Raw genomic sequence first — 72,089 nt, 5'->3', positions numbered from 1 at the left:
AGGTTATACCAGCTGTACATATATAATTATATACAGGAGATGCCCAGGTTATACCAGCTGTACATATATAATTATATACAGGAGATGCCCAGGTTATACCAGCTGTACATATATAATTATATACAGGAGATGCCCAGGTTATACCAGCTGTACATATATAATTATATACAGTAGATGTCCAGGTTATACCTGCTGTACATATATAATTATATACAGGAGATGCCCAGGTTATACCGGCTGTACATATATAATTATATACAGGAGATGCCCAGGTTATACCAGCTGTACATATATAATTATATACAGGAGATGCCCAGGTTATACCAGCTGTACATATATAATTATATACAGGAGATGCCCAGGTTATACCAGCTGTACATATATAATTATATACAGTAGATGTCCAGGTTATACCTGCTGTACATATATAATTATATACAGGAGATGCCCAGGTTATACCGGCTGTACATATATAATTATATACAGGAGATGCCCAGGTTATACCAGCTGTACATATATAATTATATACAGGAGATGCCCAGGTTATACCAGCTGTACATATATAATTATATACAGGAGATGTCCAGGTTATACCGGCTGTACATATATAATTATATACAGGAGATGCCCAGGTTATACCAGCTGTACATATATAATTATATACAGGAGATGCCCAGGTTATACCAGCTGTACATATATAATTATATACAGGAGATGCCCAGGTTATACCAGCTGTACATACACTCACTGGCCACTTTATTAGGTACACCATGCTAGTAACGGGTTGGACCCCCTTTTGCCTTCAGAACTGCCTCAATTCTTCGTGGCAGAGATTCAACAAGGTGCTGGAAGCATTCCTCAGAGATTTTGGACCATATTGACATGATGGCATCACACAGTTGGCGCAGATTTGTCGGCTGCACATCCCTGATGCGAATCTCCCGTTCCACCACATCCCAAAGATGCTCTATTGGATTGAGATCTGGTGACTGAGGAGGCCATTTGAGTACAGTGAACTCATTGTCATGTTCAAGAAACCAATCTGAGATGATTCGAGCTTTATGACATGGCGCATTATCCTGCTGAAAGTAGCCATCAGATGCCTGTTCTTAGCTGAGAGGAGTGGTACCCAGTGTGGTCTTCTGCTGCTGTAGCCCATCTGCCTCAAAGTTCGACGCACTGTGCGTTCAGAGATGCTCTTCTGCCTACCTTGGTTGTAACGGGTGGCAATTTGAGTCACTGTTGCCTTTCTATCAGCTCGAACCAGTCTGCCCATTCTCCTCTGACCTCTGGCATCAACAAGGCATTTCCGGCCACAGAACTGCCGCTCACTGGATTTTTTTTCTTTTTCGGACCATTCTCTGTAAACCCTAGAGATGGTTGTGCGTGAAAATCCCAGTAGATCAGCAGTTTCTGAAATTCTCAGACCAGCCCTTCTGGCACCAACAATCATGCCACGTTCAAAGGCACTCAAATCACCTTTCTTCCCCATACTGATGCTCGGTTTGAACTGCAGGAGATTGTCTTGACCATGTCTACATGCCTAAATGCACTGAGTTGCCGCCATGTGATTGGCTGATTAGAAATTAAGTCTTAACACACAGTTGGACAGGTGTACCTAATAAAGTGGCCAGTGAGTGTATATAATTATATACAGGAGATGCCCAGGTTATACCAGCTGTACATATATAATTATATACAGGAGATGCACAGGTTTTACCAGCTGTGCACATATTATATACAGGAGATGTCCAGGTTATACCAGCTGTACATATATAATTATATACAGGAGATGCCCAGGTTATACCAGCTGTACATATATAATTATATACAGGAGATGCCCAGGTTATACCAGCTGTACATATATAATTATATACAGGAGATGTCCAGGTTATACCAGCTGTACATACATAATTATATACAGGAGATGTCCAGGTTATACCAGCTGTACATATATAATTATATACAGGAGATGTCCAGGTTATACCGGCTGTACATATATACAGTGCCTTACGAAAGTATTCGGCCCCCTGGAACTTTTCAACCTTTTCCGACATATTATGCATCAAACATAAAGATACCAAATGTAAATTTTTGGTGGAGAATCAGCAACAAGTGGGACACAATTGTGAAGTTGAGCAAAATTTATTGGTTATTTTATATTTTAGTGGAAATTCAAAAACTGAAAAGTGGGGCGTGCAATATTATTCAGCCCCTTTACTTTCAGTGCAGCAAACTCACTCCAGAAGTTCCTTATGGATCTCTGAATGATCCAATGTTGTCCTAAATGACTAATGATGATAAATATAATCCACCTGTGTGTAATCAGGTCTCCGGATAAATGCACCTGCTCTGTGATAGTCTCAGGGTTCTGTTTGATGCACAGAGAGGATCATGAAGACCAAGGAACACAACAGGCAGGTCCGTGATACTGTTGTGGAGACGTTTAAAGCCGGATTTGGATACAAAATGATTTCCAAAACTTTAAACATCCCAAAGAGCACTGTGCAAGCGATCATATTGAAATGGACGGAGTATCATACCACTGCAAATCTACCAAGACCCGGCCGTCCCTCTACACTTTCATCTCAAACAAGGAGAAGACTGATCAGAGATGCAGCCAAGAGGCCCATGATCACTCTGGATGAACTGCAGAGATATACAGCTGAGGTGGGGCAGTCTGTCCATAGGACAACAATCAGCTGTACACTGCACAAATCTAGCCTTTATGGAAGAGTGGCAAGAAGAAAGCCATTTCTCACAGATATCCATAAAAAGTGTTGTTTAAAGTTTGCAACAAGCCACCTGGGAGACACCCCAAACATGTGGAAGAAGGTGCTCTGGTCAGATGAATCCAAAATCGAACTTTTTGGCAACAATGTCAAACGATATGTTTGGCGTAAAGGCAACACAGCTCATCACCCTGAATACACCATCCCCACTGTCAAACATGGTGGTGGCAGCATCATGATTTGGGCCTGCTTTTATTCAGCAGGGACAGGGAAGATGGTTAAAATTCATGGGAAAATGGATGGAGCCAAATACAGGACCGTTCTTGAAGAAAACCTGTTGGAGTCTGCAAAAGACCTGAGACTGGGGCGGAGATTTGTCTTCCAACAAGACAATGATCCCAAACATAAAGCAAAACCTACAATGGAATGGTTCACAAATAAACGTATCCAGGTGTTAGAATGGCCAAGTCACAGTCCAGACCTGAATCCAATCGAGAATCGGTGGAAAGAGCTGGAAACGCTGTTCACAAACGATCTCCATCCAACCTCACTGAGCTCGAGCTGTTTGCCGAGGAAGAATGGGCGAGAATTTCAGTCTCTCGAAAACTGATAGAGTCATACCCCAAGCGACCTGCAGCTGTAATCGCAGCAAAAGGTGGCGCAACAAAGTATTAAGTTACAGGGGCCGAATAATATTGCATGTCCCAGATGTGCTCAATCGGATTCAGGTCTGGGGAACGGGCGGGCCAGTCCATAGCTTCAATGCCTTCATCTTGCAGGAACTGCCGACACACTGCAGCCACATGAGGTCTGGCATTGTCCTGCATTAGGAGACACCCAGGGCCAACTGCACCAGCAAATGGTCTTACAAGGGGTCTGAGGATCTCATCTCGGTACCTAATGGCAGTCAGGCTACGTCTGGCTGGCACATGGAGGGCTGTGCGAACCTCCAAAGAAATGCCACCCCACACCATTACTGACCCACTGCCAAACCGGTCATGCTGAAGGATGTTACAGGGAGCAGATCGCTCTCCACGGAGTCTCCAGACTCTGTCACATCTGTCACATGTGCTGAGAGTGAACCTGCTGCCTGCAACATCCTGCACGTTGCACCACAGACTGTCCAGGAGTTGACGGATGCTTTAGTCTAGGTCTGGGAGGAGATCCTTCAGGAGACAATCCGCCACCTCATCAGTACCATGCTCAGGCGTTGTAGGGAGGTCATACAGACAGTGGAGGTCACACACAATACTGAGCATCATTTTGACTTGTTTCCACTTTAATTTTGGGGGTCTCTCCAAATCCAGGCCTCCATTGGTTCAAAAATTTGATTTCCATTGATGGTTTTTGAGTGATTTTGTTGTCAGAATATTCAGCTCTGTACAGAACAAAGTATTCAATGAGAATATGTCATTAATTCAGATCTATTAATTCACACTCGCCACAGCTAAACAAACCTACTTCTCATCTCTCATATCCTCCCTGTCTCACAACCCTAAACAGTTATTCAACACCTTCAATTCTCTCCTCCGCCCCCCAGCACCTCCTCCCTCCCCACTCATCTCAGCTGAAGACTTTGCCTCATTTTTCAAGCAGAAAATTGATAACATCAGGGACAGTTTTGGTCAACAACCCCCAGAGCCCTTCCTCCCGACTTCCCAGCCCTCCACCTTCAAAACCAACTTCTCCACCATTACAGAAGATCGACTCTCCACTCTACTCTCAAGATCACATCTCACCACCTGTGCACTCGACCCGATCCCATCCCACTTCATCCCAAACCTCACCACAGTCTTCATCCCAACCCTAACCCATCTCTTCAACCTATCACTAACAACTGGTGTTTTCCCCTCAAGCTTTAAACATGCCTCCATCACACCTATCCTCAAAAAGCCCTCTCTTGACCCATCCTCTGTATCTAGCTATCGCCCTATATCACTTCTCCCATACGCCTCCAAGCTACTGGAACAACACGTCTACCTTGAACTGTCCTCCCATCTCTCTTCTTGCTCCCTCTTCGACCGCTTACAATCTGGCTTCCGGTCACACCACTCCACTGAAACTGCCCTTACTAAGGTCACCAATGACCTCTTAACTGCCAAGAGCAAGCGACACTACTCTGTCCTCCTCCTCCTGGACCTGTCGGCTGCCTTTGACACAGTGGACCATTCCCTATTATTACAGACCCTCTCATCCCTCGGCATCACAGACTTGGCCCTCTCCTGGATCTCATCATACCTAACAGACCGGACATTCAGCGTCTCCCACTCACACACCACCTCCTCACCTCGCCCCCTATCTGTCGGAGTCCCACAAGGTTCAGTCCTAGGGCCCCTGCTGTTCTCTATTTACACCTTTGGCCTGGGACAGCTCATAGAATCTCATGGCTTTCAGTATCATCTTTATGCTGATGACACACAGATCTACATCTCTGGACCAGATATCACCTCCCTACTAACCAGAATCCCTCAATGTCTGTCCACTATTTCATCCTTCTTCTCCACTAGATATCTGAAACTCAACATGGACAAAACAGAATTCATCATCTTTCCCCCATCTCACGTGACCCCCCCTACGAACCTATCAATTACAGTAAATGACTGCCCACTCTCCCCAGTCCCACAAGCTCGCTGCCTCGGAGTAATCCTTGATGCTGATCTCTCCTTCAAACCACATATCCAAACCCTTTCCACTTCCTGCCGACTTCAACTCAAAAATATTTCACGCATCCGTTCATTCCTCACCCAAGAATCTGCAAAAACCCTAGTCCATGCCCTCATCATCTCTCGCCTTGACTACTGCAACCTCATGCTCTGCGGCCTCCCCTCAAACACTCTCGCACCCCTCCAATCTATTCTAAACTCTGCTGCCCGACTAATCCACCTGTCCCCCCGCTATTCCCCAGCTTCTCCCCTCTGTCAATCCCTTCACTGGCTCCCAATTGCCCAGAGACTCCATTACAAAACCCTAACCATGACATACAAAGCCATCCACAACTTGTCTCCTCCATACATCTGTGACCTCGTCTCCCGGTACTTTCCTGCACGCAACCTCCGATCCTCACAAGATCTCCTTCTCTACTCCCCTCTTATCTCCTCTTCCCACAATCGCATACAAGATTTCTCTCGCGCATCACCCCTACTCTGGAACTCTCTACCACAACATATCAGACTCTCACCTACCATCGAAACCTTCAAAAAGAGCCTGAAGACCCACCTCTTCCGACAAGCCTATAACCTGCAGTAACCACCGATCGACCAAACCGCTGCACGACCAGCTCTACCCTCGCCTACTGTATTATCACCCATCCCTTGAAGATTGTGAGCCCTCGCGGGCAGGGTCCTCTCTCCTCCTGTACCAGTTATGACTTGTATTGTTTAAGATTATTGTACTTGTTTTTATGTATACCCCCCTCACATGTAAAGCGCCATGGAATAAATGGCGCTATAACAATAAATAATAATAATAATAATAATAATAATCTAGGATGTGTTATTGGAGTGTTCCCTTTATTTTTTGGACAAGTGTATATAGACTGACGTGGGTCAGTAAACTTCCTATAGACTGGCACATGGGATCAGTAACTTCCTATAGACTGACACATGGGATCAGTAAACTTCCTGTAGACTGTCACATAGGATCAGTAAAGTTCCTATAGACTGGCACATGAGATCAGTAAAGTTCCTATAGACTGGCACATGAGATCAGTAAACTTCCTATAGACTTTCACATGGGATCAGTAACGTTGCTATAGACTGGCACATGGGATCAGTAACTTCCTATAGACTGGCACATGGGATCAGTAACTTCCTATAGACTGTCACATTGGATCAGTAAAGTTCCTATAGACTGGCACATAAGATCAGTAAACTTCCTATAGACTGACGTGGGTCAGTAAACGTCCTATAGACTGGCACATGGGATCAGTAACTTCCTATAGACTGGCACATAGGATCAGTAAAGTTCCTATACACTGGAACATGAGATCAGTAAAGTTCCTATAGACTGGCACATGAGGTCAGTAAACTTCCTATAGACTTTCACATGGGATCAGTAACGTTGCTATAGACTGGCACATGGGATCAGTAACTTCCTATAGACTGGCACATGGGATCAGTAACTTCCTATAGACTGTCACATTGGATCAGTAAAGTTCCTATAGACTGGCACATAAGATCAGTAAACTTCCTATAGACTGACGTGGGTCAGTAAACGTCCTATAGACTGGCACATGGGATCAGTAACTTCCTATAGACTGGCACATAGGATCAGTAAAGTTCCTATACACTGGAACATGAGATCAGTAAAGTTCCTATAGACTGGCACATGAGATCAGTAAACGTCCTATAGACTGGCACATGGAATCAGTAAAGTTCCTATAGACTGGCACATGGGATCAGTAAACTTCCTGTAGACTGTCACATAGGATCAGTAAAGTTCCTATACACTGGCACATGAGATCAGTAAAGTTCCTATAGACTGGCACATGAGATCAGTAAACTTCCTATAGACTGGCACAAGAGATCAGTAAAGTTCCTATAGACTGGCACATGAGATCAGTAAACTTCATATAGACTGGCACATGGGATCATTAAAGTTCCTATAGACTGGCACATGGGATCAGTAAACTTCCTGTAGACTGTCACATAGGATCAGGAAAGTTCCTATAGACTGGCACATGAGATCAGTAAAGTTCCTATAGACTGGCACATGAGATCAGTAAAGTTCCTATAGACTGGCACATGAGATCAGTAAAGTTCCTATAGACTGGCACATGAGATCAGTAAAGTTCCTATAGACTGGCACAAGAGATCAGTAAAGTTCCTATAGACTGGCACATGAGATCAGTAAAGTTCCTATAGACTGGCACATGGGATCAGTAAAGTTCTTATAGACTGGCACAAGAGATCAGTAAAGTTCCTATAGACTGGCACAAGAGATCAGTAAAGTTCCTATAGACTGGCACATGAGATCAGGAAAGTTCCTATAGACTGGCACATGAGATCAGTAAAGTTCCTATAGACTGGCACATGAGATCAGTAAAGTTCCTATAGACTGGCACAAGAGATCAGTAAAGTTCCTATAGACTGGCACATGAGATCAGTAAAGTTCCTATAGACTGGCACATGGGATCAGTAAAGTTCTTATAGACTGGCACAAGAGATCAGTAAAGTTCCTATAGACTGTCACATAGGATCAGGAAAGTTCCTATAGACTGGCACATGAGATCAGTAAAGTTCCTATAGACTGGCACATGAGATCAGGAAAGTTCCTATAGACTGGCACATGAGATCAGTAAAGTTCCTATAGACTGGCACATGAGATCAGTAAAGTTCCTATAGACTGGCACAAGAGATCAGTAAAGTTCCTATAGACTGGCACATGAGATCAGTAAAGTTCCTATAGACTGGCACATGGGATCAGTAAAGTTCTTATAGACTGGCACAAGAGATCAGTAAAGTTCCTATAGACTGGCACAAGAGATCAGTAAAGTTCCTATAGACTGGTACATAGGATCAGTAAAGTTCCTATAGACTGGCACATGAGATCAGTAAAGTTCCTATAGACTGGCACATGGGATCAGTAAAGTTCTTATAGACTGGCACAAGAGATCAGTAAAGTTCCTATAGACTGGCACAAGAGATCAGTAAAGTTCCTATAGACTGGCACATGAGATCAGTAAAGTTCCTATAGACTGGCACATGAGATCAGTAAAGTTCCTATAGACTGGCACAAGAGATCAGTAAAGTTCCTATAGACAGGCACAAGAGATCAGTAAAGTTCCTATAGACTGGCACAAGAGATCAGTAAAGTTCCTATAGACTGGCACATGGGATCAGTAAAGTTCCTATAGACTGGCACATGAGATCAGTAAAGTTCCTATAGACAGGCACAAGAGATCAGTAAAGTTCCTATAGACTGGCACATGGGATCAGTAAAGTTCTTATAGACTGGCACATGAGATCAGTAAAGTTCCTATAGACAGGCACAAGAGATCAGTAAAGTTCCTATAGACTGGCACATGAGATCAGTAAAGTTCCTATAGACTGGCACATGAGATCAGTAAAGTTCCTATAGACTGGCACAAGAGATCAGTAAAGTTCCTATAGACTGGCACATGAGATCAGTAAAGTTCCTATAGACTGGCACAAGAGATCAGTAAAGTTCCTATAGACTGGCACAAGAGATCAGTAAAGTTCCTATAGACTGGCACATGAGATCAGTAAAGTTCCTATAGACTGGCACAAGAGATCAGTAAAGTTCCTATAGACTGGCACAAGAGATCAGTAAAGTTCCTATAGACTGGCACAAGAGATCAGTAAAGTTCCTATAGACTGGCACATGGGATCAGTAAAGTTCCTATAGACTGGCACATGGGATCAATAAAGTTCCTATAGACTGGTACATGGGATCAGTGAAGTTCCTATAGACTGGCACATGAGATCAGTAAAGTTCCTATAGACTGGCACATGGGATCAATAAAGTTCCTATAGACTGGCACATGAGATCAGTAAACTTCCTATAGACTGGCACATGGGATCAGTAACTTCCTATAGACTGGCACATGGGATCAGTAAAGTTCCTATAGACTGGCACATGAGATCAGTAAAGTTCCTATAGACTGGCACATGGGATCAATAAAGTTCCTATAGACTGGTACATGGGATCAGTGAAGTTCCTATAGACTGGCACATGAGATCAGTAAAGTTCCTATAGACTGGCACATGGGATCAATAAAGTTCCTATAGACTGGCACATGAGATCAGTAAACTTCCTATAGACTGGCACATGGGATCAGTAACTTCCTATAGACTGGCACATGAGATCAGTAAAGTTCCTATAGACTGGCACATGAGATCAGTAAAGTTCCTATAGACTGGTACATGGGATCAGTGAAGTTCCTATAGACTGGCACATGAGATCAGTAAAGTTCTTATAGACTGGCACATGGGATCAATAAAGTTCCTATAGACTGGCACATGAGATCAGTAAAGTTCCTATAGACTGGCACATGGGATCAATAAAGTTCCTATAGACTGGCACATGAGATCAGTAAACTTCCTATAGACGGGCACATGGGATCAGTGAAGTTCCTATAGACTGGCACATGAGATCAGTAAAGTTCCTATAGACTGGCACATGAGATCAGTAAAGTTCCTATAGACTGGCACATGGGATCAATAAAGTTCCTATAGACTGGCACATGAGATCAGTAAACTTCCTATAGACTGACGTGGGTCAGTAAATTTCCTATAGACTGGCACATGGGATCAGTGAAGTTCCTATAGACTGGCACATGAGATCAGTAAAGTTCCTATAGACTGGCACAAGAGATCAGTAAAGTTCCTATAGACTGGCACATGAGATCAGTAAAGTTCCTATAGACTGGCACAAGAGATCAGTAAAGTTCCTATAGACTGGCACATGAGATCAGTAAAGTTCCTATAGACTGGCACAAGAGATCAGTAAAGTTCCTATAGACTGGCACATGAGATCAGTAAAGTTCCTATAGACTGGCACATGAGATCAGTAAAGTTCCTATAGACTGGCACATGAGATCAGTAAAGTTCCTATAGACTGGCACATGGGATCAGTAAAGTTCTTATAGACTGGCACATGAGATCAGTAAAGTTCCAATAGACTGGTACATGGGATCAGTGAAGTTCCTATAGACTGGCACATGGGATCAATAAAGTTCCTATAGACTGGCACATGAGATCAGTAAAGTTCCTATAGACTGGTACATGGGATCAGTGAAGTTCCTATAGACTGGCACATGAGATCAGTAAAGTTCCTATAGACTGGCACAAGAGATCAGTAAAGTTCCTATAGACTGGCACATGAGATCAGTAAAGTTCCTATAGACTGGCACATGAGATCAGTAAAGTTCCTATAGACTGGTACATGGGATCAGTGAAGTTCCTATAGACTGGCACATGAGATCAGTAAAGTTCCTACAGACTGGTACATGGGATCAGTAAAGTTCCTATAGACTGGCACATGAGATCAGTAAAGTTCCTATAGACTGGCACATGAGATCAGTAAAGTTCCTATAGACTGGCACATGAGATCAGTAAAGTTCCTATAGACTGGCACATGAGATCAGTAAAGTTCTTATAGACTGGCACAAGAGATCAGTAAAGTTCCTATAGACTGGTACATAGGATCAGTAAAGTTCCTATAGACTGGCACATGAGATCAGTAAAGTTCCTATAGACTGGCACATGAGATCAGTAAAGTTCCTATAGACTGGCAAATGAGATCAGTAAAGTTCCTATAGACAGGCACAAGAGATCAGTAAAGTTCCTATAGACTGGCACAAGAGATCAGTAAAGTTCCTATAGACTGGCACATGGGATCAATAAAGTTCCTATAGACTGGTACATGGGATCAGTGAAGTTCCTATAGACTGGCACATGAGATCAGTAAAGTTCCTATAGACTGGCACATGGGATCAATAAAGTTCCTATAGACTGGCACATGAGATCAGTAAACTTCCTATAGACTGGCACATGGGATCAGTAACTTCCTATAGACTGGCACATGAGATCAGTAAAGTTCCTATAGACTGGTACATGGGATCAGTGAAGTTCCTATAGACTGGCACATGAGATCAGTAAAGTTCCTATAGACTGGCACAAGAGATCAGTAAAGTTCCTATAGACTGGCACATGAGATCAGTAAACTTCCTATAGACTGGCACATGGGATCAGTAACTTCCTATAGACTGGCACATGGGATCAGTAAAGTTCCTATAGACTGGCACATGAGATCAGTAAAGTTCCTATAGACTGGCACATGGGATCAATAAAGTTCCTATAGACTGACACATGAGATCAGTAAAGTTCCTATAGACTGGCACATGGGATCAGTGAAGTTCCTATAGACTGGCACATGAGATCAGTAAAGTTCCTATAGACTGGCACATGGGATCAGTAAAGTTCCTATAGACTGGCACATGAGATCAGTAAAGTTCTTATAGACTGGCACATGGGATCAATAAAGTTCCTATAGACTGACACATGAGATCAGTAAAGTTCCTATAGACTGGCACATGGGATCAGTGAAGTTCCTATAGACTGGCACATGAGATCAGTAAAGTTCCTATAGACTGGCACATGGGATCAATAAAGTTCCTATAGACTGGCACATGAGATCAGTAAACTTCCTATAGACTGGCACATGGGATCAGTAACTTCCTATAGACTGGCACATGGGATCAGTAAAGTTCCTATAGACTGGTACATGGGATCATTAAAGTTCCTATAGACTGGCACATGGGATCAATAAAATTCCTATAGACTGGCACATGAGATCAGTAAAGTTCCTATAGACTGGTACATGGGATCAGTGAAGTTCCTATAGACTGGCACATGAGATCAGTAAAGTTCTTATAGACTGGCACATGGGATCAATAAAGTTCCTATAGACTGGCACATGAGATCAGTAAAGTTCCTATAGACTGGCACATGGGATCAATAAAGTTCCTATAGACTGGCACATGAGATCAGTAAACTTCCTATAGACTGGCACATGGGATCAGTGAAGTTCCTATAGACTGGCACATGAGATCAGTAAAGTTCCTATAGACTGGCACGTGAGATCAGTAAAGTTCCAATAGACTGGCACATGGGATCAATAAAGTTCCTATAGACTGGTACATGGGATCAGTAAACTTCCTATAGACTGACGTGGGTCAGTAAACTTCCTATAGACTGGCACATGGGATCAGTATACTTCCTATAGACTGGCACATGGGATCAGTGAAGTTCCTATAGACTGGCACATGGGATCAGTAAAGTTCCTATAGACTGGCACATGGGATCAGTAAAGTTCCTATAGACTGACGTGGGTCAGTAAACTTCCTATAGACTGGCACATGGGATCAGTATACTTCCTATAGACTGGCACATGGGATCAGTGAAGTTCCTATAGACTGGCACATGGGATCAGTAAAGTTCCTATAGACTGGCACATGAGATCAGTAAAGTTCCTATAGACTGGTACATGGGATCAGTGAAGTTCCTATAGACTGGCACATGGGATCAATAAAGTTCCTATAGACTGGCACATGAGATCAGTAAAGTTCCTATAGACTGGTACATGGGATCAGTGAAGTTCCTATAGACTGGCACATGAGATCAGTAAAGTTCCTATAGACTGGCACAAGAGATCAGTAAAGTTCCTATAGACTGGCACATGAGATCAGTAAAGTTCCTATAGACTGGCACATGAGATCAGTAAAGTTCCTATAGACTGGCACATGGGATCAGTAAAGTTCTTATAGACTGGCACATGAGATCAGTAAAGTTCCTATAGACTGGTACATGGGATCAGTGAAGTTCCTATAGACTGGCACATGGGATCAATAAAGTTCCTATAGACTGGCACATGAGATCAGTAAAGTTCCTATAGACTGGTACATGGGATCAGTGAAGTTCCTATAGACTGGCACATGAGATCAGTAAAGTTCCTATAGACTGGCACAAGAGATCAGTAAAGTTCCTATAGACTGGCACATGAGATCAGTAAAGTTCCTATAGACTGGCACATGAGATCAGTAAAGTTCCTATAGACTGGTACATGGGATCAGTGAAGTTCCTATAGACTAGCACATGAGATCAGTAAAGTTCCTGTAGACTGGCACAAGAGATCAGTAAAGTTCCTATAGACTGGCACATGAGATCAGTAAAGTTCCTATAGACTGGCACATGAGATCAGTAAAGTTCCTATAGACTGGCACATGGGATCAGTAAAGTTCTTATAGACTGGCACAAGAGATCAGTAAAGTTCCTATAGACTGGCACATGGGATCAGTAAAGTTCTTATAGACTGGCACAAGAGATCAGTAAAGTTCCTATAGACTGGCACAAGAGATCAGTAAAGTTCCTATAGACTGGCACATGGGATCAGTAAAGTTCCTATAGACTGGCACATGAGATCAGTAAAGTTCCTATAGACTGGCACATGGGATCAATAAAGTTCCTATAGACAGGCACATGAGATAAGTAAAGTTCCTATAGACTGGCACATGGGATCAATAAAGTTCCTATAGACTGGCACATGGGATCAATAAAGTTCCTATAGACTGGCACATGAGATCAGTAAAGTTCCTATAGACTGGCACATGAGATCAGTAAAGTTCCTATAGACTGGCACATGAGATCAGTAAAGTTCCTATAGACTGGCACATGAGATCAGTAAAGTTCCTATAGACTGGCACATGAGATCAGTAAACTTCCTATAGACTGGCACATGGGATCAGTGAAGTTCCTATAGACTGGCACATGGGATCAGTAAAGTTCCTATAGACTGGCACATGAGATCAGTAAAGTTCCTATAGACTGGCACATGGGATCAGTAAAGTTCCTATAGACTGGCACATGAGATCAGTAAAGTTCCTATAGACTGGCACAAGAGATCAGTAAAGTTCCTATAGACTGGCACATGAGATCAGTAAAGTTCCTATAGACTGGCACATGAGATCAGTAAAGTTCCTATAGACTGGCACATGGGATCAGTAAAGTTCCTATAGACTGGCACATGGGATCAGTAAAGTTCCTATAGACTGGTACATGAGATCAGTAAAGTTCCTATAGACTGGTACATGAGATCAGTAAAGTTCCTATAGACTGGCACATGGGATCAATAAAGTTCCTATAGACAGGCACATGAGATAAGTAAAGTTCCTATAGACTGGCACATGGGATCAATAAAGTTCCTATAGACTGGCACATGGGATCAATAAAGTTCCTATAGACTGGCACATGAGATCAGTAAAGTTCCTATAGACTGGCACATGAGATCAGTAAAGTTCCTATAGACTGGCACATGAGATCAGTAAAGTTCCTATAGACTGGCACATGAGATCAGTAAAGTTCCTATAGACTGGCACATGAGATCAGTAAACTTCCTATAGACTGGCACATGGGATCAGTGAAGTTCCTATAGACTGGCACATGGGATCAGTAAAGTTCCTATAGACTGGCACATGAGATCAGTAAAGTTCCTATAGACTGGCACAAGAGATCAGTAAAGTTCCTATAGACTGGCACATGAGATCAGTAAAGTTCCTATAGACTGGCACATGAGATCAGTAAAGTTCCTATAGACTGGCACATGAGATCAGTAAAGTTCCTATAGACTGGCACATGGGATCAGTAAAGTTCCTATAGACTGGCACATGGGATCAGTAAAGTTCCTATAGACTGGTACATGAGATCAGTAAAGTTCCTATAGACTGGCACATGAGATCAGTAAAGTTCCTATAGACTGGCACATGAGATCAGTAAAGTTCCTATAGACTGGCACATGAGATCAGTAAAGTTCCTATAGACTGGCACATGGGATCAGTGAAGTTCTTATGGTCATTTGTGGAGCTCTGCCACATACACAGTCAGCTATGATGAGCAGCTGCGCCCCCTCCTGGTCGCTGAGTGAACAGTACGTTCCTCTACTGAAGCAGATGACATAACGGTTTTCCACCTCTAGAGGGCGTTGGTTCTGTTCAGCTGGGAGACGATCGCCAGCATCAGGGAGGAGCCGCTAGATGGCACTGTGGATGAGAGCGAGTGTCCTCATTCTGATCGTTAGTAATTGTCTCTACTGCCCCCTGGTGTCCGTGTGGGAAACTGCTCTGATGTAAATGTGAGAAAGATGAGCATGGAAGAGGTGAGTGCAGTCACACAGCCAAGTGCTCACTCACAGGGGTCAGTGCTCTCTCACGGGGGCCATTGCTCGCTCACGGGGGTCAGTGCTTTCTCACGGGGGCCATTGCTCGCTCACGGGGGGCCATTGCTCGCTCACGGGGGCCAGTGCTCGCTCACGGGGGACATTGCTCGCTCACGGGGGACATTGCTCGCTCATGGGGGTCAGTGCTCGCTCACGGGGGCCATTGCTCGCTCACGGGGGCCATTGCTCGCTCACAGGGGTCAGTGCTCGCTCACAGGGGACATTGCTCGCTCACGGGGGTCAGTGCTCGCTCATGGGGGTCAGTGCTCTCTTACGGGGGCCATTGCTCGCTCACGGGGGTCAGTGCTCTCTTACGGGGGCCAGTGCTCGCTCACGGGGGCCAGTGCTCGCTCACGGGGGTCAGTGCTCGCTCACGGGGGGCCATTGCTCGCTCACGGGGGGCCATTGCTCGCTCACGGGGGGCCATTGCTCGCTCACGGGGGCCAGTGCTCTCTCACGGGGGCCAGTGCTCTCTCACGGGGGCCATTTCTCGCTCACGGGGGTCAGTGCTCGCTCACGGGGGTCAGTGCTCGCTCACGGGGGTCAGTGCTGACTCACGGGGGCCAGTGCTGACTCACAGGGGTCAGTGCTCACTCACGGGGGCCAGTGCTCGCTCACAGGGGTCAGTGCTCACGGGGGCCAGTGCTCACTCGCAGAGGTCAGTGCTGTCTCACGGGGGCCAGTGCTGTCTCACAGGGGTCAGTGCACTGCTGCCTAGTGCTGGAGAGAAGCAGAGACGTTCGGGTATTACGCCTGGTGCAGCCCCTGAACTGTACAGAGCGTGGAAAGTAACGAGTGACCCCACAGCAAGCGGAGTCCCAGCAGCACACAGGATCTATGGAGAAGGGCACTGGTGCCAGTAATGGGGCAACACGAGGTCCTGGTGAGATGGAGGCATCAAACGGCCAGGTGGTGGCCTCATTCTCCAGGGACACAGGGTTCAGGCCGTATACAGGGAGTATACAGAGAATACACTGGAGTGTACAGGGGGTATACAAGTGCTATACAGAGATGCACATTATTTCATGAGGTCCTCACTAATACAACCCCTCGTAGGCCTACTCTTGCCATGGAAACCTCTCAGCCTCGATCTTATCATAGTGGATTCTTCCCCATAGGGCGCATTATTAGGCAAATTATGTACATCAAGGCGACATCATTCTCCGCTCACCTTCATCTTCCTCTTATAGTTCCATATGTCTGGCGGAAGGGCAGCGCCACCCAATCTCATGATCGCCGCCTATAGATGTGGGATCTGCTGTGTCACCACCAGATGGCGGCACTGTCTGATCTCTGCCTATAGATGTGTGATCTGCTGTGTCAACACCAGATGGCGGCACTGTCTGATCTCTGCCTATAGATGTGTGATCTGCTGTGTCACCACCAGATGGCGGCACTGTCTGATCTCTGCCTATAGATGTGTGATCTGCTGTGTCACCACCAGATGGCGGCACTGTCTGAACTCCCCCTATAGATGTGTGATCTGCTGTGTCACCACCAGATGGCGGCACTGTTTGATCCCCGCCTATAGATGTGTGATCTGCTGTGTCACCACCCGATGGCGGCACTGTCTGATCTCCCCTATAGATGTGTGATCTGCTGTGTCACCACCAGATGGCGGCACTGTCTGATCTCCCCCTATAGATGTGTGATCTGCTGTGTCACCACCAGATGGCGGGACTGTCTGATCTCTGCCTATAGATGTGTGATCTGCTGTGTCACCACCAGATGGCGGCACTGTCTGATCTCCCCTATAGATGTGTGATCTGCTGTGTCACCACCAGATGGCGGGACTGTCTGATCTCTGCCTACAGATGTGTGATCTGCTGTGTCACCACCAGATGGCAGCACTGTCTGATCTCCCCCTATAGATGTGTGATCTGCTGTGTCACCACCAGATGGCGGCACTGTCTGATCTCCCCCTATAGATGTGTGATCTGCTGTGTCACCAGCAGATGGCAGCACTGTCTGATCTCTGCGTATAGATGTGTGATCTGCTGTGTCACCACCAGATGGCTGCACTGTCTGATCTCCGCCTATAGATGTGTGATCTGCTGTGTCACCAGCAGATGGCAGCACTGTCTGTTCTCTGCGTATAGATGTGTGATCTGCTGTGTCACCACCAGATGTCGGCACTGTCTGATCTCCCCCTGTAGATGTGTGATCTGCTGTGTCACGACCAGATGGCGGCACTGTCTGAGCTCCGCCTATAGATGTGTGATCTGCTGTGTCACCACCAGATGGCGACACTGTCTGATCTCCGCCTATAGATGTGTGATCTCCTGTGTCACCACCAGATGGCGGCACTGTCTGATCTCCGCCTATAGATGTGTGATCTGCTGTGTCACCACCAGATGGCGGCACTGTCTGATCTCCGCCTATAGATGTGTGACCTGCTGTGTCACCACCAGATGGCGGCACTGTCTGATCGCTGCCTATAGATGTGTGATCTGCTGTGTCACCACCAGATGGCGGCACTGTCTGATCTCCGCCTATAGATGTGTGACCTGCTGTGTCACCACCAGATGGCGGCACTGTCTGATCGCTGCCTATAGATGTGTGATCTGCTGTGTCACCACCAGATGGCGGCACTGTCTGATCTCCCCCTGTAGATGTGTGATCAGCTGTGTCACCACCAGATGGCAGCACAGTCTGATCTCCCCCTATAGAGGTGTGATTTGCTGTGTCACCACCAGATGGCGGCACTGTCTGATCTCCGCCTATAGATGTGTGATCTGCTGTGTTACCACCAGATGGCGGCACTGTCTGATCTCCCCCTGTAGATGTGTGATCTGCTGTGTCACCACCAGATGGCGGCACTGTCTGATCTCCCCCTATAGATGTGTAATCTGCTTTGTCACCACCAGATGGCGGCACTGTCTGATCTCCGCCTATAGATGTGTGATCTGCTGTGTCACCACCAGATGGCGGCACTGTCTGAGCTCCGCCTATAGATGTGTGATCTGCTTTGTCACCACCAGATGGCGGCACTGTCTGATCTCCACCTATAGATGTGTGATCTGCTGTGTCACCACCAGATGGCGGCACTGTCTGATCTCCGCCTATAGATGTGTGATCTGCTGTGTCACCACCAGATGGCGGCACTGTCTGAGCTCCGCCTATAGATGTGTGATCTGCTGTGTCACCACCAGATGGCGACACTGTCTGATCACCGCCTATAGATGTGTCATCTCCTGTGTCAGCACAAGATGGCGGCACTGTCTGATCTCTGCGTATAGATGTGTGATCTGCTGTGTCACCACCAGATGGCGGCACTGTCTGATCCCTGCCTATAGATGTGTGATCTGCTGTGTCACCACCAGATGGCAGCACTGTCTGATCTCTGCGTATAGATGTGTGATCTGCTGTGTCACCACCACATGGCGGCACTGTCTGATCTTCGCCTATAGATGTGTGATCTGCTGTGTCACCACCAGATGGCGGCACTGTCTGATCTCCGCCTATAGATGTGTGATCTGCTGTGTCACCACCAGATGGCAGCACTGTCTGATCTCCGCCTATAGATGTGTGATCTGCTGTGTCACCACCAGATGGCGGCACTGTCTGATCGCTGCCTATAGATGTGTGATCAGCTGTATCACCACCAGATGGCGGCACTGTCTGATCTCCCCCTGTAGATGTGTGATCTGCTGTGTCACCACCAGATGGCGGCACTGTCTGATCTCCGCCTATAGATGTGTGATCTGCTGTGTCACCACCAGATGGCGGCACTGTCTGAGCTCCGCCTATAGATGTGTGATCTGCTTTGTCACCACCAGATGGCGGCACTGTCTGATCGCCACCTATAGATGTGTGATCTGCTGTGTCACCACCAGATGGCGGCACTGTCTGAGCTCCGCCTATAGATGTGTGATCTGCTTTGTCACCACCAGATGGCGGCACTGTCTGATCTCCGCCTATAGATGTGTGATCTGATGTCACGACCAGATGGCGGCACTGTCTGAGCTCCGCCTATAGATGTGTGATCTGCTGTGTCACCACCAGATGGCGACACTGTCTGATCTTTGCCTATAGATGTGTGATCTGCTGTGTCACCACCAGATGGCGACACTGTCTGATCTCCGCCTATAGATGTGTGATCTGCTGTGTCAGCACAAGATGGCAGCACTGTCTAATCTCTGCGTATAGATGTGTGATCTGCTGTGTCACCACCAGATGGCGGCACTGTCTGATCTTCGCCTATAGATGTGTGATCTGCTGTGTCACCACCAGATGGCGGCACTGTCTGATCCCTGCCTATAGATGTGTGATCTGCTATGTCACCACCAGATGGCGGCACTGTCTGATCTCCCCCTGTAGATGTGTGATCTGCTGTGTCACCACCAGATGGCGGCACTGTCTGATCTCCGCCTATAGATGTGTGATCTGCTTTGTCACCACCAGATGGCGGCACTGTCTGATCTCCCCCTGTAGATGTGTGATCTGCTGTGTCTCCACCAGATGGCGGCATTGTCTGATCTCTGCCTATAGATGTGTGATCTGCTGTGTCACCACCAGATGGCGGCATTGTCTGATCTCTGCCTATAGATGTGTGATCTGCTGTGTCACCACCAGATGGCGGCACTGTCTGATCTCCCCCTATAGATGTGTGATTTGCTGTGTCACCGCCAGATGGCGGCACTGTCTGATCTCTGCCTATAGATGTGTGATCTGCTGTGTCACCACCATATGGCAGCACTGTCTGAACTCCCCCTATAGATGTGTGATCTGCTATGTCACCACCAGATGGCGGCACTGTCTGATCTCCCCCTGTAGATGTGTGATCTGCTGTGTCACCACCAGATGGCGGCACTGTCTGATCTCCCGCTATAGATGTGTGATCTGCTTTGTCACCACCAGATGGCGGCACTGTCTGATCTCCCCCTGTAGATGTGTGATCTGCTGTGTCACCACCAGATGGCGGCATTGTCTGATCTCTGCCTATAGATGTGTGATCTGCTGTGTCACCACCAGATGGCGGCACTGTCTGATCTCCCCCTATAGATGTGTGATCTGCTGTGTCACCACCCGATGGCGGCACTGTCTGATCTCCCCCTATAGATGTGTGATCTGCTGTGTCACCACCAGATGGCAGCACTGTCTGAACTCCCCCTATAGATGTGTGATCTGCTGTGTCACCACCCGATGGCGGCACTGTCTGATCTCCCCCTATAGATGTGTGATCTGCTGTGTCACCACCAGATGGCAGCACTGTCTGATCTCCCCCTATAGAGGTGTGATTTGCTGTGTCACCACCAGATGGCGGCACTGTCTGATCTCTGCCTATAGATGTGTGATCTGCTGTGTGACCACCATATGGCAGCACTGTCTGAACTCCCCCTATAGATGTGTGATCTGCTGTGTCACCACCCGATGGCGGCACTGTCTGATCTCCCCCTATAGATGTGTGATCTGCTGTGTCACCACCAGATGGCGGCACTGTCTGATCTCCGGCTATAGATGTGTGAACTGCTGTGTCACCACCAGATGGCAGCACTGTCTGATCTCCCCCTATAGATGTGTGATCTGCTGTGTCACCACCATATGGCAGCACTGTCTGAACTCCCCCTATAGATGTGTGATCTGCTGTGTCACCACCCGATGGCGGCACTGTCTGATCTCCCCCTATAGATGTGTGATCTGCTGTGTCACCACCAGATGGCAGCACTGTCTGATCTCCCCCTATAGAGGTGTGATTTGCTGTGTCACCACCAGATGGCGGCACTGTCTGATCTCTGCCTATAGATGTGTGATCTGCTGTGTCACCACCATATGGCAGCACTGTCTGAACTCACCCTATAGATGTGTGATCTGCTGTGTCACCACCCGATGGCGGCACTGTCTGATCTCCCCCTATAGATGTGTGATCTGCTGTGTCACCACCAGATGGCGGCACTGTCTGATCTCCGCCTATAGATGTGTGAACTGCTGTGTCACCACCAGATGGCAGCACTGTCTGATCTCCCCCTATAGATGTGTGATCTGCTGTGTCACCACCAGATGGCGGCTCTGTCTGATCTCCGACTATAGATGTGTGATCTGCTGTGTTACCACCAGATGGCGGCACTGTCTGATCGCTGCCTATAGATGTGTGATCAGCTGTATCACCACCAGATGGCGGCACTGTCTGATCACCGCCTATAGATGTGTGATCTGCTGTGTCACCACCAGATGGCGGCACTGTCTGAACTCTGTGTATAGATGTGTGACCTGCTGTGTCACCACCAGATGGCGGCACTGTCTGATCTTCGCCTATAGATGTGTGATCTCCTGTATCACCACCAGATGGCGGCACTGTCTGATCTCCCCCTATAGATGTGTGATCTGCTATGTCACCACCAGATGGCGGCAATGTCTGATCTCCGCCTATAGATGTGTGATCTTCTGTGTCACCACCAGATGGCGGCACTGTCTGATCTCCGCCTATAGATGTGTGATCTGCTGTGTCACCACCAGATGGCGGCACTGTCTGATCTCCGCGTATAGATGTGTGATCTGCTGTGTCACCACCAGATGGCGGCACTGTCTGATCTCCCCCTGTAGATGTGTGATCTGCTGTGTCACCACCAGATGGCGGCACTGTCTGATCTCCCCCTGATCTCCCCCTATAAATGTGTGATCTGCTGTGTCACCACCAGATGGCGGCACTGTCTGATCGCTGACTATAGATGTGTGATCAGCTGTATCACCACCAGATGGCGGCACTGTCTGATCACCGCCGATAGATGTGATCTGCTGTGTCACCACCAGATGGCGGCACTGTCTGATCTCTGCGTATAGATGTGTGATCTGCTGTGTCACCACCAGATGGCGGCACTGTCTGATCTCCGCCTATAGATGTGTGATCTGCTGTGTCACCACCAGATGGCGGCACTGTCTGATATCCGCCTATAGATGTGTGATCTGCTGTGTCACCACCAGATGGCGGCACTGTCTGATCTCCGCCTATAGATGTGTGATCTGCTGTGTCACCACCAGATAGCGGCACTGTCTGATCTCCGCCTATAGATGTGTGATCTGCTGTGTTACCACCAGATGGCGGCACTGTCTGATCCCCGCCTATAGATGTGTGATCTGCTGTGTCACCACCAGATGGCAGCACAGTCTGATCTCCCCCTATAGATGTGTGATTTGCTGTGTCACCACCAGATGGCGGCACTGTCTGATCTCCGCCTATAGATGTGTGATCTGCTGTGTCACCACCAGATGGAGGCAATGTCTGATCTCCGCCTATAGATGTGTGATCTGCTGTGTCACCACCAGATGGTGGCACTGTCTGATCTCTGCCTATAGATGTGTGATCTGCTGTGTCACCACCAGATGGCGGCACTGTCTGATCTCTGCCTATAGATGTGTGATAAGCTGTGTCACCACCAGATGGCGGCACTGTCTGATCTCTCACTATAGATGTGTGATCTGCTGTGTCACCACCAGATGGCGGCACTGTCTGAACTCCGCCTATAGATGTGTGATCTGCTGTGTCACCGCCAGATGGCGGCACTGTCTGATCTCTGCCTATAGATGTGTGATCTGCTGTGTCACCGCCAGATGGCAGCACTGTCTGATCTCCGCCTATACATGTGTGATCTGCTGTGTCACCACCAGATGGCGGCACTGTCTGATCTCCGCCTATAGATGTGTGATCCCCTGTGTGACCACCAGGTGGCAGCACTGTCTGATCTCCCCCTATAGATGTGTGATCTGCTGTGTCACCACCAGATGGAGGCAATGTCTGATCTCCGCCTATAGATGTGTGATCTGCTGTGTCACCACCAGATGGCGGCACTGTCTGATCTCCGCCTATAGATGTGTGATCTGCTGTGTCACCACCAGATGGCGGCACTGTCTGATCTCTGCCTATAGATGTGTGATCTGCTGTGTCACCACCAGATGGCGGCACTGTCTGATCTCCCCCTATAGATGTGTGATCTGCTGTGTCACCACCAGATGGCAGCACTGTCTGATCTCCGCCTATAGACGTGTGATCTGCTGTGTCACCACCAGATGGCGGCACTGTCTGATCTCCGCCTATAGATGTGTGATCTTCTGTGTCACCACCAGATGGCGGCACTGTCTGATCTCCGCCTATAGATGTGTGATCTGCTGTGTCACCACCAGATGGCGGCACTGTCTGATCTCCCCCTATAGATGTGTGATCTGATGTCACGACCAGATGGCGGCACTGTCTGAGCTCCGCCTATAGATGTGTGATCTGCTGTGTCACCACCAGATGGCGACACTGTCTGATATTTGCCTATAGATGTGTGATCTGCTGTGTCACCACCAGATGGCGACACTGTCTGATCTCCGCCTATAGATGTGTGATCTGCTGTGTCAGCACAAGATGGCAGCACTGTCTAATCTCTGCGTATAGATGTGTGATCTGCTGTGTCACCACCAGATGGCGGCACTGTCTGATCTTCGCCTATAGATGTGTGATCTGCTGTGTCACCACCAGATGGCGGCACTGTCTGATCCCTGCCTATAGATGTGTGATCTGCTATGTCACCACCAGATGGCGGCACTGTCTGATCTCCCCCTGTAGATGTGTGATCTGCTGTGTCACCACCAGATGGCGGCACTGTCTGATCTCCGCCTATAGATGTGTGATCTGCTTTGTCACCACCAGATGGCGGCACTGTCTGATCTCCCCCTGTAGATGTGTGATCTGCTGTGTCACCACCAGATGGCGGCATTGTCTGATCTCTGCCTATAGATGTGTGATCTGCTGTGTCACCACCAGATGGCGGCATTGTCTGATCTCTGCCTATAGATGTGTGATCTGCTGTGTCACCACCAGATGGCGGCACTGTCTGATCTCCCCCTATAGATGTGTGATTTGCTGTGTCACCGCCAGATGGCGGCACTGTCTGATCTCTGCCTATAGATGTGTGATCTGCTGTGTCACCACCATATGGCAGCACTGTCTGAACTCCCCCTATAGATGTGTGATCTGCTATGTCACCACCAGATGGCGGCACTGTCTGATCTCCCCCTGTAGATGTGTGATCTGCTGTGTCACCACCAGATGGCGGCACTGTCTGATCTCCGCCTATAGATGTGTGATCTGCTTTGTCACCACCAGATGGCGGCACTGTCTGATCTCCCCCTGTAGATGTGTGATCTGCTGTGTCACCACCAGATGGCGGCATTGTCTGATCTCTGCCTATAGATGTGTGATCTGCTGTGTCACCACCAGATGGCGGCACTGTCTGATCTCCCCCTATAGATGTGTGATCTGCTGTGTCACCACCCGATGGCGGCACTGTCTGATCTCCCCCTATAGATGTGTGATCTGCTGTGTCACCACCAGATGGCAGCACTGTCTGAACTCCCCCTATAGATGTGTGATCTGCTGTGTCACCACCCGATGGCGGCACTGTCTGATCTCCCCCTATAGATGTGTGATCTGCTGTGTCACCACCAGATGGCAGCACTGTCTGATCTCCCCCTATAGAGGTGTGATTTGCTGTGTCACCACCAGATGGCGGCACTGTCTGATCTCTGCCTATAGATGTGTGATCTGCTGTGTCACCACCCGATGGCGGCACTGTCTGATCTCCCCCTATAGATGTGTGATCTGCTGTGTCACCACCAGATGGCGGCACTGTCTGATCTCCGGCTATAGATGTGTGAACTGCTGTGTCACCACCAGATGGCAGCACTGTCTGATCTCCCCCTATATATGTGTGATCTGCTGTGTCACCACCATATGGCAGCACTGTCTGAACTCCCCCTATAGATGTGTGATCTGCTGTGTCACCACCCGATGGCGGCACTGTCTGATCTCCCCCTATAGATGTGTGATCTGCTGTGTCACCACCAGATGGCAGCACTGTCTGATCTCCCCCTATAGAGGTGTGATTTGCTGTGTCACCACCAGATGGCGGCACTGTCTGATCTCTGCCTATAGATGTGTGATCTGCTGTGTCACCACCATATGGCAGCACTGTCTGAACTCACCCTATAGATGTGTGATCTGCTGTGTCACCACCCGATGGCGGCACTGTCTGATCTCCCCCTATAGATGTGTGATCTGCTGTGTCACCACCAGATGGCGGCACTGTCTGATCTCCGCCTATAGATGTGTGAACTGCTGTGTCACCACCAGATGGCGGCACTGTCTGATCTCTGCCTATAGATGTGTGATCTGCTGTGTCACCACCATATGGCAGCACTGTCTGAACTCACCCTATAGATGTGTGATCTGCTGTGTCACCACCCGATGGCGGCACTGTCTGATCTCCCCCTATAGATGTGTGATCTGCTGTGTCACCACCAGATGGCGGCACTGTCTGATCTCCGCCTATAGATGTGTGAACTGCTGTGTCACCACCAGATGGCAGCACTGTCTGATCTCCCCCTATAGATGTGTGATCTGCTGTGTCACCACCAGATGGCGGCTCTGTCTGATCTCCGACTATAGATGTGTGATCTGCTGTGTTACCACCAGATGGCGGCACTGTCTGATCGCTGCCTATAGATGTGTGATCAGCTGTATCACCACCAGATGGCGGCACTGTCTGATCACCGCCTATAGATGTGTGATCTGCTGTGTCACCACCAGATGGCGGCACTGTCTGAACTCTGTGTATAGATGTGTGACCTGCTGTGTCACCACCAGATGGCGGCACTGTCTGATCTTCGCCTATAGATGTGTGATCTCCTGTATCACCACCAGATGGCGGCACTGTCTGATCTCCCCCTATAGATGTGTGATCTGCTATGTCACCACCAGATGGCGGCACTGTCTGATCTCTGCCTATAGATGTGTGATCTTCTGTGTCACCACCAGATGGCGGCACTGTCTGATCTCCGCCTATAGATGTGTGATCTGCTGTGTCACCACCAGATGGCGGCACTGTCTGATCTCCGCCTATAGATGTGTGATCTGCTATGTCACCACCAGATGGAGGCACTGTTTGATCTCCGCGTATAGATGTGTGATCTGCTGTGTCACCACCAGATGGCGGCACTGTCTGATCTCCCCCTGTAGATGTGTGATCTGCTGTGTCACCACCAGATGGCGGCACTGTCTGATCTCCCCCTGATCTCCCCCTATAAATGTGTGATCTGCTGTGTCACCACCAGATGGCGGCACTGTCTGATCGCTGACTATAGATGTGTGATCAGCTGTATCACCACCAGATGGCGGCACTGTCTGATCACCGCCGATAGATGTGATCTGCTGTGTCACCACCAGATGGCGGCACTGTCTGATCTCTGCGTATAGATGTGTGATCTGCTGTGTCACCACCAGATGGCGGCACTGTCTGATCTCCGCCTATAGATGTGTGATCTGCTGTGTCACCACCAGATGGCGGCACTGTCTGATATCCGCCTATAGATGTGTGATCTGCTGTGTCACCACCAGATGGCGGCACTGTCTGATCTCCGCCTATAGATGTGTGATCTGCTGTGTCACCACCAGATAGCGGCACTGTCTGATCTCCGCCTATAGATGTGTGATCTGCTGTGTTACCACCAGATGGCGGCACTGTCTGATCCCCGCCTATAGATGTGTGATCTGCTGTGTCACCACCAGATGGCAGCACAGTCTGATCTCCCCCTATAGATGTGTGATTTGCTGTGTCACCACCAGATGGCGGCACTGTCTGATCTCCGCCTATAGATGTGTGATCTGCTGTGTCACCACCAGATGGTGGCACTGTCTGATCTCTGCCTATAGATGTGTGATCTGCTGTGTCACCACCAGATGGCGGCACTGTCTGATCTCTGCCTATAGATGTGTGATAAGCTGTGTCACCACCAGATGGCGGCACTGTCTGATCTCTCCCTATAGATGTGTGATCTGCTGTGTCACCACCAGATGGCGGCACTGTCTGAACTCCGCCTATAGATGTGTGATCTGCTGTGTCACCGCCAGATGGCGGCACTGTCTGATCTCTGCCTATAGATGTGTGATCTGCTGTGTCACCGCCAGATGGCAGCACTGTCTGATCTCCGCCTATACATGTGTGATCTGCTGTGTCACCACCAGATGGCGGCACTGTCTGATCTCCGCCTATAGATGTGTGATCTGCTGTGTCACCACCAGATGGCAGCACTGTCTGATCTCCGCCTATAGATGTGTGATCCCCTGTGTGACCACCAGGTGGCAGCACTGTCTGATCTCCCCCTATAGATGTGTGATCTGCTGTGTCACCACCAGATGGCGGCACTGTCTGATCTCCGCCTATAGATGTGTGATTTGCTGTGTCACCACCAGATGGCGGCACTGTCTGATCTCCACCTATAGATGTGTGATCTGCTGTGTCACCACCAGATGGCGGCACTGTCTGATCTCCGCCTATAGATGTGTGATCTGCTGTGTCACCACCAGATGGAGGCAATGTCTGATCTCCGCCTATAGATGTGTGATCTGCTGTGTCACCACCAGATGGCTGCACTGTCTGATCTCTGCCTATAGATGTGTGATCTGCTGTGTCACCACCAGATGGCGGCACTGTCTGATCTCCCCCTATAGATGTGTGATCTGCTGTGTCACCACCAGATGGCAGCACTGTCTGATCTCCGCCTATAGACGTGTGATCTGCTGTGTCACCACCAGATGGCGGCACTGTCTGATCTCCGCCTATAGATGTGTGATCTTCTGTGTCACCACCAGATGGCGGCACTGTCTGATCTCCGCCTATAGATGTGTGATCTGCTGTGTCACCACCAGATGGCGGCACTGTCTGATCTCCCCCTATAGATGTGTGATCTGCTGTGTCACCACCAGATGGCAGCACTGTCTGATCTCCCCCTATAGATGTGTGATCTGCTGTGTCACCACCAGATGGCAGCACTGTCTGATCTCCGCCTATAGATGTGTGATCTGCTGTGTCACCACCAGATGGCGGCACTGTCTGATCTCTGCGTATAGATGTGTGATCTGCTGTGTCACCACCAGATGGCAGCACTGTCTGATCTCTGCCTATAGATGTGTGATCTGCTGTGTCACCACCAGATGGCAGCACTGTCTGATCTCTGCCTATAGATGTGTGATCTGCTGTGTCACCACCAGATGGCAGCACTGTCTGATCTCTGCGCATAGATGTGTGATCTGCTGTGTCACCACCAGATGGAGGCACTGTCTGATCTCTGCGTATAGATGTGTGATCTGCTGTGTCACCACCAGATGGCAGCACTGTCTGATCTCTGCGTATAGATGTGTGATCTGCTGTGTCACCACCAGATGGCAGCACTGTCTGATCTCTGCCTATAGATGTGTGATCTGCTGTGTCACCACCAGATGGCAGCACTGTCTGATCTCTGCCTATAGATGTGTGATCTGCTGTGTCACCACCAGATGGCGGCACTGTCTGATCTCTGCCTATAGATGTGTGATCTGCTGTGTCAACACCAGATGGCAGCACTGTCTGATCTCTGCGCATAGATGTGTGATCTGCTGTGTCACCACCATATGGCGGCACTGTCTGATCTCCGCCTATAGATGTGTGATCTGCTGTGTCACCACCAGATGGCAGCACTGTCTGATCTCTGCCTATAGATGTGTGATCTAATGTGTCACCACCAGATGTTGGCACTGTCTGATCTCTGCCTATAGATGTGTGATCTGCTGTGTCACCACCAGATGGCGGCACTGTCTGATCTCCGCCTATAGATGTGTGATCTGCTGTGTCATCACCAGATGGCAGCACTGTCTGATCTCTGCCTATAGATGTGTGATCTGCTGTGTCACCACCAGATGGCGGCACTGTCTGATCTCCGCCTATAGATGTGTGATCTGCTGTGTCACCACCAGATGGCGGCACTGTCTGATCTCCGCCTATAGATGTGTGATCTGCTGTGTCACCACCAGATGGCAGCACTGTCTGATCTCTCCCTATAGATGTGTGATCTGCTGTGTCACCACCAGATGGCGGCACTGTCTGATCTCTGCCTATAGATGTGTGATCCCCTGTGTCACCACCAGATGTCGGCACTGTCTGATCTCTGCCTATAGATGTGTGATCTGCTGTGTCACCACCAGATGGCAGCACTGTCTGAACTCCGCCTATAGATGTGTGATCTGCTGTGTCACTACCAGATGGCGGCACTGTCTGATCTACGCCTATAGATGTGTGATCTGCTGTGTCACCACCAGATGGCAGCACTGTCTGATCTCTGTGTATAGATGTGTGATCTGCTGTGTCACCACCAGATGGCGGCACTGTCTGATCTCTGCCTATAGATGTGTGATTTGCTGTGTCACTACCAGATGGCAGCACTGTCTGATCGCTGCCTATAGATGTGTGATCTGCTGTGTCACCACCAGATGGCGGCACTGTCTGATCTCTGCACATAGATGTGTGATCTGCTGTGTCACCACCAGATGGAGGCACTGTCTGATCTCTGCGTATAGATGTGTGATCTGCTGTGTCACCACCAGATGGCGGCACTGTCTGATCTCCGCCTATAGATGTGTGATCTGCTGTGTCACCACCAGATGGCGGCACTGTCTGATCTCCGCCTATAGATGTGTGATCTGCTGTGTCACCACCAGATGGCGGCACTGTCTGATCTCCGCCTATAGATGTGTGATCTGCTGTGTCACCACCAGATGGCGGCACTGTCTGATCGCCGCCTATAGATGTGTGATCTGCTGTGTCACCACCAGATGGCAGCACTGTCTGATCTCTGCCTATAGATGGTGATCTGCTGTGTCACCACCAGATGGCGGCACTGTCTGATCTCCGCCTATAGATGTGTGATCTGCTGTGTCACCACCAGATGGCAGCACTGTCTGAACTCCGCCTATAGATGTGTGAAATGCTGTGTCACCACCATATGGCGGCAATGTCTGATCTCCGCCTATAGATGTGTGATCTGCTGTGTCACCACCAGATGGCAGCACTGTCTGATCTCTACCTATAGATGTGTGATCTGCTGTGTCACCACCAGATGTCGGCACTGTCTGATCTCCGCCTATAGATGTGTGATCTGCTGTGTCACCACCAGATGGCAGCACTGTCTGATCTCTGCGTATAGATGTGTGATCTGCTGTGTCACCACCAGATGGCGGCACTGGCTGATCTCTGCCTATAGATGTGTGATCTGCTGTGTCACCACCAGATGGCGGCACTGTCTGATCTCCGCCTATAGATGTGTGATCTGCTGTGTCACCACCAAATGGCGGCACTGTCTGATCTCTGCCTATAGATGTGTGATCTTCTGTGTCACCACCAGATGGCGGCACTGTCTGATCTCCCCCTATAGATGTGTGATCTGCTTTGTCACCACCAGATGGCGGCACTGTCTGATCTCCCCCTATAGATGTGTGATCTGCTGTGTCACCACCAGATGGCGGCACTGTCTGATCTCTGCGTATAGATGTGTGATCTGCTGTGTCACCACCAGATGGCCGCACTGTCTGATCTCCCCCTATAGATGTGTGATCTGCTTTGTCACCACCAGATGGCGGCACTGTCTGATCTCCCCCTATAGATGTGTGATCTGCTGTGTCACCACCAGATGGCGGCACTGTCTGATAGCTGACTATATATGTGTGATCTGCTGTCACCACCAGATGGCGGCACTGTCTGATCTCTGCGTATAGATGTGTAATCTGCTGTGTCACCACCAGATGGCGGCACTGTCTGATCTCCCCCTATAGATGTGTGATCTGCTTTGTCACCACCAGATGGCGGCACTGTCTGATCTCCCCCTGTAGATGTGTGATCTGCTGTGTCACCACCAGATGGCGACACTGTCTGATCTCCCCCTGTAGATGTGTGATCTGCTGTGTCACCACCAGATGGCGGCACTGTCTGATCTCCCCCTGTAGATGTGTGATCTGCTGTGTCACCACCAGATGATGGCACTGACTGATCTCCGCCTATAGATGTGTGATCTGCTGTGTCACCACCAGATGGCAGCACTGTCTGATCTCCCCCTATAAATGTGTGATCTTCTGTGTCACCACCAGATGGCGGCACTGTCTGATCTCCCCCTATAAATGTGTGATCTGCTGTGTCACCACCAGATGGCGGCACTGTCTGATCTCTGCCTATAGATGTGTGATCTGCTATGTCACCACCAGATGGCGGCACTGTCTGATCTCCCCCTATAGATGTGTGATCTGCTGTGTCACCACCAGATGGCGACACTGTCTGATCTCCGCCTATAGATGTGTGATCTGCTGTGTCACCACCAGATGGCAGCACTGTCTGATCTCCGCCTATAGATGTGTGATCTGCTGTGTCACCACCAGATGGCAGCACTGTCTGATCTCCCCCTATAGATGTATGATCTGTGTCACCACCAGGTGGAGGCACTGTCTGATCTCTGCCTATAGATGTGTGATCTGCTGTGTCACCACCAGATGGCAGCACTGTCTGATCTCCGCCTATAGATGTGTGATCTGCTGTGTCACCACCATATGGCGGCATTGTCTGATCTCCGCCTATAGATGTGTGATTTGCTGTGTCACCACCATATGGCGGCACTGTCTGATCTCTGCCTATAGATGTGTGATTTGCTGTGTCACCACCATATGGCGGCATTGTCTGATCTCCGCCTATAGATGTGTGATCTGCTGTGTCACCACCATATGGCGGCATTGTCTGATCTCCGCCTATAGATGTGTGATTTGCTGTGTCACCACCAGATGGCGGCACTGTCTGATCTCCGCCTATAGATGTGTGATTTGCTGTGTCACCACCATATGGCGGCATTGTCTGATCTCCGCCTATAGATGTGTGATTTGCTGTGTCACCACCATATGGCGGCACTGTCTGATCTCTGCCTATAGATGTGTGATTTGCTGTGTCACCACCAGATGGCAGCACTGTCTGATCTCCGCCTATAGATGTGTGATTTGCTGTGTCACCACCAGATGGCGGCACTGTCTGATTTCCACCTATAGATGTGTGATCTGCTGTGTCACCACCAGATGGAGGCACTGTCTTATCTCTGCCTATAGATGTGTGCTATGCTGTGTCACCACCAGATGGCAGCACTGTATGATCTCTGCCTAGAGATGTGTGATCTGCTGTGTCACCACCAGATGGCAGCACTGTCTGATCTCCCCCTTTAATGTGTGATTTGCTGTGTCACCACCAGATGGCAGCACTGTCTGATCTCCGCCTATAGATGTGTGATCCCCTGTGTCACCACCAGGTGGCAGCACTGTCTGATCTCCCCCTATAGATGTGTGATTTGCTGTGTCACCACCAGATGGGCGGCACTGTCTGATCTCCGCCAATAGATGTGTGATTTGCTGTGTCACCACCACATGGCGGCACTGTCTGATCGCCGCCTATAGATGTGTGATCAGCTGTGTCACCACCAGATGGCAGCACTGTCTGATCTCTGCCTATAGATGTGTGATCTGCTTTGTCATCACCAGATGGCGGCACTGTCTGAACTCCGCCTATAGATGTGTGATCTGCTGTGTCACCGCCAGATGGCGGCACTGCCTGATCTCTGCCTATAGATGTGTGATCATCTGTGTCACCACCAGATGGCAGCACTGTCTGATCTCCACCTATAGATGTGTGATCTGCTGTGTCACCACCAGATGGCGGCACTGTCTGATCTCCGCCTATAGATGTGTGATCAGCTGTGTCACCACCAGATGGCAGCACTGTCTGATCTCTGCCTATAGATGTGTGATCTGCTGTGTCACCACCTGATGGCAGCACTGTCTGATCTCCGCCTATAGATGTGTGATCTGCTGTGTCACCACCAGATAGCGGCACTGTCTGATCGCCGCCTATAGATGTGTGATCTGCTGTGTCACCACCAGATGGCAGCACTGTCTGATCTCTGCCTATAGATGTGTGATCTGCTGTGTCACCACCAGATGGCGGCACTGTCTGAACTCCGCCTATAGATGTGTGATCTGCTGTGTCACCACCAGATGGCAGCACTGTCTGATCTGCTGTGTCACCACCAGATGGCGGCACTGTCTGATATCCGCCTATAGATGTGTGATTTGCTGTGTCACCACCAGATGGTAGCACTGTCTGATCTCCGCCTATAGATGTGTGATCCCCTGTGTGACCACCAGGTGGCAGCACTGTCTGATCTCCCCCTATAGATGTGTGATCTGCTGTGTCACCACCAGATGGCGGCACTGTCTGATCGCCGCCTATAGATGTGTGATCTGCTGTGTCACCATCAGATGGCGGCACTGTCTGATCTCTGCCTATAGATGTGTGATCAGCTGTGTCACCACCAGATGGCGGCACTGTCTGAACTCCGCCTATAGATGTGTGATCTGCTGTGTCACCGCCAGATTGCGGCACTGTCTGATCTCTGCCTATAGATGTGTGATCTGCTGTGTCACCGCCAGATGGCAGCACTGTCTGGTCTCCCCCTATAGATGTGTGATCTGCTGTGTCACCACCAGATGGCGCCACTGTCTGATCTCTGCCTATAGATGTGTGATCTGCTGTGTCACCACCAGGTGGCAGCACTGTCTGATCTTCCCCTATAGATGTGTGATCTGCTGTGTCACCACCAGATGGCGGCACTGTCTGATCTCCCCCTATAGATGTGTGATTTGCTTTGTCATCACCAGATGGCAGCACTGTCTGATCTCTGCCTATAGATGTGTGATCTGCTTTGTCATCACCAGATGGCGGCACTGTCTGAACTCCGCCTATAGATGTGTGATCATCTGTGTCACCACCAGATGGCAGCACTGTCTGATCTTCACCTATAGATGTGTGATCTGCTGTGTCACCGCCAGATGGCGGCACTGCCTGATCTCTGCCTATAGATGTGTGATCATCTGTGTCACCACCAGATGGCAGCACTGTCTGATCTTCACCTATAGATGTGTGATCTGCTGTGTCACCACCAGATGGCGGCACTGTCTGATCTCCGCCTATAGATGTGTGATCAGCTGTGTCACCACCAGATGGCAGCACTGTCTGATCTCTTCCTATAGATGTGTGATCTGCTGTGTCACCACCAGATGGCAGCACTGTCTGATCTACGCCTATAGATGTGTGATCTGCTGTGTCACCACCAGATGGCGGCACTGTCTGATCTCCACCTATAGATGTGTGATCAGCTGTGTCACCACCAGATGGCAGCACTGTCTGATCTCCGCCTATAGATGTGTGATCTGCTGTGTCACCACCAGATAGCGGCACTGTCTGATCGCCGCCTATAGATGTGTGATCTGCTGTGTCACCACCAGATGGCAGCACTGTCTGATCTCTGCCTATAGATGTGTGATCTGCTGTGTCACCACCAGATGGCGGCACTGTCTGAACTCCGCCTATAGATGTGTGATCTGCTGTGTCACCACCAGATGGCAGCACTGTCTGATCTGCTGTGTCACCACCAGATGGCGGCACTGTCTGATATCCGCCTATAGATGTGTGATTTGCTGTGTCACCACCAGATGGCAGCACTGTCTGATCTCCGCCTATAGATGTGTGATCCCCTGTGTGACCACCAGGTGGCAGCACTGTCTGATCTCCCCCTATAGATGTGTGATCTGCTGTGTCACCACCAGATGGCGGCACTGTCTGATCGCCGCCTATAGATGTGTGATCTGCTGTGTCACCACCAGATGGCGGCACTGTCTGATCTCTGCCTATAGATGTGTGATCTGCTGTGTCACCGCCAGATGGCAGCACTGTCTGGTCTCCCCCTATAGATGTGTGATCTGCTGTGTCACCACCAGATGGCGCCACTGTCTGATCTCTGCCTATAGATGTGTGATCTGCTGTGTCACCACCAGGTGGCAGCACTGTCTGATCTTCCCCTATAGATGTGTGATCTGCTGTGTCACCACCAGATGGCGGCACTGTCTGATCTCCCCCTATAGATGTGTGATTTGCTGTGTCGCCACCAGATGGCGGCAATGTCTGATCTCCGCCTATAGATGTGTGATCTGCTGTGTCACCACCAGGTGGCAGCACTGTCTGATCTTCCCCTATAGATGTGTGATCTGCTGTGTCACCACCAGATGGCGCCACTGTCTGATCTCCGCCTATAGATGTGTGATCTGCTGTGTCACCACCAGGTGGCAGCACTGTCTGATCTCCCCCTATAGATGTGTGATTTGCTGTGTCACCACCAGATGGCGGCACTGTCTGAGCTCCGCCTATAGATGTGTGATCTGCTGTGTCACCACCAGGTGGCAGCACTGTCTGATCTTCTCCTATAGATGTGTGATCTGCTGTGTCTCCACCAGATGGCGGCACTGTCTGATCTCCCCCTATAGATGTGTGATTTGCTGTGTCACCACCAGATGGCGGCACTGTCTGATCTCCGCCTATAAATGTGTGATCTGTTGTGTCACCACCAGACGGCGGCACTGTCTGATCGCCGCCTATAGATGTGTGATCTGCTGTGTCACCACCAGATGGCGGCACTGTCTGATCTCTGCCTATAGATGTGTGATCTGCTGTGTCACCACCAGATGGCAGCACTGTCTGATCTTCCCCTATAGATGTGTGATCTGCTGTGTCACCACCAGATGGCGGCACTGTCTGATCTCCCCCTATAGATGTGTGATTTGCTGTGTCACCACCAGATGGCGGCAATGTCTGATCTCCGCCTATAGATGTGTGATCTGCTGTGTCACCACCAGGTGGCAGCACTGTCTGATCTTCCCCTATAGATGTGTGATCTGCTGTGTCACCACCAGATGGCGCCACTGTCTGATCTCCGCCTATAGATGTTTGATCTGCTGTGTCACCACCAGATGGCGGCACTGTCTGATCTCCACCTATAGATGTGTGATCTGCTGTGTCACCACCAGATGGAGGCACTGTCTGATCTCTGCCTATAGATGTGTGCTCTGCTGTGTCACCAGCAGATGGCAGCACTGTATGATCTCTGCCTAGAGATGTGTGATCTGCTGTGTCACCACCAGATGGAGGCACTGTCTGATCTCCCCCTATAATGTGTGATTTGCTGTGTCACCACCAGATGGCAGCACTGTCTGATCTCCGCCTATAGATGTGTGATCCCCTGTGTCACCACCAGGTGGCAGCACTGTCTGATCTCCCCCTATAGATGTGTGATTTGCTGTGTCACCACCAGATGGGCGGCACTGTCTGATCTCCGCCAATAGATGTGTGATCTGCTGTGTCACCACCAGATGGCGGCACTGTCTGATCGCCGCCTATAGATGTGTGATCTGCTGTGTCACCACCAGATGGCGGCACTGTCTGATCTTCCCCTATAGATGTGTGATCTGCTGTGTCACCGCCAGATGGCGGCACTGTCTGATCTCTGCCTATAGATGTGTGATCTGCTGTGTCACCACCAGATGGCGGCACTGTCTGATCTCCGCCTATAGATGTGTGATCTGCTGTCACCACCAGATGGCAGCACTGTCTGATCTCCGCCTATAGATGTGTGATCTGCTTTGTCACCACCAGATAGCGGCACTGTCTGATCGCCGCCTATAGATGTGTGATCTGCTGTGTCACCACCAGATGGCGGCACTGTCTGAACTCCGCCTATAGATGTGTGATCTGCTGTGTCACCGCCAGATGGCGGCACTGTCTGATCTCTGCCTATAGATGTGTGATCTGCTGTGTCACCACCAGATGGCGGCACTGTCTGATCTCCGCCTATAGATGTGTGATCTGCTGTCACCACCAGATGGCAGCACTGTCTGATCTCCGCCTATAGATGTGTTATCTGCTGTGTCACCACCAGATAGCGGCACTGTCTGATCGCCGCCTATAGATGTGTGATCTGCTGTGTCACCACCAGATGGCAGCACTGTCTGATCTCTGCCTATAGATGTGTGATCTGCTGTGTCACCACCAGATGGCGGCACTGTCTGAACTCCGCCTATAGATGTGTGATCTGCTGTGTCACCACCAGATGGCAGCACTGTCTGATCTGCTGTGTCACCACCAGATGGCGGCACTGTCTGATATCCGCCTATAGATGTGTGATTTGCTGTGTCACCACCAGATGGCAGCACTGTCTGATCTCCGCCTATAGATGTGTGATCCCCTGTGTGACCACCAGGTGGCAGCACTATCTGATCTCCCCCTATAGATGTGTGATCTGCTGTGTCACCACCAGATGGCGGCACTGTCTGATCGCCGCCTATAGATGTGTGATCTGCTGTGTCACCACCAGATGGCGGCACTGTCTGATCTCTGCCTATAGATGTGTGATCAGCTGTGTCACCACCAGATGGCAGCACTGTCTGATCTCTGCCTATAGATGTGTGATCTGCTGTGTCACCACCAGATGGCGGCACTGTCTAATCTCTGCCTATAGATGTGTGATCTGCTGTGTCACCACCAGATGGCGGCACTGTCTGAACTCCGCCTATAGATGTGTGATCTGCTGTGTCACCGCCAGATGGCGCCACTGTCTGATCTCTGCCTATAGATGTGTGATCTGCTGTGTCACCACCAGGTGGCAGCACTGTCTGGTCTCCCCCTATAGATGTGTGATCTGCTGTGTCACCACCAGATGGCGCCACTGTCTGATCTCTGCCTATAGATGTGTGATCTGCTGTGTCACCACCAGGTGGCAGCACTGTCTGATCTTCCCCTATAGATGTGTGATCTGCTGTGTCACCACCAGATGGCGGCACTGTCTGATCTCTGCCTATAGATGTGTGATCTGCTGTGTCACCGCCAGATGGCAGCACTGTCTGGTCTCCCCCTATAGATGTGTGATCTGCTGTGTCACCACCAGATGGCGCCACTGTCTGATCTCTGCCTATAGATGTGTGATCTGCTGTGTCACCACCAGGTGGCAGCACTGTCTGATCTTCCCCTATAGATGTGTGATCTGCTGTGTCACCACCAGATGGCGGCACTGTCTGATCTCCCCCTATAGATGTGTGATTTGCTGTGTCACCACCAGATGGCGGCACTGTCTGAGCTCCGCCTATAGATGTGTGATCTGCTGTGTCACCACCAGGTGGCAGCACTGTCTGATCTTCCCCTATAGATGTGTGATCTGCTGTGTCACCACCAGATGGCGGCACTGTCTGATCTCCCCCTATAGATGTGTGATTTGCTGTGTCACCACCAGATGGCGGCAATGTCTGATCTCCGCCTATAGATGTGTGATCTGCTGTGTCACCACCAGGTGGCAGCACTGTCTGATCTTCCCCTATAGATGTGTGATCTGCTGTGTCACCACCAGATGGCGCCACTGTCTGATCTCCGCCTATAGATGTGTGATCTGCTGTGTCACCACCAGATGGCGGCACTGTCTGATCTCCCCCTATAGATGTGTGATTTGCTGTGTCACCACCAGATGGCGGCACTGTCTGATCTCCGCCTATAAATGTGTGATCTGTTGTGTCACCACCAGATGGCGGCACTGTCTGATCGCCGCCTATAGATGTGTGATCTGCTGTGTCACCACCAGATGGCGGCACTGTCTGATCTCTGCCTATAGATGTGTGATCAGCTGTGTCACCACCAGATGGCAGCACTGTCTGATCTTCCCCTATAGATGTGTGATCTGCTGTGTCACCACCAGATGGCAGCACTGTCTGATCGCTGCCTATAGATGTGTGATCTGCTGTGTCACCACCAGATGGCGGCACTGTCTGATCTCCGCCTATAGTTGTGTGATCTGCTGTGTCACCACCCGATGGCAGCACTGTCTTATCTCCCCCTATAGATGTGTGATCTGCTTTGTCACCACCAGATGGCGGTACTGTCTGATCTCCGCCTATAGATGTGTGATCTGTTGTGTCACCACCAGATGGCGGCACTGTCTGATCGCTGCCTATAGATGTGTGATCTGCTGTGTCACCACCAGATGGCAGCACTGTCTGATCTCCGCCTATAGATGTGTGATCTGCTTTGTCACCACCAGATAGCGGCACTGTCTGATCTCCCCCTATAGATGTGTGATCTGTTGTGTCACCACCAGATGGAGGCACTGTCTGATCTCTGCCTATAGATGTGTGATCTGCTGTGTCACCACCAGATGGAGGCACTGTCTGATCTCTGCCTATAGATGTGTGATCTGCTGTGTCACCACCAGATGGCAGCACTGTCTGATCTCCGCCTATAGATGTGTGATCTGCTTTGTCACCACCAGATAGCGGCACTGTCTGATCTCTGCCTATAGATGTGTGATCAGCTGTGTCACCACCAGATGGCAGCACTGTCTGATCTCTGCCTATAGATGTGTGATCTGCTGTGTCACCACCAGATGGCAGCACTGTCTGATCTCCGCCTATAGATGTGTGATCTGCTTTGTCACCACCAGATGGCAGCACTGTCTGATCTCTGCCTATAGATGTGTGATCTGCTGTGTCACCACCAGATAGCGGCACTGTCTGATCTCTGCCTATAAATGTGTGATCTGCTGTGTCACCACCAGATGGCAGCACTGTCTGATCTCCGCCTATAGATGTGTGACCTGCTGTGTCACCACCAGATGGCGGCACTGTCTGATCTCTGCCTATAGATGTGTGATCTGCTGTGTCACCACCAGATGGCAGCACTGTCTGATCTCCGCCTATAGATGTGTGACCTGCTGTGTCACCACCAGATGGCGGCACTGTCTGATCTCTGCCTATAGATGTGTGATCTGCTGTGTCACCACCAGATGGCGGCACTGTCTGATCTCCACCTATAGATGTGTGATCTGCTGTGTCACCACCAGATGGCGGCACTGTCTGATCTCTGCCTATAGATGTGTGATCTGCTGTGTCACCACCAGATGGCAGCACTGATTTCTGGATCTTCTGCAGATGTCTCCCTGTGACTACACGGACTACGATTCCCCAGAACATAATGATGAGGAGGATGAGAGTGATCCCTCCGGAGAGTTGAGGTGAGATGTTGGTCACCATTGTATCGGTCAGTCATAATTAGGGGCTGAACCCCTGATTTCCAGTGCTGAACCCCCAGTTCTTCTCTCAGCTCTGCGGATGATGCCTTAGATTCGCCGCTGGCGCTGTGTGACACATCGGTCCTCCGCTCCGTACTCTCCGGTAAGTGTCTGCTGTCATATACTGACTAACTGGTTGTCATGCTTTACACTGCAGCTCTGCTCTGTTGGGGCATGTCTGGGATTAGTGACTCCAGATTAGTTGCATTGAGGAATCTCTAGTCCACTTCTTGTCTCATTGGTCAGTGTGCTGTTCCTTAATTCCCCCATACTTTACACTGCAGCTCTGCTTCTTCACACTTGATAATGTGGCAGATGACCAGCAGGAAGGCAAGATGATTATGTAACAACAGTCAGAGGGGAGGGTCTCAGTAAGAGGGCGGAGCTTCTGTAAGAATACGGGGTGAGGTTTCCAGTGCCAGCAGGCTCTGTATTGGCAGCTCCACCTACTGTGCAGCACGTTGTCTTCCACTTTCCATTATTGACCCTTCTTGACCTCTCTGCTCCTGACCTCGGCTACATTCATTGACCCCGTGCTGCCCGCTCCGACCTCAGACCCTCCTCTACCGCGACCTGAGACTCTGACCCTCCGGTCGGCTGTTGCAGTCCCGGTGATACCTGGCAACTACCTGCTGCCCAATCTGTCCTCACCACAAGAGGTTCTAGCGATACCAGTGCGTCGCTTAGTCTCGCCCCTCCAGAGTGAGCCCGGCCCGTGGCACCGCGGGTCCACACCCACCAGCAATACATTACATTCCGGCCATGGACCCGCTGACAAGTCTGGACCCAGGAATCCCAAGATGATTGGACAAGGAGGTCCTCTCTCAGCTTGAGCTTCAGGATCAGTTGATGCAGGCCATCGGTCTGTCCACCTCAATTGTCCAGCCAGCCCCCTTCTGGTCCATCAGCCTCTATGACCGCTCCGTCTTATGCTCTAGTTTTACCTTCCTTGTTGGACGCCATTATTCACATGGTCAGCAGGATTGATCTCCTAAGCTTCAGTGTCTCCTGGTGCCAGAGGCCTTCCCAGGCTGAAGACGAACGTCCAGGCTTCTTTGCTACCATAAGTGACCCCACCAGCTTCTGAACCAGTGTAGGATGAGTGCACCACGCTACCGGACGGACGGCGGAGGAGCAGAGAGGGAGCTTCTATGTATTGAGGTGGCAAGGGACATTTTGTCAACCAGTTCCGAGTGAGATCGGGAAATTCCAGCAGCTATGATTGGCCGGAGAGGTGACGCTAGGTGAGAGTAATCATTTATTCCATGTCCTTGCTCTCTATTACTAATGTCTGAGCTTACCTTGCCAGGTGCGGTCCCTCTGCGTCTCTGCTCATCTGGATTCTGGGTCCGCGGAGAACTTAATTCATCTGGATCTCGTCCATAAACTTCAGCTCCCTACACAATGGCTGCATCCTCCCATGACTGTGGCCTCCATAGATGGAAAACTCGAGGCTGAACCTGTGTGATTTATTATGCTGCTCGTTACACTGTGACGTAATGCGCTGCACACGGAGAGGATTTATTTCTACTCGCTGTCCAGATGCCTCCTCATCGCCGCCCTACTCACCCTGCAGTTTCTCCTCCACTGAGTTTGTTTCCTCCAACCCTTCTCAGCACTTCTGCATCTACATGTTGTATCCATTTAGCCTTAGGGGTTGTGGCCAGTTTCTGCAGGAACTTCACCCTGCTGTGTCCTGCAGAGATTAGGTTCCCCTGCCTGTCCCGTGCCCGCAGGCTCTTTATTAGGCAGCTCTGCCTGTCACTCCCTGCACAAACGTTGGTTCCTACCTTGTAGCACACATTTATGCATTCTCCTTCCTGTTAACGACCCGGCCTGTTTACCCATTCTGCCTGACCTCAGGTACGTTTACGGACCCTGTGCTGCCTGCCCCGACCTCAGACTGCCTGACTACATCTTGTCTTTGCCCTTCTGTACCATGCACCCTTGCCTATCCTCCATTCAGCTGATGCCCTCCCAGCAGGGACGGCCCTGGTACCTGGTGACTACCTGTGGCTAGATTTATCCTCACCACCAGAGGCTTTAGGGTAGTCGCTTGGTCATGCCCCTCCAGGGTGAGCCCAGGCCGTGGCGCAGTGGGTCCACACCCACCAACGTTATAAAGGAACAGTGGAGTAAGGAGTTTTAAGTTTTTGGAAACTTGGCGTTGTTTTTAATAAACTGGTGGTAATAATTTGCAAAGTCAAGGAATCGCCTCTGGATTAGGGTATAACCTCCATGCAGATCACGTTTGGTGACGATGGTCGTACCTTTAAACCTGTCAAATAATTCCAAGATGTGGGTCAATAGATAACGGCCTTTCAGCGTGCTCAATGAAGTTGTGGTGGGGGGGTTGTCCACTGCTTACCACGACCGGACGATGCAAAGACTAGACGGAGGCAGAATTCAGTTGTAACAGGTCCAGGCTTTATTTGCCGTCCTCCTGATGACCTTAGCCATGCACCGCAGTTCCTTTACAGCTCCTCGCTTCCAGGCCCGGGTACCTTTCACCTTTCCTTTAGTCATAATGACGTCCCTCACGGATCTTTCGCTGGGGCTGTCCTAGACCAATCTACCGCCAGCGCTTCACCTGCCCGAGGTCGTCGTCCAATCGGTACCCCCGGGGCCTCGTCTGTCCTGCGGTACGTCGTGTCAGGCCCACCCCCCTGACTGTCTTCTCCTGTCAGTCCCCTGGTCGAGCTCTTCACCGTTCTCCGTCTTCTGTCCTGTGTCTTCCTCTCCTGAGCTCCTCCTGGGACTAACCTATCCTGGAACCCTGTCCTGTCCTATTTATCCCCTCTCTCACTGGGAATTTCCCTCCTGGGTTCCTATCTCCCCGCCCCCCATGACTAAGCAGTTTCTATAGCGGTAAGCTGATGTCAAGTCCTGAACTACACTCCCCCCCTGCCATCTTGTGGTCAAATCCCGGTACTGCACTCCCTTTTCTGTCTTTTCCTGCTGTTACCTTTCTGTCATTACCAATCTCCGTCTGTAGTGCACAAATCGTCCCCTCCTACTTCCAGTCAAGTCTGTCCATCAAGTCACCTTCCCCACACTCCTCCTTCCTTTGTCTATTGTCGTCCCGACAATTGTACTCCCTACCTACGTCGTCTTAAAGCTTGTCCACAGTCTGTTGTCGGACCGGTCGTTGGGCCAAACCCGCCGCCCACGGGGGCCGATCCAAACTGGGAGCACCATGCTCCGAGCAGCCTACTGCTACTCACCGGCATGCACGCCACGTGACAACTTCTTTCAGGTTGGCGAGGTCCACCCGGACTACTCTACGGCGTGTACCTCCCACTACTCTCCCCTACTACTTCCTTCAACTATCCGGAACGCCATGACCGAGGCCTTTCGCCTACCAGGTCATCGTTGGCGCCCGCCCTTCCTTTTGGGGTGTCCGTGGTGTCGGGGACCTGACTGACGGACCACTGTCTGGTGCGATATCTCTCGTCTCTTCGTCCTTCACTTAAAGAGTCATGGTCGGCGTCTTCGTCACATCTACCTCGTACCCGGGACCTGATACACACACACTTTTTTTTTTGTTACACACACTACTCATTAAATCAACCTTTTAGCATACCGCTATCTCTACTTTAGTAACAATAGGAGTTACTCAACTGGAGTAACCCCTTCTCCTTTGTTAGTTTTTTCTTTTTTTTTCCTTTTCTTTCAACATAACACTTTAAAACAGAACATAAATACTCCCCCTCCCTTTAACATGAGTACTTCCTCTCCCATATCCCCGCTATGTCAGGAGCAAACAATCAACAATAAAACATGTCCCTTATCTTGGACGTCGAACTGTCCTCTTGGGGCCTGCACAACGGTGCAGCGAAATCCCGGTAGTCCGGGTCATCTCCTGATAGCCGATGTTACGCCAATTCAGCAGGGAACTCCACAGCCATGGAGCTCCCGGGATGTCTCGACTGTTCCTGGGCCCCGAGTGTTCTTTTTTTTTTTTTTTTTTCCCCAGGGCTCATCTTCCTCCTGAGAGATGAGTCAAAAGGGGTAGAAGGGGCCGAAGGTGGTTCCACGGCACGCGCTCCGCGCCATTTCTCTACTTGGAGACCAGCAGACCACCACCGGTGGTGGCGTGGACGCGCTCATCTCTGTCGACGTGGTGGCTTCGCTCCATCCGACCCCCAGCTCCTGCAGTTCCAACCGCAGGTGAGGGACCGGGGTCGTTGACCGGTCAGAAGCGGAGCGACGAAGCAGGGGCCTGCTAGTGTGGATGGCAGACGGCTCCGCAAAGGCGGCGGAGCCCCATGACCCGGCCGAAGCCGCAATCCGGAGTGGGGCCGGAGCAGCCGCGGACCTTGATGGGCAGGCCGCAGCTGCGGTATGGAGTGCGGCAGAGGCAGCCCCGGATATCTGTGAGTAGGTCGCAGCTGGAACCATGAGCGAGGCAGGGGTGGCTGCGGGTGCTGCCGGGTAAGCCGCGGCCGGCGCTGCAAGCGAACCGGAGACGGCCGCGGAGCAGGCCGCAGCCAGGGCCAAAGATGGAGCAGCGGCGACTGTCAGCAAAGAGGCCGCGTAGGCAAACGGCTCAACCTCCGCGGCGCACAGGAGCAAAGTCGCGGCAGGCCGAGACAGGTGGGCCACCGCCGGGGTGTGAAGTGCGGCAGGGGTGGCCGCTGGTCTGCTCCGCGCCGGTGACGCGGGACGGGACGCCGCCAAGCGGGGTGCCTCGGGATCGTTGGCAGAGGCGTCGGTCGGCCCGGCGAGGGCCGCGGAGTCATCCGGAGCCGGGGAGGCCGAGGGCTGGTGTCGGGGCCCCGAAGCCTGTCTGGTGCACGGAGCGTGGGGACGGGATCTGCCTGGGGTGCCGCGGGCAAGGTCGGGGGATCTCTCACCTTCCCCGGCGCCACGGCTCCCAGCAGGCTTTCCCACAGCTCCTTCAACAGCCGTGGATCTTTATCCTGCCGTCCGGCAGGGCCAGCTTCCAGGCCCGGTGATTCCATGGGGAGACTCCCTGAAGATTCCTTCGGTGGCTGTTCCAGTGGGGCCCGTCGTCGCTCCCCTGATGACAGCCAATGATCCGGAACAAAGTCTCAAATTTGTAATCCACAGGTGAGCAAACTTGTAATCCACAGGAGGGCAGCTCAAGTCCCTTTAGGCTCTTCGAGGTACTTCCGTCGCAGGCTTGCCACTGAGGTTGTAGTATTAGCGGCGGAGATCTTGCCGATTAAGCCAAATGTGGTGGGGGGCCGGATTGGGGGGTGGTCCACTGCTTACCCTGACCGGACGATGCAAAGACGAGATCCGGGTTTATTGGCCGTCCTCCTGATGACCTTAGCCATGCACCACAGTTCCTTTACAGCTCTCCGTTTCCAGGCCCGGGTACCTTTCACCTTTCCTTTAGTTATGATGACGTCCCTCGCGGATCTTTCGCTGGCGCTGTCCTAGACCAATCTACCGCCAGCGCTTCACCTGCCCGAGGCCGTCGTCCAATCAGTACCCCCGGGGCCTCGTCTGTCCTGCGGTACATCGTGTCAGGGCCACCGCCCTGACTGTCTTCTGTCAGTCCCCTGGTGGAGCTCTTCACCGTTCTCCGTCTTCTGTCCTGTGTCTTCCTCTGCTGAGCTCCTCCTGGGACTAACCTAGCCCGGAACCCTGTCCTGTCCTATTTATTCCCTCTCTCACTGGGAATTTCCCTTCTGGGTTCCTATCTCCCCGCCCCCCATGACTAAGCAGTTTCTATAGCTGTAAGCTGTTGTCAAGTCCTGAACTACACTCCCCCAGCCATCTTGTGGTCAAATCCCGGTACTGCACTCCCTTTTCTGTCTTTCCCTGCTGTTACCTTTCTGTCATTACCAATCTCCGTCTGTAGTGCACAAATCGTCCCCTCCTACTTCCAGTCAAGTCTGTCCGTCAAGTCACCTTCCCCACAAAGTCTTCTCCTATGAACACAGAGGTCCTGAAGGAGACAGACAAGGCACGACCTTCTTGTCTTCAGTGGAGGATGGAGTTGACGCCAGGGAGATCTCTCGTTCTTTGCCCAGGGATCTGAAATTCTCCCCGTTTGGCCTTCGGTTTGGAACAATTTATGTGATAATGATCCCGTTCACCACAGCATAGCCGATTCCTTCGGCAAGGCGATGGGATTTTTAGACCAACCATCATTTCTTCCGTAAGTTCAATAAGTGCAGATTCAATAGTAATAAAACCTTGTAATAGAGGGGAAGATGTTATTGATGCAGGATTTTACCGAAAACGAAATATGGCGACGCTGTCAGACGATACGTGGAGATATCTGAGCCAGGATCCCTCTCGGTCTTTTCTGATTTAATTGATAGCGGTTTTACAAGGGGCAGTAGAGTTGGGCTTTGTATTCGTTGTGGATATTCCCATCGTTCTAAGTCTCCATTTCTTTCTAAGATGCCTAAACACTGCTTCATCCTGACACTTAGATGATGGTGGTGGGGACGGAGAGTCTTGGGGAAAAATTCGGATCTTGGGTGGATCTTTATCTACTTTTAATTCCAAACTATTGGTCACGTCTTGTCATCCGGGACACGAACCTGAAATATCCCAGTGGGAGAATTTACCAGGACTAATCTAACAGTACAAGAATGGACCGAGACCTAAAGGAAGCCAACACCTCCCAAGCAGAAGATATCGCGAATGGAGAACAATCCGAGACCTAGGACGCAAGATGGAGAGAACCAGAGGGATGCTGAGACCAAGACTAGGAAGACAGCATCCCATTTACCTCGCTGCTACGTATCGTCCCCGGTGTACACAAACTAGCAATAATAAAATATCTTCTTTTTTTATACCAACTCGATGATTTAAAAAAAAAAAAAAAAGTCAACTTTTTGGCGAAAAAATCTCCTACGTTTCGGTCTGTGCTTCCCCCTAGGTTGTATGTCAGTGTAGAAAACATTAATTCTCAGATGTGGCTTAGTACAAAATGTTTCTTTACGTGTGGTCACAGCAAATCAGGCAGTCAGGACACACGGACGCAGGGTATAGTCCCAGGGAACCATCTGGAGCAGCGAGGACTTGGACAACAGACTGCTGGACTCCAGAGAAATAAGTGAGGCAGGACAAGAGGCCACAGGACACCCCAGAGGCCACAGGACACCCCAGAGGCCACAGGACACCCCAGAGGCCACAGGACACCCCAGAGGCCACAGGACACCCCAGAGGCCACAGATCCAGGACTGCAGATGAAGAGGAAGTTTATAGAGGAGGCAACATAATGTGAACAGATTCCAATAACACTTTGTGATGCTCACAGCAAACGATGGATTAATCAATGTAGATGTGATGGAATCCACAGCAGATTGTATCGTAGTGAGAACAGTCTCTAATTACAGCGTGACACTAGCAGTAAACGATGAGTCAGCCAAACCAGATACCGTTCATGGATTCCACAGCGGATTGTATCATAGTAAGAACTGTCACTTAACAACATTTCATGATGCTAGCAGCAAACGATGGGTTACTCAAATGAAAGTGATGGAATCCACAGCGGATTGTATCATAGTGAGCACATTGCCTAATAACGGTGTGATGCTTGATGGAAATGACCGGAGTCTGCAGATGAACTCAGATGCCGGATAGTGGAACATGCAGTCAGCAACTCAACATTACAGAGTGAACACTCAGAACCAGGGGGTAGTCCGTTAGTCTGGGAGGAGGGTCCTTGATGGGGGGGCCTTTATACCGCCGTTATGACAGTATGGTGTAGCCACTTATCCCACTCAGGGCAGGGCGGCCGCAGCCTGGACATGGCGTGTGGGCTGTCGTGTGGCCGCTCACGTTGTGCATTTGGTCATTTATAATTGCTATTGATGACGCCGCAGACTGATGATGAAGGTGGTGGTGGTAGTAATTAACGTTTCTGCCTTCCAGAGGTGGTCTCGACCCAGCTGTTCCCCCTGACGTCTCGTGTTCTTTTTCACCCCTCGTTTGAGGCTTATTACGCGGCTGTCGCTGTTCACCAAAACCTGGAGACTCCGGAGATGCGGCTGAGACGGGAGGAAGGTAACAACTCTCCACGCACCCACAGAGCTGACGCTCTCCACGCACCCAAAGAGCTGACGCTCTCCACGCACCCAAAGAGCTGACGCTCTCCACGCACCCACAGAGCTGACGCTTTCCACGCACCCACAGAGCTGACGCTCTCCACGCACCCAAAGAGCTGACGCTCTCCACGCACCCACAGAGCTGACGCTCTCCACGCACCCACAGAGCTGACGCTTTCCACGCACCCACAGAGCTGACGCTTTCCACGCACCCACAGAGCTGACGCTCTCCACGCACCCACAGAGCTGACGCTCTCCACGCACCCACAGAGCTGACGCTCTCCACGCACCCACAGAGCTGACGCTCTCCACGCACCCACAGAGCTGACGCTCTCCACGCACCCACAGAGCTGACGCTCTCCACGCACCCACAGAGCTGACGCTCTCCACGCACCCACAGAGCTGACGCTCCTGTATTCTGCTGAAATGTCTTAAAGGGCCGGAGTGGCCCTGTGTAAACAGCATGTAATGAGAGGTTCTGTAACCCTGTAATAGCGGCTCAGGGTTGTCCGCACCTCTGTTCTCATTGGGATGAGAACCGCTCCGGATCCCGTACATCTCACAGCTGAGTGTTTGTTACAGTGTCAGAATAGTCACCTGCATTGATACATTGTAACAAACCCTTTGTTCATTCAAGTGTCGCATCTTTGTCTCACCATCATTGTCTCCACCAGGATTCACGGCAAATCCTGGAGAATATTTCTACACAGATCCCGTCCTGGCCCCCGGACACCGAGTGTATAACTGCCTGTCACTGGCCAGTCACAGCGTAAGTGTCACCCTGCAGGGGGCGGGGTCACAGCTCCCTCCTCTCTGTATCACCCTGCAGGGGGTGGAGGTGGCTGTACACTGACTGTGTCTTCTGGTTTCAGGTCTTCAGCTGTTTCCATCTCCAGACTCCGCCACCCATCATGTCTTCCTGTGTGTTTCCCGCTGCTGATGAGGACGAGCTCTGTGATGAAGTAGTTCTGGAGAAAGTTGTGGCCGGACCCTCGCTACACTCTGAGGACAGGGTGGTCCCACAGTGTCTCCCCTCCCCAGTATGGGGGTCTCCACTGAGGACTCCTGCCGCCCCTTCCCCAGTATCGGGGTCTCCTGCAGCCCCTTCCCCAGTATCGGGGTCTCCTGCAGCCCCTTCCCCAGTATCGGGGTCTCCTGCCGCCCCTTCCCCAGTATCGGGGTCTCCTGCCGCCCCTTCCCCAGTATCGGGGTCTCCTGCCGCCCCTTCCCCAGTATCGGGGTCTCCTGCGGTCCCTTCCCCAGTATGGTGGTCTCTTGCGGTCCCTTCCCCAGTATGGTGGTCTCTTGCGGTCCCTTCCCAAGTATCAGGGTCTCTTGCGGTCCCTTCCCAAGTATGGGAGTCTCTTGCGGCCCCTTCCCCAGTATGGGAGTCTCTAGCGGTCCCTTCCCCAGTATGCGGGTCTCTAGCGGTCCCTTCCCCAGTATGGGGGTCTCTTACTGTCCCTTCCCCAGTATGGGAGTCTCTTGCGGCCCCTTCCCCAGTATCAGGGTCTCTTGCGGTCCCTTCCCCAGTATGGGAGTCTCTTGCGGCCCCTTCCACAGTATGGGAGTCTCTTGCGGCCCCTTCCACAGTATGGGAGTCTCTAGCGGTCCCTTCCCCAGTATCGGGGTCTCTTGCGGTCCCTTCCCCAGTATCAGGGTCTCTTGCGGTCCCTTCCCAAGTATGGGATTCTCTTACTGTCCCTTCCCTGGTATGGGAGTCTCTAGCGGCCCCTTCCCCAGTATCGGGGTCTCTTGCTGTCCCTTCCCCAGTATCGGGGTCTCTTGCTGCCCCTTCCCCAGTATGGGGGTCTCCTGCGGCCCCTTCCCCAGTATGGGAGTCTCTAGCGGCCCCTTCCCCAGTATCAGGGTCTCTTGCTGTCCCTTCCCCAGTATGGGGGTCCCCTGCGGCCCCTTCCCCAGTATGGGGGTCCCCTGCGGCCCCTTCCCCAGTATGGGGGTCTCCTGCGGCCCCTTCCCCCATCCTGTACTCTGTATCAGAGCTGCAGGCGGCCTCCGGTCTGTTGTGGTTATCGTCCCCGCCCCCGATTACATCCTAAGCTCCACGCACTTGTACATTATGTCCGTTATCTTTGTGCCCCCCGTATGAGGGTCCGCTGCAGGGTGAGGGCCGCTGACACGAGATGGGGGTGTTTGATGCAGTATGAGGTCACCTCACAGCGCCCCGCAGGCCGTGGAGGGAGGTTATTTGCTCCGCGGGTCTGGGCCGACCAGAGCCGCGATCTCCACCCGCAGTGTCCGCCCTGCGCTCATTTCGGAGGACGGTGTGGCGGCACATGCTGCAGTGCGACGCACAGAAGACACGGACGCCGGCTGCGTTCAGACACTTTATTATTAGCTTATACATTGCAGTTTCCCTGTGAGTCGGGCAGCGGCCATTTTGTTTTCAGCCCGTCATGAGGGCGGGCGCTTAGGCGTTGCCATGGAGATAATCTACAAACAAACACAGGACAAGCAGCTTCGGGCGAGCGAGCATTCTCATTGGCTCAGATTCTTGGAATGTTCCATTTAAACCCAATAAAAGAGGGGGAGGGAGACCATCTGATGTGACGGCCCCCAGGGCGGAGGCAGAAATAGAGGGCGATATTAGCGGTGTCCCCCCCTCCCGTTACCAGAAATGGCGCAGCTTTACTCCCTGAAATATCGCGGCCTCCGTAACATAATAAACCTCCGGCTTATAATACGCTATGTATAATCTCTATATATTACGTCATCTCTATAAACTTCTAGTCATAGATTTCATTATTTCCCAAAACAGACAGAGAACACAGATCCGCCCCCCACACGCACTACCGGCGGCCATTTTGTAGATGAAAGCGCCATTGAGTCAAGTCACGCGTACCTGGCGGTAACGTCATCAGTACCTGGTAAAGCACCTGGCGGCTTCCCCTCACAAAATGGCCGCCACCCTGTGCGGTGTGTCCCCTGCGGTGGCAGAAGTACCAAAAACAATGAGGTTTTGGTGAAAACACTGTAGATCTGGGATCCGTCCCCAGCGCAGAACCCACGAGAGCAGCCATTTTGTGGCCTTCAGATACGTCGTACCTATGGAGTCTTGAGCGGTTTTGGCGCCCAGACGCCATTTTGTCATCACCGACCGCATAAGGCAGCCATTGCGGCAGTGGAGCAATAGAAGAGTTTTTTTTTTCTCCCTTTAAGAACACAAAACGGCTTCCTCCGCCGTGCGACATTTCCTGATCACCATCGTCTGGTCACGTCAGGGGTTAATGTTCTCAGTAACGCCGTTGACCTTGATGCTGACGGTATCTCGTCGCCGTCCCGGTTGCTATGGCGACTGGTCTGTGTTTTTCGGTGAAAGGCACATGAATATTAGATTTCCGTCCAGTCCTGAAATTTGTGTGAGGGGCGAGGAGTCGACAAAGTGCAATTAGCGGCGGACGTTGTGCGGCCCGGCGAGCGCCAGCGTCAACATTCTGCGGAAAATCAGAAGAGAAAAAGGGTTAAAGAAAGCAGAATTATCTGTAATATGCACCGACAGATGCAACAAAGCCCAGCAGATGCTGAGAGCAGGACTCCATGGAGGTCAGCGGGGTGGGGCTTGTGACATCTGCTCCGCCTCCCTGACCCCTCCTGCCATCATCCAGACTTGGGGCCAGAAATAAGTTCACCCAGAGCTGTGGTTGGGGATGGCGGCGGAGTGGCCTTTCACACGGTGTTGGGGGTGGGGGAGACGCCATCTGTTCGGGATGTAAATGTCATGGGGACACGAGGGGCCGCTCACTGCCGGAGGCCATGGAGGACGGAGGCCCCTGTGGACTCGCAGCTGCCGCAGACATAAATATTCTCCACACCATGAAAGTGACTCCGCGGCTCGAGTGCGAGCGACGCAACATGGACGCCACCATATACCGAGTGACAAGACTGGCGGCAGCGCCTCAGCGTCCACGTACGCCCTCGACGGGCCCCAAGCGAAAAGTCACAGAAAGCGCCCAAAATCCGCACCGACCGCTACACGGAAACATCAGACGCCGACCTGCATCTGCAGAGTGTCAACCGATGTAGCAGAGCCGAAACCGATGTGACTGTAGGTCATAAGCCACCTGCAGTCCTATGTAACGCCACAGATAACACAGGGATAACTATCTTAGTACAGATAATGTAGATGTCACCTGCAGTCCTATGTAACACCACAGATAACAGCTATAACCGAGTACAGATAATGTAGCAGATGTCACCTGCAGTCCTATGTAACAGCTCCGATGACGTAGCAGATGTCACCTGCAGTCCTATGTAACACAATGTTGCACCATCACAGCTAGTACTAAGTGTTAGCTGAGCTCTGCTACATCTGTAGTCGCTGTATACTACACGGGGTTAATCACAGGGAGCAATGGAAGATAATTACATTACACCATAAGCGCTGTCATGGAGTCTGATGACTGAGTGCAGGGGGTGCAAGGTCACAAAAAAAAGCACAGTAAGGCTATGTGCTCACGCTGCGGTTTTTTCCAAGCGGTTTTGCTGCGGTTTATAAACTGCAGCATGTCAATTGTTTCTGCAGATTCCGCTGCGGTTTCACACCTTTAAAATAGTAGACACAGTACACACAGCTCTACACTACACCTCCACCCTGTTCCGTATCTACTATTCCTGTACTGTACACACAGCTCTACACTACACCTCCACCCTGTTCCGTATCTACTATTCCTGTACTGTACACACAGCTCTACACTACACCTCCATCCTGTCCCGTATCTACTATTCCTGTACTGTACACACAGCTCTACACTACACCTCCATCCTGTCCCGTATCTACTATTCCTGTACTGTACACACAGCTCTACACTACACCTCCATCCTGTCCCGTATCTACTATTCCTGTACTGTACACACAGCTCTACACTACACCTCCATCCTGTCCCGTATCTACTATTCCTGTACTGTACACACAGCTCTACACTACACCTCCATCCTGTCCTGTATCTACTATTCCTGTACTGTACACACAGCTCTACACTACACCTCCATCCTGTCCTGTATCTACTATTCCTGTACTGTACACACAGCTCTACACTACACCTCCATCCTGTGCCGTATCTACTATTCCTGTACTGTACACACAGCTCTACACTACACCTCCATCCTGTCCCGTATCTACTATTCCTGTACTGTACACTCAGCTCTACACTACACCTCCATCCTGTGCCGTATCTACTATTCCTGTACTGTACACACAGCTCTACACTACACCTCCATCCTGTGCCGTATCTACTATTCCTGTACTGTACACACAGCTCTACACTACACCTCCATCCTGTCCCGTATCTACTATTCCTGTACTGTACACACAGCTCTTCACTACACCTCCATCCTGTCCCGTATCTACTATTCCTGTACTGTACACAGCTCTACACTACACCTCCACCCTGTTCCATATCTACTAATCCTGTACTGTACACACAGCTCTTCACTACACCTCCACCCTGTTCCGTATCTACTATTCCTGCACTGTACACACAGCTCTTCACTACACCTCCATCTTGTCCCATATCTACTATTCCTGTACTGTACACACAGCTCTACACTACACCTCACATCCTGTCCCATATACACAGCTCTTCACCTCCATCTTGTCCCGTATCTACTATTCCAGTACTCTACACTACACCTCCATCCTGTATCTACTATTCCTCTACTGTACATACATCTCTACACTACACCTCTATCAATACCTGTTTCATCTCTACTGCTTCTCCTCAGTTCACCAGACATCTGGAAGTCTATGCTTGCGTAGGTGTTGATGCATGGACTTGACGTCACATTTCCATTCTTCACTGGCGGCATTACGTTGGTCCCCATTAGAGCAGCAGAGGGAGCATTAGTGACAACATCTTTTGCCAGATCCAGGTCTATGTAATTGAGTCCAGCCTCCTCCACTGGAGGACGACTACCATTGAGCGGAGTAAGAGAAGCCCCATCAGAGCAATGTCTAATCCTGGTCGGAGGCTCAGTCCTCATGAGCTTCATCCATTCTGCACCGTTGTAGAGGTTACACCCAGACACTGCACTGAGTAGCCCTCTCAGGCCGGTGTCCTCAGAACTTGATTGGGCCACCACCATTTTCTCGACATGGTCAGTGGTGGACTCCCCTGGGACTGTGACATTGGCATTATAGACGTCTGCAGGGTCTATGGGTCGGAAAGTCTTCTCATTTGTGTTGGCCACCCAGTAATTCTCCGCTGTGGAGTTTTTATCTACAATTGGCAGGATCCATGGATTTTTCTCCACTGCGGATTTGGACGACTTTCCTTCCATGCTTTCTGTGGTGGCCCTTTTTTCTGGTCTGGCCACCTTTTTGACATGAGACAGCAGAGTCTCTGGCTCGAATGCCATTTGTGTGTAGTCTCCATTTGGCACATGGTTGTTGCTGTTTGTGTCCATAGCAATGTACTCTGCCTGATTAGAGTCACTCGTCCTGGACATCTTCTCTGGTTTAGCCCTGTAATGGATGCTGACATACTCTCCAGGACTGGGCGGTCTACGGTAATGTCCAGGGAGTGTGCTGGCTCTCCACGTGTCTACTGACATGCTGAGCGGTCTCCGGCTCCTGCTACCAGTCACTTCCTCCAGGCTGTCAGAAGAGGATGAGTGATGAGACGGGGACACAGAATCTAACTTATAGGAGCGAGGCAGTGATCTATAAGAGGCTGGGATGCTAGTGGGTCGGTGGTTAGAGGAATTTCGATTTTCCTGTGGTGGCGTAGTAGATGCGGAGCGGCTCAGTGGCCACATGTTCATGTAATCTGACACCTGACTATCAGCACTGCCTACTGACATGTCACCAGACGGTGGCCAGCTTGTAATCTCTGGGGAACAGCTCCCGAGGGGTGACATCATGACGTAGCCAGCCATTTCTATAGGTGCTGGGGGTGAAATGCTGTTAGGGGTCATGGGCATGTAATCTTGGGAGGACCTGCTGCCAGGTAACATGGGCATGTAGCCTGCCTCTTGTCGCGGTTTACATTTCCCCATCATGGCGTAGTTGTCATCATTTTCTAACTTAGAGATTCGTCTTCCATTGTCCTCAGATGGTGGTGATACAAGGTCTAATGTTTGAGGTCTCCTCCGCAGTAGCCCCATGGAAATGTAATTGGTTTCATTCAATGGTGATGGCGGCAGAAACGTTGGTGGCTCAAATCCCGGGCTGGAGCCATACTCATCTGATGAAGCTGAACCATAATCTGCAGAGGGATGACTAGTCTCACCCCGAGGACGTTTCTCTTCCTTTTCTTCCAGGGAGTGTGGACTCTGATCTCGGGGTTTTGAAGCTGGGGAGCTGTCAACTGTAACCTCCATTCTAGATCTTCGGGGCAGACCAACCTGGCTGGGGGGAGGAGGATTGGGTAAGTGACGGCGGCAAGGAACAGTGATGGGGGTGGAGGACAGGGACTGACTCTTAGTCCGAGGTCGAAACTCTTCACTCAGAGACTTCATGGCTTCTAAGATTGTCTCATGCATGTTCTGTGCAACAACAGAGTCATCCACCTGCAAAATAAGCGAGACGAAAGCACACACAATAAAGAAGTATTCAACACCTCTCCATCAATTTAGGGGATTGGAGATCTTGAGATAATTTCCATCATTATATAAGATGCCCCATATCTAGCCCTCTCATAGTTAGTAATGGAGGAATGCCCTCACCTGCATCCACAACTCTCCTGGGCCGGTGACCGCCGATCTTCCCACCTCCACGAAAAAGTAGTTGTCTGAGTGGCCGCAGCGCCGAACATTCATGAGCTGGAGGGTGACAGATGGGGTATCACAACGCAGCCTCAAGAGGCTCAGGGTGCGCTCTGTCAAACACAAGCGGTACACTCCGGACAGGTTACGTGTTTGGCCTAGGCCCCGGGGGCGCAAGCTCACCTGCCAGACCTCACGGAATGGCGGACCTGGCCAGGTGGCACCATCTTCAGAAGGAGTGGAGAGGGCACGAGCTGTGGAGAGAGAGAGACCATGAAGCATGAGCAGAACATTCGGAATACAGTGTGTCTGATGGTACCACGTTGCATTACCGGCCATTATAAACATGAGCAAAACCTTCTGTAATACAGTGTGTCTGATGGCACCACATACACCACCGGCCATTGTAGACATGAGTAGAAACTTGTGTAATACGGTGTGTTTGATGTTACCACACACAACATGTTGCACCACCGGGCATTATAGGCATGAGGAGAACCTTGTGTAATACAGTGTGTCTGATGGTACCACACACACCACCGGCCATTATAGACATGAGGAGAACCTAGTGTAATACAGTGTGTCTGATGGTACCATACGCACCACCGGCCATTATAGACATGAGAAAATTGTGTAATACAGTGTGCATTATGGTACCATATGTACCACGGCCACTATAGACATGAGGAGAACTTTGTCTAATACAGCGTGTTTGATGGTACCACACGCACCACCGGCCATTATAGTCATGAAGAGAACCTTGTGTAGTACAGCGTGTCTGATGGTACCACACACACCACCAGCCATTATAGTCATGAGGCGAACTTTGTGTAATACAGGATGTATGATGGTACCACACACCACCGGCCATTATAGTCATGAGGAGAACCTTGTGTAATACAGTGTGTCTGATGGTACCATACACACCACCGGCCATTAAAGTCATGAGGCGAACTTTGTGTAATATAGCATGTCTGATGGTACCACACACCACCGGCCATTATAGATATGAAGAGAACCTTGTGTAATACAGTGTGTCTGATGGTACCATACACACCACCGGCCATTATAGTCATGAGGAGAACCTTGTGTAATACAGGATGTATGATGGTACCACACGCACCACCGGCCATTAGGAGACCCTTGTGTAATACAGTGTGTCTGATGGTACCATACACACCACCGGCCATTATAGTCATGAGGAGAACCTTGTGTAATACAGGATGTATGATGGTACCACACGCACCACCGGCCATTAGGAGAACCTTGTGTAATACAGTGTGTCTGATGGTACCATACACACCACCGGCCATTATAGACATGATGAGAACCTTGTGTAATACAGCGTGTCTGATGGTACCACACGCACCACCGGCCATTATAGTCATGAGGAGAACCTTGTCTAATATACTTTGTCTGATGGTACCACACACACCACCGGCCATTAGGAGAACCTTGCGTAACACAGAAAACAACCAATCAGAGCTTACTTTTCATTTCCAACCGTGCTCTATTAAAATGAAGGCTGTGTTTTGATTGGTTGCTTGGGCCACACTGACAGTCTTCCTTTTGATAGTTCCATACGTTCCAGAAGCAGTGACTCATTCTGCAGATTATTCCCCCACAGACTCCTCTAGATCTGCAGCGCGTCACTCTGCCTCTTCTACCTCCTCACGCAGACAAATCAAAGCTCCGCAGGAAGTGAGCGGTTAAGGGAGTGACGCTCTGCAATAAAAACAAGCATTCTGACGCCAAGATCACCATGGAGACGCAGCTTTGGTAGATGCAGTGCTGGTTACCATGACAACCAGGAGTCAGGAATTGGGCCTAAGGATTGTCAGCTTCTCAGGACAGTGACATGTACAGTAATGAGCCATAAAATGACAGGCGGATCACCGTCCAGCCCCAACCCGAAGGCCCAGAGAGCGGGAGACCCATAGCTGCATATTGTGGGCTGGACCTACCAACTGCACCACAGAGGGTGGGGCTTGTGTGGCAAGGTGGAGCTTATGTAAGGAGGGGCGGAGCCAGAAAAGTTCCACCACTTGGGATTCAAATTATTAGGCATAAACAGAAAGTCAGAGGAGATGGGTGGGAGAATAAGATAATAGCACACACAATCCGGCCCTTGCTACACCGTGACCCGTATACACACACACACAATCCGGCCCTTGCTACACCGTGACCCATATACACACACACACAGTCCGGCCCTTGCTACACCGTGACCCATATACACACACACAGTCCAGCCCTTGCTACACCGTGACTCGTATACACACAGTCCAGCCCTTGCTGCACCGTGACACATATACACACACACAGTCCAGCCCTTGCTACACCGTGACTTGTATACACGCACACAGTCCAGCCCTTGCTACACTGTGACCCGCATACACACAGTTCATACCTTGCTACACCGTGACCTGTATTACAGACACAGTCCAGACCCCGCTACACCGTGACCTGTATTACAGACACAGTCCAGACCTTGCAACACCATGACCCCTATACACACACACACAGTCCGGCCCATGCTGCACCGTGACATGTATACACACACAGTCCGGCCCATGCTGCACCGTGACATGTATACACACACAGTCCGGCCCATGCTGCACCGTGACATGTATACACACACAGTCCGGCCCATGCTGCACCGTGACATGTATACACACACAGTCCGGCCCATGCTGCACCGTGACATGTATACACACACAGTCCGGCCCATGCTGCACCGTGACATGTATACACACACAGTCCGGCCCATGCTGCACCGTGACATGTATACACACACAGTCCGGCCCATGCTGCACCGTGACATGTATACACACACAGTCCGGCCCATGCTGCACCGTGACATGTATACACACACAGTCCGGCCCATGCTGCACCGTGACATGTATACACACACAGTCCGGCCCATGCTGCACCGTGACATGTATACACACACAGTCCGGCCCATGCTGCACCGTGACATGTATACACACACAGTCCGGCCCATGCTGCACCGTGACATGTATACACACACAGTCCGGCCCATGCTGCACCGTGACATGTATACACACACAGTCCGGCCCATGCTGCACCGTGACATGTATACACACACAGTCCGGCCCATGCTGCACCGTGACATGTATACACACACAGTCCGGCCCATGCTGCACCGTGACATGTATACACACACAGTCCGGCCCATGCTGCACCGTGACATGTATACACACACAGTCCGGCCCATGCTGCACCGTGACATGTATACACACACAGTCCGGCCCATGCTGCACCGTGACATGTATACACACACAGTCCGGCCCATGCTGCACCGTGACATGTATACACACACAGTCCGGCCCATGCTGCACCGTGACATGTATACACACACAGTCCGGCCCATGCTGCACCGTGACATGTATACACACACAGTCCGGCCCATGCTGCACCGTGACATGTATACACACACAGTCCGGCCCATGCTGCACCGTGACATGTATACACACACAGTCCGGCCCATGCTGCACCGTGACATGTATACACACACAGTCCGGCCCATGCTGCACCGTGACATGTATACACACACAGTCCGGCCCATGCTGCACCGTGACATGTATACACACACAGTCCGGCCCATGCTGCACCGTGACATGTATACACACACAGTCCGGCCCATGCTGCACCGTGACATGTATACACACACAGTCCGGCCCATGCTGCACCGTGACATGTATACACACACAGTCCGGCCCATGCTGCACCGTGACATGTATACACACACAGTCCGGCCCATGCTGCACCGTGACATGTATACACACACAGTCCGGCCCATGCTGCACCGTGACATGTATACACACACAGTCCGGCCCATGCTGCACCGTGACATGTATACACACACAGTCCGGCCCATGCTGCACCGTGACATGTATACACACACAGTCCGGCCCATGCTGCACCGTGACATGTATACACACACAGTCCGGCCCATGCTGCACCGTGACATGTATACACACACAGTCCGGCCCATGCTGCACCGTGACATGTATACACACACAGTCCGGCCCATGCTGCACCGTGACATGTATACACACACAGTCCGGCCCATGCTGCACCGTGACATGTATACACACACAGTCCGGCCCATGCTGCACCGTGACATGTATACACACACAGTCCGGCCCATGCTGCACCGTGACATGTATACACACACAGTCCGGCCCATGCTGCACCGTGACATGTATACACACACAGTCCGGCCCATGCTGCACCGTGACATGTATACACACACAGTCCGGCCCATGCTGCACCGTGACATGTATACACACACAGTCCGGCCCATGCTGCACCGTGACATGTATACACACACAGTCCGGCCCATGCTGCACCGTGACATGTATACACACACAGTCCGGCCCATGCTGCACCGTGACATGTATACACACACAGTCCGGCCCATGCTACACCGTGACATGTATACACACACAGTCCGGCCCATGCTACACCGTGACATGTATACACACACAGTCCGGCCCATGCTACACCGTGACATGTATACACACACAGTCCGGCCCATGCTACACCGTGACATGTATACACACACAGTCCGGCCCATGCTACACCGTGACATGTATACACACACAGTCCGGCCCATGCTACACCGTGACATGTATACACACACACAGTCCGGCCCATGCTACACCGTGACATGTATACACACACACAGTCCGGCCCATGCTACACCGTGACATGTATACACACACACAGTCCGGCCCATGCTACACCGTGACATGTATACACACACACAGTCCGGCCCATGCTACACCGTGACATGTATACACACACACAGTCCGGCCCATGCTACACCGTGACATGTATACACACACACAGTCCGGCCCATGCTACACCGTGACATGTATACACACACACAGTCCGGCCCATGCTACACCGTGACATGTATACACACAGTCCAGCCCTTGCTACACCATGACCTGTATACACAGTCCAGACCTTGCTACACCGTGACCCAAATACACAGTCCAGACCTTGCTACACCGTGACCCCTATACACACACAGGACGGCCCTTGCTACACCATGACCTGTATACACAGTCCAGACCTTGCTACACCGTGACCCGTATACACACAGTCCAAACCTTACTACACCGTGACCCATATACACGCACAGTCCAGACCTTACTACACCATGACCTGTATACAAACACAGGCCAGACCTTACTACACCATGACCCGTATACACACACAGTCCGGCCCTTGCTACACCGTGAGCAGTACACACACACACACACAGTCCAGCCCTTGCTACACCATGACCTGTATACACACACAGTCCAGACCTTACTACACCATGACCTGTATACAGACACAGGCCAGACCTTACTACACCGTGACTCGTATATACACACAGTCCGGCCCTTGCTACACCGTGAGCCGTATACACACACACAAAGTCTGGCCCTTGCTACACTGTGACCCGTATACACACACAATCCGGCCCTTGCTACACTGTGACCCATATACATGCACAGTCCAGCCCTTGCTGCACCGTGACCCGTATACACACACACAGTCCGGCCCTTGCTGCACCATGACCCGTATACACACACACAGTACGGCCCTTGCTACACTCTGACCCGTATACACACAGTTCACACCTTGCTACACCATGACCCGTAGACAGACACAGGCCAGACATTACTACACCATGACCTATTTATAGTGTTGTACATGTGTGTGGGGTGGGAGTTGCTTGTGGGTCAGCAGTCTTGCTGTGTACACAAGTAGACCTCTACCCCGGACATGTAGGGCCGGTAGTTGGTGTTTTTACCTTGAGCTTGTAGTTCTTGTATGGCTTGGTACCAGGCATTCTGCTCTTCTTCTCCATCGGCCGACACACTCAATCCTCCGTCCCGTGTATACAGCACCAGGAGGTGTCTCCTCTTAGCGTCAGCTCTCTTGTTAACACCAAATGCCTCTTCTAGGACGATTGTCCCCCGTGGCCCCCCGGAGCCATCCCCCAGCCGAAACTTCTTCTCATTCTCATAGTATTCCATACGGGCCGGGCCTCGGGACCCAGGGCCACGCAAAACAAAAAACCTCCTGCGCATTGACTTCTGCTTGCGCAGGTAGCCGCACTTCTTCACGTCGTCCATTGTTGATTTTTGGGTTGTTTTTTTTTAGCTTACATGTCCACAAAAAAAAAAAAAAAAATCCAATTCCTTAAACTCTGCTATAAAGTAATAATAATAAAAAAAAGCACCGATTTCTTTAAACTTTTCTCCAGAATCTGTAAACAAAGTTTAATTTTTAGAAAAAAAAAAAAAAAAAAAATTTTGAAAATGTGGTGTTTATTCAAGCACACAAAAAAAAAGACAAAAACGTAGGTTTCAGAAAATCAGCAAAATCGTCCGGGGAGCCTGTTAGTTTTGGCTCCGTCCCTGAAAACGGTACGTTCCTAATATTCCAGTGCCCCTACTACGTGGCCCGGCGTCTCCTGAATCCAAGCATTATACTAAAACCCGGGGCCGATGTGGAAAAGGAAAAAATATTCAAGAAATTAAATAAGTGCTGGTTTTTTTCAAGCCACAAGAAAAGCAATTGCACAATTTATCCAAAAATATATATATATTCCATTACTCAAACTCATTTTCTATTGTCCAGCGAGGAGTCGGGGCGCACGCTGTCCGCGGGCCGTGATCGCGGCTCCTCAAACCATCAGCACGGTAACGCACAGGTTTTTTTTTTCCCTTTAAGTCGTCTTCCAAGAAAAAGTTATGGACTGGAAGGAGACAAGCGCACTGTTGTCTCAATTCCCAGAAAAAACACTGTATAGAATTCTGAGCAGCTTTAAAAAAAATATAAAGATTTCTATAAAAAAAAAATTGCAAAAAATTAAAGTTTAGCTCGTTAAGGCCAAAAATAAGAATCCTGATTTTTTTATATATTGGACACGTGCAAATAATGAAGCAGAGATAAAAAGGTGTCGGGGTCAGAATCGGTTAATGATTGATTGCCCCGACAGCCGGGAGAAGGCACGACGGAAAACCGGGGCGAGAAGTCGCCGGCTCGTCTTTGGAGAAGAAAACCGCACGGGAAAATCTTTGGAAATACTGAAGCAATGTGCACAGTGATTGGGGAGATTCCACCTGAGTGAGGGGGAGGGGGCACAAACAAACTCAAAAATAGGTCACCGCCACTTTAAAAAAAAAAAAAAAAAACTTGCAGATTCAGCATAAAACATTCTCTGCCAGTAAAGCGATGTATAAATGCAATGGTGCCAAGCGCTGCGCCGACGACGACCATCTGTCCAGTCCCCGCGACGGCCGCCCCGAAAATCAACCACCCAAAAGATGAAAAAAAAAAATAAAAAAAAATACCCACAATCTGAGAGGTAAAAAAGTAAAAACTAAAAACAAAACAAAAAGCGGACAACAAATGAGCAGAAACGACTCAGACAGGAGCGGATACTGATTATTGGGCGAAAAGCGAAAAAGAGAGAAAAAGGCAAAAAAATGAAACATTCAAGTTTAAAACCCCAAAAGTGAGCGTCGCCCCGTGAGGTGCCAGCTGCTGCCTAGTGTCAGGCGGCCCCGCACGCAGCTGCACATGTGTGTGTGCAAGGGGTGCCCCTTACCCCAGCTGCAGGGCAGGGGGCCTGGATCAGCAGCAGGCAGAGCTGTCAGTGCTGTCCATGTGCCCTGGCACATAGGTGGGGGCAGGCAGTACCTGGATCCTGGCAGCTGCTTCCATGCAGGGGCTCAAGCTTCAGGCAGCACTCGGGGGCTCCAGGCTGGGGGGCAGCACAGAGGCAGACACTGCACACAGCAGCTGAGGGAAACTTGTTTTCTGCAATCCCCTCCCATGGTCAGACAGCAGCTGAATGACAGGAGGCTCAGGGTCCTAGAGGCAGCAGCTCCATCCACCGCCCTGCTGCTGTCTGCGTGTGTACGTACAGCGGTTTGCAAAAGTATTCACCCCCGTGACATTTTCTGTGTTTTGCTACCTAATAATCTGGGATTTCACTGTTTTTTGAGGGTTTGCGTCAGTTCCTGTAGAGAACACACCGACAACTGTGAACATTTAGTTTTCTTTTTATTGTGAAGCAAATAACAAATAGGACAAAATAACAGAAATAAACCATTCTCCCCCTAAAGTCAGTACTTTGTAGAGCCTCCTTTTGTGGCCATTACAGCTATCGCCCCTTTGGATAAGTCTCTGAGCGTTCCACATCTGACCACTGGGATTTTGCCCATTCCTCTCGGCAGATCGGCTCCAGCTCCTTCTCATTAGATGTTTCCTCTGGTGAACAGCGATCTTCACGTCTGACCACAGATTCTCCATGTTATGAAGGTCTGGGTTTTCTCAGCCACTTCAATACATTTAGGCTGCATTCACACATTGCGTTTTTTTTGCGTTTTCGCAGCATTTTTTAAACGCGCGATTTTGCCACAAAAACGCAAAAAAACCATCCCATGCAATCCTATGGGATTCCACAATGCTGCGCTAATGCTGCAGATTTCCCACAACGGAATCGCATCTTGGAAAAATCCGCAGCATGCTCATTAATTTTGCAGAATCGCAGCGATTCCGCCCGCATAGGAATGCATTGTTCTGCTTACTCTCCACATGTGGCTGTGCACACCATGCGAAAAGTAAGCAGAACATTTGCGGATGGTACCCACGGTCCGGAGGAGAGGAGACTGGGTACCATATCCCTGTAAAAAATAGAATTAAAATAAAAAATCGGGTTATATTCACCTTCCGGCGTCCCGCGCAGCCTTACCGATGCTCCCGCCAACTCCCGTTCCCAGTAATGCCTTGCAGCAAGGTCCTGTGATGACGTAGCGGTCTCGCAAGGCATGACTGGGAACGGGAGCATCGCTGAGGCCCGGGAAGGCTGCGCGGGACGTCGGAAGGTGAATATAACACCATTTTTTATTTTTTTTTAATTATTTTTAACATTAGATCTATTTACTACTGACGCTGCATAGGCGGCCTCAATAGTAAAAAGTTGGTCACACTCGTCAAACACTATGTTTGATGAGTGTGACCAACCTGTCAATCAGTTCTCCAAGCGACGTTACAGATCGCTTGGAAAACGCTAGCATTCTGCAACCTAATTACGATTGGAAATCGCTAGTTTTTCCGCTGGAAAATCGTAGGAATTTAAAATGCGGTTTTCCCGCGGAATGGAATTCCCGCGGTAAATTCCATGGGAGTTCCGCAACGTGTGCACATAGCCTTAGGGTACGTTTCCACGGTCAGTATTAGGCAGCACTTTGGACGCAGCACATGTCCGCTCCATCGAAAGTGCTGCCGGCTTTTGAAAGCAGGTGATTCCGCATGTGTTCATTGATCAGTGCGGAACGAACTGGACTGAAACAGGATTTACTCAAGAATATCCCTGTATTTCGCACCATCCATCTTCCCCTCGACTCTGACCATTTTCCCTGCCCCTGCTGCCGAAAAACATCCGCATAGCATGATGCTGTCACCACCATGTTTCACTGTGGGGATGGTGTTCTTGGGGTGATGCGCTATGTTTGGCACCAGACACAGCGGTTACCTTGGTGGTCAAAAAGTTCAATTTTGGTCTCCTCTGACCATAGCACCTTCCTCCATACATTTGAGGAGTCTCCCATATGTATTTTGGCAAACTTTTGTACATAAGTAAAGGCTTTGTCTTGCCCACTTATTTTATATTTGTGGTCATATGGACACATACTCCAGTCTCAGCCAAGTAAAATCTCTCACGAAATAGGATCTCCAACTTCTTCCATCCGAAATGACCTGCTCCATCGTGGTACGCCTCCAAGATCATTGGCGCATCCCGCTTTGGGACTACCACCTGCCAGACCAGCTCATGAGTGTGCGAGTTGATTTTCCTCTGACACAGCTTACCCTAATAGATAAACAGCTTGCCCTTCTCCTTCCACAACTGCTGTGCTTCCTGTGGAGCATCTGGACCAGGGTGGGAGTCAGCTTGCGTCAAGAACTCCTTTACTAGGCGGACTGCTGGATCGCTATCCTGCATCTCTGCCTACTCATGGTGGGGCAATGGGTTAAGCATGGCCTCTTGCATGATGTAGCGCCTGTTCCTCACCCCTTGGGAGCGTTGGGGCGCAACTGGGTGGTGGAAGGCCAGTAACTCGATTTCTTCGAGGTCTTCCGAATCTTCTCCCTCGACTGGTGAATTGGGCATCCTGGACAACGCATCAGCATTATGTCCCGCCCGGTACTTGATGGTAAACTCGTAGTTGGACAGTCCATACATCACTGCTCCAGTGCACCCAGCTTTGCCGTTTCAAGGTGGGTTAGCGGATTATTGTCCGTGTAGATGGTAAACTTCGCTGAAGCCAGGTAGTACTTGATGCGCTCCGTTACCGCCCAGACTATGGCGAGGAACTCCAGTTTAAAGGAACTGTAGTTGTCGGGGTTCCTTTCAATGGGACGAAGCTTCCTTCTGGCGTAGGCAATCAATCTCTCTCTGCCTTTCTGCATTTGTGACAGCACTGCTCCTAATCCCACCTTGCTGGCGTCTGTGTAAAGTACAAATGGTTGGTCATAGTCAGGGTAGGCCAGGACTTCATCTCCTGTGAGAGCCAGCTTCATCCGAGTGAAGGATTCTTCTAGCCTGTTGTTCCACTCGAACCGAGGACTCTTGTTTTTGGCCTTCTTGGATTGGCCCACTAGAAGATCTTGCAGGGATGCAGCTATTTTGGTGAAGCCCTTGATGAGTCTCCTGTAGTAGCCCACCAACCCAAGAAACTGCCGTACTTCATGAATGTTGCTAGGTCTTTGAAAGTCCCAGATACTGGTGACTTTGTCAGAGTTTGGTGCCACGCCTTCCACACTTACCATATGGCCTAAGTACTGCACCTTGGGTTTCAAAAGGTGACATTTGGATGGCTTTCCTTTCAAGCCAAAATTGGACAGGGCTTCGAACACCTCGGCCTGGTGCTTCAAGTGATCTTCTTAGGTTTTGGAGAAGACAATGATGTCATCCAGGTACAGCAGAACGATTTCAAAGTTTTTATGTCCTAGGCAGCATTCCATTAACCGTTGAAATGTCCCTGGTGCATTGCTGAGCCTAAACGGCACGTAGTTAAACTCGCAAAGGCCCATTGGTGTCGTAAATGCTGTCTTCTCTCTGCTTCTGCCACGGGAACCTGCCAATACCCACTGGTGAGGGCTAAAGTCATAAAATAGCTAGCGGTTCTCAATGCAGCTGATTCCTCAATTCTAGGTAGCGGGTATGCGTCCTTATGTTTAATTTCGTTAATCCGCCTGTAGTCAACACACATTCTCATGGTACCATCTTTTTTTTTTAACAAGGACTAATGGTGCTGCCCAGGGGCTACAACTATTTCTGATTACCCCAGCCTCCTTCATCTCCCTTAACATTTCCTTGGCACGTTGATAGTGTGCTGGGGTACAGGCCGGTACCTCTCTTTAATGGGTGGATGATCTCCGGTGGGGATATAGTGTTGGACCCCTTTTGCATGCCCAAAGTCTAGAGGATGTTTGCTGAAGACGCGCTCCTACTCTCGAGTCGCCCGGTAATCCCCATGCTTTTGGTGAGAAGGGGTGGAGTCAGTGCCTACGTGAAGCTTCTGACACCAATCCTCCAGCTGCCCCTCAGAGCCATTGTCCTCCACCTGGTCGGACGGAAGCAAGGGCTCTGCTGCCTCTATTGCATTGTTACTGACAATGAACAGCTTAGCAAGGGTGGCATAACAGGGTAAATGGACCTCTCTCTCCCCACAATTCAGGATGTGTATTGGTACTCTCCCCTTGTGGACATTAACTACCCCCCTGGCTGTCAGGATGGTGGGCCTTTTATCAGAGTACATGGGTTCTATCAGGGCCTGGTAATCTTGACCCCTGAGGCCTATTGCTGCCCGACACCAAATTATTATTTCACTTCTGGGAGGTACTGCAATGGGGAAAGGATCACTTACTCTGACACTGCCGACTTCTCCACTAGACAGCTCTACCTGTTGTCTCTGCATCAGGGCTCTGTTCTCCATTTGCAGAACCCGCAGCTGACTGGAGCTGGCGGTCTTGGCTACCTGTTGCAACAAAACAATAACTTCTCCAAGACAATTTTCTATTACATTAGTGCCTAAAGTGATCATAGCATGGCATTCTCGTTTGTCAATATCAACTATCAAACCTTGCGACTGCAATTCTACTCGGCCAATCTTAATGGTCACCTCTTTATAGCCCACCTGAGGCAAGGACTGACCATTGCTTGCAAAGATGGCAAGGTGTTCATCTGGGCTGCGAGTAATATCTGAATCAGCCCAGTACCGCTTAAAGAGTACATATGGCATCCATCATGGTCACCTGGGAGCCGGCGTCCAGTAAGGCGTTCATTGGGAAGTCATCAGTCACGACGGGCAGGACTGTCCGTCCTCCCACGTACTTGTCTCACCGACTATGGGAGCCTGGATGTCTTACTCCTGGGTGTTGGCCCTCTGCCCCAGGGGTTGCTCGTTTAAATTACAGAATTTTTCAATGTGTCCCACCTTGTTGCAGCGGCGACAGATGGGTTGTCAGTCCTGGTCATAGCGGTCGTTGTCTCTTCCTCTGGTTGTGGGATTCTCCTCTGTCGTCGCCACGGGATGTCATCTGGACTGGAGGCCAGCTGAATCTTCTTCTTTGGGGCCTCTTGCATGGACTGAACAGTTTTAGTTAGTGCAGCCTCACTTTTGGTCAGCTCCTGGACCTGGAAACATACTGTAGATCCGCAGAAGAGTCATTATCTTTGGTTGGTGGACTCTCAAATGGGGCCCGGGGAAAGGATGCTGCCACCTGTTGGTATGTAATTGCTGGACACCTAGAGGGTGCTGTGCAACTAGCACCCGGATAGCCTCATCCTTAAAGTGCGCAAAGTCCAGGTCAGGATTTTGTAGGGCCATTATGTGCAGCTGTGTCCTTTGAGTGTTAGACAGGAGTCCCTGCTCAGTTAGCAATATATCCTCATCTTGCACACTGTCTGGGTCAACCTGCCATACAGCCCATAGCGCCTCCTGTAGGGTAAGGGCATAGTCTCGTATACTGTCCTGCACCCTTTGCTTACACCCAAAGAATCTCATTTTTAGTTCTGCTGCAGTGCGGGTGTCAAAGGTGTCCTTCAGCCTGGTCAAGATTTGCGTGACAGTTCTTTTATCAGTGTTCAACCATGACTGTACTTCCCTTTGGGCCGCACCAGTTAACTGAGCAATGAGGATGCTGACCTTTTGACTCTCAGACTGGGGTTACACTTCAAATAAATTACATAGCCTCTCCTTGAAATCGCTCAGAGTGTGTGACTCCCCTGAGTACTGCGATAACCATGCAGCTCCCGGTATGTACGGCATTGATAGTGGCATTATAGAGGCTGCAGCTGTGGCCGCCGCTGGAACTGGCGGCACTATGGGAGCTGCGGCTCTCACCGGATCTAGCTGCAACATGGGGGCTGCGGCCGCCGCTGAATCTGGCCGCACCATGGGGGCTGCGGCTGCAGCTGCCGCTGAATCTCCACCCAGACTGGACATTTTCTCTTCCGCCCCACCCTAGTGAACATCAGCCAGGCCCTGTGTTTCATTACCGGAGTGAGCGGCTGCTCCACAGGCGGTCTGGATGGTGCTCCTTCCGGTTATCAAGTTGGGACTTCCTGCTTCTTGCCGTTAATCATAGAGCGTGGCCTGCGCTTTACTTCGCGCCTTTTCTTTTGGTTCTGCCCACGCCAACACGCCCCTTTCTTCCCGCACGCCATGCGACACAGTAATGGCAGCAATTTTTCAGTTCAATTAAAGTCTTTGGCACACAGGACCTGGCAATGCCGGGGTACGGATCCTGTTCGTGACGTCAAAATGGAGTGCCCGCCAGGGCCGTGGGGATACTCGGTACCAGGCCGGTTCTTAAGGAGATGTGTAATGGCAGCAGTGACCCGTTCTGTGGCCCTGGGTGTCCAATGAAAATGATTATAAAAGGGGAAATAAAGTTTATAAGGGGTTAGTTCGTGACGCCCCCTGTGGTACTCGGCAATAAGGTGTTGGCCGACGCTGCTTGAAGAGACCGCTGGGGCTGATGGTGATGCAGCAGAGTTGGTACAGCTCTTCACAGGTAGAGCTAAGTCCCAGGGCAATTATATTATAAAACATGGTGATGATGGATGTAATGCAGGGCAGGTGATGCAGTAAATAACTGAGGACACAGCAGGGCAACAGTTTCCTTTACCTTTACTGGATGTTCTGAGGTGCAGACTTGAGCACTGGTACAGGTGGAAATGGAGACCCCGGCTGCCTGGAAGCAATTTAGGATCCTATAAGCCAGATGGTGTTGGAGGTCTCCTTACTGCGCTGTTCTCTGAGGTCCTTGCTGCCTGAAGTTATGCTCAGTCCACACTGTTCCTTACTGTTCTTTAGTCCTTGCCTGTATGGCAGGCAGATTGAGCCTTTTACAGGTGTCACTCCTTCGTGGTGGCTCCAGCTCTGGTATGCTGCTGTGCCTTCAGGTGTGTGATGGGGTCAGGAGGCCTGCAGTCTCCTGCCCTCCAGATTTGGCTGCTGGGACTGTTGTACCCGTGCAGTCATGGACTCCAGTGTACGGTGTCAAGCGCTCTTCCCTGGGGTGAGCTTGGTCACAGCTCCAATCCCCAGGCTTTCCTAAACTTCCATTTTCCTCTCTCTTCACTCTGCTCTGGGAACGAGCTCCTCACAGCTCCTGTCCCTTGTACAGACTCTCCCAGACTTACTAACCCCGCCTCAAGGCCAGAACTAATAAGGAAGCTTTCCTGATACCAGGTTTTGAGCTCCCCCTTCTGGTCTAGTCAGGAGAAAGGTGTTGTATGCTGGTGTTATCTGGCTAGGAAAGCCCTCCTTGCTTCCAGGCATGACATCACCCCTGTGAGGGAGGCAATGCCACTGTGGCAACCAGACTCCTGGAGTGCCACACTCGGTATACAGGGTGTCTGTCGCTAGCGCTCGATATATGGGCTGTTCTATGCTGACGCTCGGTATACAGGGTGTCTGCCTCTAGCGCTCGATATACGGGCTGTTCTGTGCTGACGCTCGGTATACAGGGTGTCTGCCTCTAGTGCTCGATATACCGGCTGTTCTGTGCTGATGTTTGGTGTGAAGAGACCAGATTATATCTTAATTACCCAGATGACTAGTTTCAGCAAACCAAGAATACGCTGTTATCTGTTCTTTTGCTTGTGTAAGCCTGTAATAGTGACTTGTAAGCTGATATTCCATATAACATAGTGTGTGCTTATCTTTGATGACTAGCGATCTTTGCTGATTTGCTAATTATGGATTGTGTTATGGAGCCAGTTTGTTAACTCCAAAAGCAGCGAGGGAAAACTATTCAGAGTAAATAATCAAGTAATGCCAGTTGATCTCATCACCATTATTTCCCTTATCTTGATGCTGGACTGAAGGACACATGCTAAAGGCCCTTTTACATATAGCGATGCACCAGCAATCGGACCAGCGATCCGACCCGGTCAGGATCACTGGTGCATCGCTAAATGATCGCTAGTGAGCTTCCACACAGGCAGATCTCACAGCGATGCAGCAGCGACGCAGCGCACGATACTTACCTTTCACACACAACGATCCTGACGTCCTCCCGCCCGCGTCCAGCATCGCTCGTCGTCACAGCAGGAAGCTGACGACGAGAAATGGAGCCGCCCAATCTTGCGCGATCGGCGATGGAGAGCGAGGGAGCCGGTCGGAGGTAAGTATCACAAAATTGGTGACGTTTTAGCGATATTGCTAGCGATATCGCTTAGTGTAAAACCCCCTTAAGTCTAAAAATAGGGTACATGCCACTATATACAGAGACTTTTTCTTCTGGTCAGTGTGACTCTTCAGGATCTCAGCTTAGGGTACTCTGGACCCGGCTGGTAGAACACAGGACTGCTTCACTGACCATCACTGAAATCCTAGAGACGTCTTAAAGAATCCATGTTGGGACAATCGGTTCACCTGGCCACCTCACTGCACTCGGTCAGCTTCCTAAGCTTGTCGTGACCTCCTCACTGTGGGGGCCCACA

General features: G+C 50.4%; 2 protein-coding genes across 5 annotated transcripts; one reads left to right on the top strand and one right to left on the bottom strand.

Annotated features, from left to right (window-relative positions):
* The first annotated feature begins 15,274 nt into the window (after positions 1 to 15,274).
* On the top strand, positions 15,275 to 50,763 carry LOC141073187 (uncharacterized). The gene is made up of 6 exons (XM_073560574.1): positions 15,275 to 15,404; positions 40,135 to 40,217; positions 40,307 to 40,377; positions 48,138 to 48,269; positions 48,985 to 49,079; positions 49,183 to 50,763. Exons 1-6 carry the CDS (start codon positions 15,390 to 15,392, stop codon positions 50,368 to 50,370), a joined length of 1,584 nt encoding a protein of 527 aa, XP_073416675.1. The 5' UTR covers positions 15,275 to 15,389; the 3' UTR covers positions 50,371 to 50,763.
* Positions 50,646 to 63,895, bottom strand: LOC141073185 (insulin receptor substrate 1-like). Of its 4 annotated transcripts, none has more exons than XM_073560572.1 (5): positions 63,767 to 63,895; positions 61,869 to 62,327; positions 55,994 to 56,286; positions 54,025 to 55,837; positions 50,646 to 51,765 (listed from the first exon to the last, which is right to left on the bottom strand). In XM_073560572.1, the coding sequence occupies exons 2-5, from the start codon at positions 62,191 to 62,193 to the stop codon at positions 51,758 to 51,760; spliced, it is 2,439 nt and encodes an 812-aa protein (XP_073416673.1). In that variant the 5' UTR covers positions 62,194 to 62,327; positions 63,767 to 63,895; the 3' UTR covers positions 50,646 to 51,757. The 4 variants fall into 4 exon arrangements, with proteins under 4 accessions (XP_073416673.1, XP_073416672.1, XP_073416671.1 ...); XM_073560571.1 differs by having other exon boundaries at positions 61,869 to 62,552; positions 63,767 to 63,892; XM_073560570.1 differs by having other exon boundaries at positions 61,869 to 62,908; positions 63,767 to 63,853.
* Positions 63,896 to 72,089: the final 8,194 nt, after the last annotated feature.

The sequence above is a fragment of the Dendrobates tinctorius genome, unplaced genomic scaffold (genome assembly GCF_039654945.1).
Source record: "Dendrobates tinctorius isolate UK_male_01 unplaced genomic scaffold, ASM3965494v1 ptg000298l, whole genome shotgun sequence".
NCBI lineage: Eukaryota > Metazoa > Chordata > Amphibia > Anura > Dendrobatidae > Dendrobates > Dendrobates tinctorius.
This window is presented reverse-complemented; position numbering and strand designations above follow the sequence as displayed.

What these genes read in the sequence shown, in the direction of transcription:
- LOC141073187 (XM_073560574.1), top strand. An exon ending in CCTCCGCTCCGTACTCTCCG is followed by an intron (nt 40,378 to 48,137) that starts GTAAGTGTCTGC and finishes TCTGCCTTCCAG; the next exon opens with AGGTGGTCTCGACCCAGCTG. An exon ending in TGTCACTGGCCAGTCACAGC is followed by an intron (nt 49,080 to 49,182) that starts GTAAGTGTCACC and finishes TTCTGGTTTCAG; the next exon opens with GTCTTCAGCTGTTTCCATCT.
- LOC141073185 (XM_073560572.1), bottom strand. Translation starts at nt 62,193, where the DNA reads ATGGACGACGTGAAGAAGTGCGGCTACCTGCGCAAGCAGAAGTCAATG. An exon ending in ACAAGAACTACAAGCTCAAG is followed by an intron (nt 56,287 to 61,868) that starts GTAAAAACACCA and finishes CTCTCTCCACAG; the next exon opens with CTCGTGCCCTCTCCACTCCT. An exon ending in CAGGAGAGTTGTGGATGCAG is followed by an intron (nt 55,838 to 55,993) that starts GTGAGGGCATTC and finishes CTTATTTTGCAG; the next exon opens with GTGGATGACTCTGTTGTTGC.